Source organism: Phragmites australis, chromosome 1, assembly GCF_958298935.1.
Source record: "Phragmites australis chromosome 1, lpPhrAust1.1, whole genome shotgun sequence".
Taxonomy (NCBI): domain Eukaryota; kingdom Viridiplantae; phylum Streptophyta; class Magnoliopsida; order Poales; family Poaceae; genus Phragmites; species Phragmites australis.
Window position 1 is genome coordinate 47322879 of NC_084921.1, and position 72089 is coordinate 47394967.

A 72089-nucleotide genomic window follows, 5' to 3' on the forward strand; every position below is an offset into this window, starting at 1 on the left:
CATTGCCACTTATGCCGCACTGCAAGCGATGCGAATGACACATGAGAGGGATGAAGCCGGTGGTGATCCTGATGAGATCATCGACTAAGCTGCTAACGAAGTTTTCGGCAATGAAGCTCTTGAGCGCCCGACAGTGGAGAAAGTATGGTCATATCTTCCTTTGACAACCGCCAGATCACCTCCACGGCCCGCGGAGGGTCCGTCAGGCACGCCGGCGCCGGTTAGCAGCTTTAGATGGGTCTTCACGTCTGCTATTTTTCCTGGTCCTTATGGTGGCTGGCGTCTGATTCTTGGAGTTATCAACTGTGCCCCAGGGAAGAATACATAAGGTTTCTCGATTCGTCCAAGGATGAATAGGGGTCCACACGCTTCTAAACTCTTGGAGGTGGTGGATCTTCACTATTTGTTACATAAGTCGAGAGGAAAAGTATGTAATATATTAGTTAATCTGATCGAATCTAATCGACTTACATGTAACTTACCTTATATATGAATGGAACTGTCGGAGTTGATTGATGTGCCATGAGTTCTCGAGTATCTCACCGTTTGGAGTAGATAACCGTACTGATCCAGGTCGAGTAACTTCAACTACTATATATGGTCCTTCCCACTTAGGTGATAACTTATGGTGCATGGCCTGTTTCTGCATCTTTTGTAGGACAAGATCGCCAATAGCAAGTCTCCTGGGCTGGACTTTCTGACTATGATATCCACGCAACGCTTGCTGATACTTAAACACTCGAATGAATGCTCGATCATGGAACTCCTCGAATAAATTAATGTTGTCTACTCGTAACTGCTTCTGCCTCCACCGAGTAGTTTTCCACTCAAGGTGATCCAAACTACAATTCGGTCGGGAGTATAGCTTCTGCTTCGTAGACTAAAAAGAACAAAGTTTCACCCGGAAGTCCGAGAGAAAGCCCCTAACATACAGGGGGGTACGAATAGCCCATAGTACCGAGGGAAGCTCTTTCACCCATCATTTTGAGTAGTCCTTTAGCCTGTCAAAAACCCAAGTTTTGAGGGATCTAAGGATCAGATGAGCTCCCTGGACATTAGCATTTGGAGTGCTAAAAATGCCACTGCCAAGGCTCAGCTGCGATCAAGTTGGTGAAGCCTCGTGATGGCTGTCCTGAGGGAGTTCATCCCACGATCTCAGGACCGGTGCTGGTGGAGGCGTGCCCACTAGAAGCCATTGTTGAATACCAGGAAGCGCTGGTCTTCCTGTGGTTTGTCAATGATCGATGGTATTAGGAGCATATAGAGCTCTGGCTGCAGATGTCATCAGCGGTATATCTCCAGCATTGCCGGCATTGCTGGTCGTTGTCGCTGGATCCTCGTGGATTTTTGTGTCATTATTCACCATGGCGTTTGGATCCACCACCATCGGATCGGCAGGTGGGACCCCGGTTCCTCCAGCTATAAACACGAATTGATCTATTTAGCTGCTTTGGCTATCAATGAAGCCGTCATCACCACTCACGTCGTTGTCGGTGTCCATCAATTGTAGAACATTAGGCTCCTTGGGATCCCATTCAAGGTGTCCCACCTCGCGGTATGCGTGCAATGGTCTGGACTCAAGAATACCGGTGTGGATCAGTCCACCCTAATCGTCTTAGTGGAAAACTATAGTTCCAAACATGATCTCTGATCCGACCGAGGACAATTTGAAAGTGGTTTCTAGCAACTCAAAGTGGTCGTAGAAGCTAGCATTGGAGAATCCAGTGCGAATGTGCGAGACATAGTCGATCCTGAAAAGCAGAAGACCCCTACCTAATGCGCCAACTGTCGAGGGTTTTTCACTGACAATATGCTCGTAAGAATAATGGGGTTGACTTCATGATTTAATGAGTCACACGCGATGTATATAGGTTCAGACCCCTAATTGGTGTAATACCCTACATCTTACGTGGTCGATGATGTATCTGTATTCACTCGAGTACAAGTAAGGTGTCTAGATCTATTATAAGGAGTAGATGGGATCTAAACTAGACTAATAAGAAAGTCATCGAGTATCTCTTGTGGCCCTAGTGCTTGCGTCGAGTTGCAGATAAGTTGTGTCCTCCTACGGGAAAAGAGAGTCTCCCTCGAGGATCTAGATCCTCGCCTTATATAGGGGTCTTGTACTACCTCCTATCTTACTGTAGTCAATAAGGAATCCTTCATCTTGTCCACCAAGAAAGATCAGATAAATCCGATTGGGATACTAGTTGTTCTCGAGTTTGGTAACCAATCTAGACCTTCTTAGATACGTCTACTAGATCTCTGGGAGTATCATGTACCGCAGATCTGGTTCTGTAAAATCAAGAGTGGTTAAACATGCACATAACATATCTTATCCATATATGATATACTCTTTATGCACGTATACCCCCATAGTTAGATATTCGACAATTAAGGTGATCATTTACATAATCACGACTTCAATGATTAACTAGAATATCATCCTGGTAGTTCCGATATGTGTTTTATTCCTAAGATCGGTACATATACCTTCACAACATGATTCACCATATCAAGACATAATAGAGAGCGAGTAATAAAATTAGATTACAAGTCTTTCAGTGATTACAATTTCACAATAACTTACATAACGAGCACTAGGAGGATAAAAGACAGTTTCATCTCCTAGTGGGTTAGAGTCAATACGCAATGAAAAAACATATGAATGACAAAAGATGGGTAGTGCTATGTGCCCATAAGCACCACCCCAAAACACATTTCTCGGGTAGGCAGCACTACTCTTGTCCGTCGCCAACATCGGAGGGTGCGAAGTAACCAAAAACTAATTCTTCCTCACGTGAAAAGCAAACAAGCAACGTGAGTACGAAGGTACTAACAAAGACTTAATCCATATTAGGTACTTAGTAATAACTCGACCCCAAGGAGAATGCATTTGAGGATGCGTAGTAAGGAATCGACCATAAAGGTTAAATGAATTTATTATGCAAAATCGATTTCGACTCAAGTATGAGCTTCTATAATCTAGCCAAAACCTTTCTATCTTGAGATTATCATCATATCATATCTGCCATTAGAACCATCTCAACTCGCCATTAACATCACCATTCATTTCCCAACATACCATGACATTATCCCAATATCAAAACTCTATGATTGATGCAAATGGATAGAAATGAAAGTGATATGCCCTATAGGAAATCATAGAGATGATTGTATCACATGTCTATTTTCATGTACTTCTGAATAATGTGTTATTCTTTGGATGACTATCATTTACATTGATTAGCAAGTATGTGACTTGTTCTTGAAACTCTTTGTTTATATCATGATGTTATTTTGATTTGATCCTTGGTCACATATCATTAGGATGATTCATAAGACCAGTACATGTATTAATTGCTGATCACGTTTCATGGATTATAGGTATAGAGATACCGAATCAATAATATGGGCATTCATGTTAGAGAACATGATGTTGGATAGACTCACTTTGAGATACTGTTAGGATTGCTATTCATGATGTGTCATCAGTTGTTATATCAGACGGTGTACTTGCAATATCCTTAGACTAGAGATCATCATTGATTCTCAAAATGTATAGTGACATACTTTCAGGTTGCCAAGCGCTATCCCACAAAGGTAGTTTTTGGATTTATCATGAAACATGTCGTGAGGTGTGAGCGATCAAGATGGAATTTGCTCCTCCTTAATAACGGGAGAAATATCTCTAGGCCCCTCGAGGTAGTTGGATTGAGAAAGTGTATGACCATGCCAATATGACTAAAGAGTTAATCATGATGAATCCACTACTTGATCAAGTGAATGGTCGAGCTATAACAAGGGTAGCACGTATCTCACCTTGAGCTTGATTGGTATCATGAGGCGAAGGGATCGGTGCATGTGTATATCAAAGTTCAGCTGATATGATCTTTGTGTATACTTAGGAGTCTACATGTCCTGCTAGGGACCGCTATTGACTTCGGATTGGAAAGGATTTCTGAGTCGTAGCCGTTTATACATGAACCTAACGGGTCACACACTTAATGGGTTGGAATAAAACATGAAAATTGAATTCATGTATGGGTTTGATTAGATTGTGATCCATGTGGTGTTAGAGTCCTAAAGGGCTTCCAGCATGGGAGCCAATTAGCGAGCTCTATATAAGGAGAGGCATGGGGTGAGGCGTGCAGGGAAGAAAAAGAACCACTCTGAAACCCTAGCCGCAACCCTCCACGTGATCTCCTAAAACCCTAGCCACACGTGCGGTGCTAGCACATCAATGCTCAACGATTATACCCAGTACATGTGGATACCGTAGAGGCGCTACTGCTATTGCAGCATTGATTTTCTCGGTGTGTAGATCTTAATGCTGCTGCTCAGTTGGTCGATGACCTATTCGACTGGTCGATATACTTGCTCGGCGCTGGTCACGAAGCGTGATGCGATCACTCAAAGCTGGTCGAGGACGCAACATATTTGCTCAGTGGCTGGTCGAGGAACTAGTCGAGGAGCATGACCACCTGCTCAGAACTGGTTGAGGATCATGACCACCTCATCGGTGTTGGTCGAGGAGCGTGACCACCTAGGCGGGGCTGGTCATAGACCTGGTCAAGAAGCTGTTTGAGGAGTTTGATGCGCACGACATTGGATCGGTCTACTCCAACTCTTGTTTCGCTGCATTGCGCATCAAGTGGTAACAATGTATGATCTCCTACTAGCATGGTTTGCTACGTGAATACGGTAGAAATTTTTTGTTTTAGGCTAGCATAGCCAACCTGTTCCCCAACAAGAAGTATGCTCATAACCGAGAGCGCGGTAATTCTAATTGATCCTACACCTTGTAGGGGTGGTACATATTTACCCACACAACACGAGGGTCATTCAGCTTGTGCTAACCACTAAAGTACACATAAAGGGGGTACTCGTGACAACCTTTTCCAATTGAGCCTCGATCGTTTGAACATGCACCTATAGGTGCAAAGGTCCACTAGGACTACTCCTGGAGCGCCCTAGTTATGCCTAAAGGTGTGGAGGTTGTTAGAAATACTCCTCAAGAAAACTAGATACCTCTACAAGCCTATTATGCCCACAACACATTTACGATGTTATCTCTACAAGCCTATTATACACACGACACTATAGGCCAACAAGCCAAAAGGTCACAGCTACAAAAGATATTTGGTTTATCTTACCATTATCTCTATATGTGCTAAGTACAAAAAATGCTAGAGCTAACTGCAACAACATACGATGCTTAATCGATGCAAGCAGCCTATAGCATCTGGGACTCCTTTCCCAACCTACCCTTAGCACTGTCCACATCTCGTCTCATCCTCACACTTATCCAACCTAACATTGTCATTATATTTGTGAACAATTAAATAAGCCCTAAGCTCGCGAATAATGGCTGAACCACCGCTCGACTTTTTACAGTGACCTAACCTTGCTAAGCACATTGCATTCATTTTACATTTGACAAATACATGAGAGCCACCTAGGTTACAACGGATCAAGGGATAAACAAAGTCAAGATAGGGCAATGCAAAGTTAGGATCTACCCTCAAATCGACATTGACTCGCTAACATGCAAACATATATAAGCATAATTTATCATATTAATATCACATGATCCAAAATAATAGGTAGAGTATACTTAGATATTTGCCTTGCTACTCAGCTTCACAATTACTAGCAAAAAAGTCAGGATCGCCCTCGATCACACCAGCGTCACACTCCGGTCCTTCATCCACTAAAGAAGAACACATGCAATATGATGAGCATGAATAAGGTACAAAGATGTATGCTACAAGATGCATAGCAATAGATAATGTAGCACAACAATAAGTGCAAAGTACAAGACACGTGAAGGAACAACAAAGTCTACAATCTAAACATCATCAGAAAAACTGATAGAAATCCAGAAGTTCAGGGTTGAAGTCAGAACTTCCAAGTTGGGCCGAAACTTCCGGGTAAGGTTCCGAGTAGGGCTCTAGGGTTGCAAAGAAAATGGATTAAACCAGAAGTTCCAAACTAAGGTCAGAACTTCTGGGTTGAGCCAGAACTTCCGGGTAAGGTTCCGAGTAGGGCTCTTGGTTAAATTCAACTCAAATTACTTGGGAAGTTCCGGGTTGAAGTCAGAACTTCCGAGTTGGGCCGGAACTTCTGAGTAAGACCATAACTTCCAGGTTTAGATAGACTTGAGTTTGCGATATTTCGATAATCGATTCGACATGCATGTTAAACCTATCCTCCATAAACACGTATAAGCAATATTCCAAGGGTTTTAGACTCAAGTTACACACCAAACAACATGATTCTCGAGTGGGTTTTAACTAGGTTTACCCGGAAGTTCTGGGTTACTCAAGTTACACACTAAACAACACGATTCTATGGTGGGTTTTAACTAGGTTTACCTGGAACTTCTGGGTTGTTCTAGAGAGCTACTTCGTGAAGAATCTTTGTTCAAAACGATTTGCAGGTTCGATTCTAAACCACATAAACAAGTAATGGCACAAAAGCATGGCTTCTAGACCTATTTTACTCACTCTACAACACGAATCACTGGCTCAACTTCAAAGTCCTTGATGTAGACTAGAGGGGGGGGGGAGTGAATAGTCGTTTCTAAAAAATAAAGCTCAACAGCGGATTAAACAGTATACGGAGACTCCGGCTCAATCCGGATACTCCGAGTTCCAAAGTATTCGAGTTTATCCGGATTATCCGAACTATACAGGAACTCAAAAACAAAGTGAGCTTAAGAGAATCTGCTAGAGACTATGAGCTATCTCAGTATCTCTAAGATGGATATTTTCTACTTAACAATAAAGCTACACTAAAATACTCGCAAGCAATAAAATTGAGGCAAATCCTCAAATGGCAATTTGAATGAATAACTTGCAAGAATTTAAATGGAGATAAGATTTAAATCCGAAGTTCGGCCACCTCACAAAGAAGTGCCGACGTCTCCGTTGAGGAGCCCACAAAGAGCCGGATCTTTTCCAACCCTGTCCTCACCCAAGCGACCACAAAGATCAAGCTAGGGTTCTTACTCAAAATCATGGGTAATACAAACTCCCCGTAGCACTCCACAACGATTAGGTGCTCTACGGGTGACCTCTTGCTGTCTAGAAGCACAAAGCTTCAAGAGAAAAAGATTGTAATTCGTAGCTTGGCAAGAACTCAAAATGCTCAAAGACTTTCTTTTTACTCTCTTGCTCCAAATCTCACTCCCCAAACCAAACTCTCAAATCTTAGCAAAGATTGGGCACTAGAAGGGTTTGGGAGGGCTATTGAATGCTCTAAAGAGAGTAAATGAACTGGTGGTTCAGCAAGCAATGAATGAGAGGGGGTGAAGAGGTATTTATACTCTTCCCCTAAAAACTAGCCATTACTATGCTATTCAGACAGACTCGGAGTCTCCGGGTAGCACAGAAAACCATGCACCTAACCTGTCAGAACTAGCCGTTACACTGACCCGGAGTATCCAGGTGCACCCGGAGTCTCTGGGTAACACTTTGAGAAAAACTGGATAGAACACTAGTTCGGAGGATGCCCGGAAGATCCGGAAGCATCAGACCTCGGAGACTACGGCTAAAAACCTTAGCTAACCGAGAGCCTTTCTCGGAGTCTCACTTGGAGACTTTGTGACTTAACAACATCCGGAGTATCCGAACTAACTCAGAGACTCCGGGCTTAAAATTAAATCGAAATCGAGAGCTCTTCTTGGAGACTCACTCGGAGGCTCCGGAACATTTGCACTGTCCGGAGTATCCGGGCTATCTCGGAGACTCCGGGCACAGAATTAAAGCCTAACCGAGAGCTCTTCACGGAGTCTCACTCGGAGACTCCAGAACATCTACAGAGTCCGGAGTTTCTGGACCAACACGGAGACTCTGGAACCAGACAAAAACTGCCCTTTATTCCCGGTGTTCGTGAGTGATGGTGTCTCTCAAAAATTGGTTTTCATAAAATACTTTGAGCACTGAGACACTACCAAAACTACAAAGAACATCCCTCTTAATAGTACGACATTCCTAAAACTCAAATTCAAATTAAACCAGTTGGATTCTAAGAGTTTCTTCATGTCGCTTCTCCTTTTTTTTTTTAGGGTCATGGACTTCTTTTATCCTTTTTCAATGAGACTAAAACCTATTCATACACTTGATAAAACCATTAGCCCCTTAATCGTTTGTCATCAATTATCCAAAACCCACATGGGGCCTAGATGCACTTTCACAATTCAACCCAACTTCCCCTACAAGCTCCATTTCATCAAGAACGAACGTGGTGCTCCACTACTTCAAGAACAAAGCTCCTAGACGCGAATCCAACCGAACCAAACGCACATTCTCACCAAGGTAAAACTAAAGAACTTACTTAAAATCCTTGTTAAGATTTGTTACTGTTGGTTAGGGAAGAATCGGAGGAAAACCGCTTGGGGAAGAGAGGCCAAACTGCTGAAATTTCAGAAAAGAGACGGGTGACGAAAATGTTTTACAACTCCTCCAAATCTTCATGCATGCCTGAAATTCTTAGGATGATGGAGAGCTAAAGAGATGGGGAATGCCAAGGTATGATATGCATACCTTGATTCTCTCTTGAGGGAGGGATTTGGGTGGAGAGGGAGAGAGCTTGAGGGAGGAGAGGAGAGTAGCATCTCCTGCTGCTTGCTTGTCTCGGTTGGGACTGAGGAGAGTGAGAGTGAGTGAGGGAGTGAGTTGAGGGGTGAGGCTACTGGTCTTGTAGCCGAGTGAGAGAGAAAACGGTGGTGAGGCCGGCTAGTGGGTCTCACTCGCTAGAGAGAGAAGCCCAAATTAGCTGTGAAACTTCTATGAACATATACGCAGCGATTACAAACTAGATGAACCTATTTTAATTGGATTTACTCTGTGCCTATGCGAGACTTAACTAAATGAAAACTCTAACATCGGGTATTTTCAAAACACTTTGCAAAAATTAACCCACCATTTAAAATAACAATGACTCATCATATGCTTAACAATTAAATATGATGCTAATAATATATGATTATGTATAATGACATGATTATGAAATTGGGACGTGACACATGCACTTAGTCGCCCACCACTCGGGATCGGAACCTATTGCCCAATGGCAAGTCAATTGTCGCTCAAAGGCTGGGTAATGAGATCCTAGTGGCCATTTTTTTTACGAGTTGTAATATGAGTGATTTGTTGAATGTTAAAAGGTCATCTTTGCATCTAATATGAAACTCGAGAAGTTGTTAACACTTGAAATAAGTTTTAGGTTAGTAAAACTTGAAATCATGAATATGTACACTTTTTGTAATTGAAACCCGACATCATATTGAAAGATGAAATTATGAAACACATCAAACATAGGGTATGATCAAGTACAAATATTTTCCTTTATACTCCTACAATGCACATGGCAACATGCACTAACCATATATCGTAACTCTAAACAGACTAACAGAAATTACAATGGTAATGTACGTTACAAAACATAACTAACATAGTTGTATATTGGATCTAAACCTAACATGCTGTAGGAAATATAAATTACTAGGGATAGAATCAAGGCTCTATTTGAGTGCAACAGGGATATTTCCCCTTCCTGGGAGCATCTAATCTAGCTTCCCTCGCGCTTTCTCTCCGTACCTGCCTCATGTTCCTCTGGTGTAGTATTTAGGATAACGACTAGAGGGGTGAATAGATAGTTTTAAAACTAATTACTAAATGAACAGTTCTAATTATAGAATTAAATCAATTGACCACTAAGCAAGATGAATAAGGCTATACCTAAGTTGATAAAGTCAAAGTTTTGTAATCCAAGGGTGAAATGCGACAATTCAATTTTTAGAAAATATAAATATCAAGAATGTAAATTGCACAAATATGAATTGAGATTAAGAGATGCCAGACAAAGGAGATAATGATTTTTTCCACGTGGTACCAATGACTTGGCAATCACCACTAATACACATTGAGGTGGGTTCAAGGCTTTAACCGCTCCTCTACCAAGGCACCGATTCTCACAAAGAGATGGACTTGATCTATAAGTCGAATTAGTCCAATGAACCACTCAACCCCTCGATTTCACAAATGAAGCTACTTGCATTTGACGACTTCCATGGCAGCTAGCTTGCTTCTGCAGCATGTGCTCCACACAGCCATCGGACGGGGAAGGGTGGCTTGGGACGGCCTTCGTGCTCCTCAAGTGGTGGTCCTCCTCCCCTGGCTACCAGCAGAGGGGTTCAACGGTGATGATAGATTGAATGGCGACAGTGAAGATTTGGGCAAGCGACGGATTTGGGGGAATAGAGAAAGAAAGGGGTCGGGCTTGGTCTTCTATAGAAAGAGGAGAGGGAAGAGAGAGACGGCTATGTGATTAGGGAAGCGGCTACCGAAAAAGCCACGGCGCATGGTAGCTCTATGCTGACCACCCGTGTGCGGCGTGCCACGAAGTCATGGTGCGTCAGGCCTCTTGGTGCATGCACCGAGAGCAAGGAGAGGGAGGGAAGCTGAAGGGAGAGAGAGTGCGAGGAAGTCGCCACTTTGAATGCGAGGAAAGGCGGCGGTGACTTTCAAATAGCACGAGTGGCAACCGGGAATAGAGAGAGCGAGCGATGGAGGTAGGAGAAGCTTCAACCTATGTGGCACTGGGAGAGGAGAGGGATGATGTGGTTGGATTAGTGTGTAAATGCATGTGTGTTAGGCTGGGCGAGCATGGGAGGAGGGGGTGGAGCTGGGCCAGCACACCGGGAGTGGTCCAGGGAGGGCGGCCGCGAGCTGCGTGCGCAGGGAGATGAGAGAGGGCGTGTGGGTCACGCTCCGGGGCTTTAGGCCGAGCTGTGCAAAGAAATTTTCCCATTTGAATTTAATTCCAAAATCTTTTCCTTTTCATTACTTTCTCGGGGAAAATTTGAATTTGGATTTAGAAATGGAAATGTATTTTGATTTGACATAAATTCAAATATCCTTATAATTATGATTTGGATTTGAAGCTCTGACTTTGGGAGAAGATTTGAATTTAATTTGGATCTGAGCTGAAAAGAATCTAAGAATAGATTTGAATTTAAGAGACATTCGAATTCAAATCTCCTATCAAAGAACCATAAAAACAAATAAACCAAAATACGTATGATTTAATTTATTGTAGGGGTTAAATTATAAATTAATTCGATGCTCTTTAGAATACTTAGCCAAAATAATATATTTGAATATATATATATATACAAGTATACATATATTCAAATATATATTTAATTGCTTTTAAGTTGTTTAAATAATTAGAATTTTTTTTAAAAGAGTGAATTTGTTATAATCTATATGCTAAAACTCGGGATGTTACAAAAATTATAGATATCAATGAGATCAACAAGTTTGCAGTTGATACTTTTTTATTTTAAATTATTAAGGGATTCAAATAATTAATAGAAACTTCAACCATTATATAGGCACTCGTAGGATCTATAAGTTTGTAGTTGATATTTTTTTTATTTGAAATTATTAATATATTCAAATAATTAATAGAAACTTCAGCCATTATACTAGTCACTTGTAACTTCTCCGATTTCGCTATAACATAAATCCTTCCATAGGAGTATACTGTTGATTTGCTTATTGAACATCTAATGTAGTTGAGTTTTAGATACGTGAAATGATCGAACAATTATAACATATGTGATATATATGGTTGTTGTTTTTACTTAATATACGAATAAATATTCGTAACTAATATTGTCTGCATCTGACTCGTCACAAATTTGATTTGTATTTGTAACCAAGACTATCTACATTCTTATATGTATCCGACACCATCCGTGTCCGACTCTGATTCCAGTTTCAATAAAAAAAATGTGAAATAAAATATAAGATCAACAATATTCATTCGTATCTTATCACATTACACCTCTATTGATCTTTTGTAAATCCGGTCCGAATAAAGGGTTATTTATGCTTATCACCTAACCACCAGACGATTTATTTATTAATGCGTAATGCTACTCTTTTTTACGCTCGATGCATCGGACGCTCAGTTCATCGAGAGAAAAAATATACTATGTTGTGGTGGGCATTTTCGCATGATATTTTGTTGCAATTTGTGTTTTGTCGTGTTGCAGACTATATGCATAAATGTTTCAGATGTTCAAATTTAATGTTTCAGACGTTATAATTTTTTTTTGTCATAGTTATTTTCGTATATTGCATCTCGGAATCTTTTGCGTACGGATTCGGATAAAAAAATTATCTATTTGAGTTAATTCCTATATTTTCGTATCTTCAATGTTTCAGATGTTCAAATTTAATATTTCAAACGTTATGTAAATTTGTTGCCATAGTTATTTTCGTATGTTGCACCTAATTCTACACCACATAGGTTTTTGCTTGAAATATTACATGCAACATGACGGGATATTGCGGTGGAAATTTTTCTCTCAAAATTGGATGCATACAGCAAGCCATTTTGATGCATTTTTTTTATATTGCAAACATAGACTTCAGATATTATAAATGCTATTTTTAGATGTTGTAACAGACTATTAATTGGATCAGACGATGAATCGGATGTCCGCGTGATGTTGCGTGCAACATATCAACATATTAAGATAGGAATTTTTTGCTCTTAATCGTGCGGCTACGAGATAGTTCAATAGTCTGATCAACGATACGAAATCGTCCGAAGCTACATCCAGATCCGATGTCCGGACGCTAGGGTTGTTAATAGCCTAGTGTCTAGGCGAAAGTCGTGCCTAGACGTGCTATTCTAGTCAAATTTGGAATCGGTTACCTAAGTTTGTCTTTTTAATAAAAATATATATTAGAAAAAACAAATATTCACATCGGCGCTCAATACTGGACGGGTTAGCCCAAAGCGATCGGGGCGTTGTCATGGCCCATGGCACTCGACGGGAGATAACCCGGGCATGCGGATGAGCTGATCTGGGCCCTGGGCTGAAGCCTCGACAGCACGGCGCCTCTCCGCTGGTGATGGGTATCACAAATTCACACTGCGCGGCCAACTTCGCAAGCAATTCTACCGGTCCATCGTTCTAATGCTAATACCCCATGATCTTGTGCGCGGTTCATGCCCAGCTCAATGGGAGCTGGGCTGGAGAGTGGACTGGAGACTCGCGCTTTTCGAATAGGTAGGTCTTGGACCTTTTCTCTATTTCTATAGAGCTAGCATCCGGACGTCTAATATATCGAATGTTATAATTATTTATCGTAACATCAAAGATTAACATGTGTAACATTTAAAATTAACATTCATAACATAAAAAAATATGCCAAAAGATATACAGATCTGGATAAAAAAATTATCTATTTGAGTTAATTCCTATATTCCGAGATGCAACGTACGAAAATAACTTCTGCAACAAAATTTCATAACGTCTTAAACATTCAATTTGAATATCTGAAACATTGGATATGCGAAAATATAGGAATTAATTCGAATGGATAATTTTTTAATCCGAATCTGTACACAAGAGATTTTGAGATGCAATATTCTCGAAGAGCTTCTGTAACAAATTTTCATAATATCTGAAACATTAAATTTGAACGTCTAAAATATTATATATATATATATATAGGAATTAACTCGAATGTATAATTTTTTGAGTTAAGATCTATGCAAAAGAGATTTTCAGTATGCAACATACAAAAATAACTACATCAATAAATTTTCATAACGTCTGAAATATTAAATTTAAATATCTAAAATATTAAAAATACGAAAATATTTTTATACTGATCCAACGTGTGAAAGATAGCATTTCCGTTTTTTTACAGATACCGTGCTGCCAGCCCAAGGAGAGGTACTCTTCGCAGGTCACTTCGCCTTGAAAGCCCGTCCACAGTAGCGCACCGGTACAGCACTACAGCGTGTCCTGCTGAACATGGTGCGAACTGCGAAGCAAGTTTCTACTTTCTTCAGTGCCACAACAGCGTGCGCACGCGTGCTGCTCGTAGGACTGGCGCCTAGGCGGGCCACGCCTCCCTCTAGCTAGCGACGGTTGACCCGAGGACGGTGTCGCTTCGGCACGCGCCGCGGGCACATGGCAGCAACAGGGTGCGCAACCGCGACCTCTCCGCTCCCGCGTGCTCGCCCGCCTGTGTTAGCGTAACGTGCAGGCGGCAACTAACCACCGGCACGGGCACGACGGGACTGCCCCGGCCGGGAAGGTCCCCCCACTTGACGGGCAGGATTTCGCGCCGGAGAGCGACGCGGGAGCGGCAGCGGCAAGGGTCGGTTCGGTTGGGCCTCGCGCTATCGGATCATTAACGAACGGAAGCCCCGGTCGTTAGCCGCTCCCGCGCGGCCCACCACCCACATGGCCATGAGCGCGCGCGCCGTCGCTTTCGGTTTGGTCACTTCCTTGAGACATTTGCCTCGCCTTTGGTCGTTACACAGCTATACTTTTCTTCTTTTTCTCCTATAAGACATTTGAGCACTAGCCATTAGCTAACGCCTCGTGTTTAAGCGAACATGATTCTCCCCGGCAATCATGAAGAACCACACAATTGGGCACGCACCTTGTGACCATTCCCAATCGTAAAGATGGTTGCTGCATGTCGAGGACGTTGGAAAAATAAGACACTAGCCATGAATAATGCATACAAGTACTACTGCTACGGGATTCTCTTTAGAGTAGACAGGATGTTCCCTTCTTCCGGATTTGAGTACAGAAACACAATTTGTTTTTGCGTGGGGGCGATCGACCTGATGGGTTTCGGAGAATAGGTCACTGTCATGGGGCGATTGTGTGATCTATTTCTAGTGTGCTCCCCACATGGCTTCTCCCTCCCTCCGTCGTGCAGCCATCGCATCGTTGGTACAGGACATGAATAGCTCCATCCTGTTTTGTTCTCATCGACACATAAAAGAGAAACTGTTGAAATGCATTTTGGTGCCCATGCTACTTTTGAAGTATATACTATGAAGCGAATCTTGGCGAGATTGATATGAATTGAACGCGTCCTAGTTGCTACTTTGCAAGCATGACAGAGTTAGCTCCAACTAAGCTCCCCGGTTAGTTTTAGCAGACAACTATTCTCAAAACAAAATTTAGAAGGCCACCCAGCATAATCCACCAAAACAAAACATTTGTTTCAACGAATGAATGAAGCTTATGATGCCGGGAGTTATTAAAATGCTTCCAAGATAAGGCGAATCAACTAAAACCAGCGGTAATGACAGGAGATTGACCGTGATCTCTGGGTGGCCAGCGCCCATGTGCAACTAACATGGCGTAGGCCCAACGAGAGGGACTGTTGCTTGCTGAAAGAGCGAAGCTAGCTAGCCACGCATGTTACTATGTTTTGAAAGCCCAGATTATGACAGGGAAGCTAATCCCAGCTTTTTTAAAAGAACGAAGGCAAGAGGATTGCTAGTGTTTTATTAAAAGAAGAAAGGAGTCTGAAACAACAGAACTCTGCTCACTAGTCGGGAAAACAACGCGCACAAAATACCATTACCTCAATACACCTCTAAAAAACAAGAACAACAGCACTAATCAGAACAAACTACAACTAGGTAGGAGGCCACTCGCACTAAGCCTTTTTTCTTTGGCCTGTATCTATTTTCGTCAACCTGGTCATTGCTTCCGAATCAAGCAATTTTCCCTAGAAAATACATCTGTTCCTTTTTTTCTAAACGTTCCACCAGAAGTAAATTCCATTGAACTCCTGCCTGCCATCTTTTGCAATCTTGATATGTGCATATCGCCACCACGTCTAGGCACTGTTGTGGTCGAAAAGAGAATGAGATGATTCCATATGAAACAAAGAGATAAAATACACTACACATAATTCGTATATGGGCAATTCTTCGCTAGATGCATGATATCCTCTTTTGTCGTGTGACATAGGGAGCAAATTCGTGAGTGTGTCCATCCATTCCTTACTAAGTTCTCTGGCATTAGAATTTTCCCCTGCACGAGGAGCCAAGCAAAAGTTTTACATTTGGATTCAGCAAAAGCCATCCAGACATGCTTTCATATTGTATCGCTTGGAAGCTCCGATGAATAAAATATTGTAAGCACTCCATGAATCGTAACTACCACCTTCGATCCACCTCTAGCGGATCTGATCCTCTGCTTCCGAAACAAGATGCACATGCTGTAGCACAGTCCACAGCTCGATTAACTTAGTTAGCTCATCTCGCATTGTAAGTGGACGCTGGTTGGGGATCTAGTTTCCATCTTATAGCTCCTTGTCCACCATGCGTAACCTACGTTTGGTCATATTATAGAGATCGGGGGCGATAACCCTAGGTGCCACCCCGTTCAGCCAACTGTCATGCCAGAAAGCGGTCTTTCTCCCATTGCCAATTAATACTTCGGTGGAGACGATGAATAGGTCTTGATCCAACTTGTCGTATGGAATACGTAACTTGCTCAAGGTCTTTTTGCATCCACCCAACAAAACTAAAGCCACCGAACTCTCAGAGCTCTAGCAAAACACTCTAAATCAAGGATACCGAGTCCCCCAAGCTCTTTGGGCTGTACTGCCACCCTCTAGTTTACTAGGGAGTGAAAATCATTTACCTTTTTTGGTTCCTCACCTTTCCACAGGAAAGCTCGCCGAATGCGGTCAATTTGACGTAAGAGCTATTTTGCATAGGAAAGACCGTCAAATGGTAAGTGGGCAACGAAGACATGACTGACTTAACCAAAGCATTTGTACCCACCAAAGAGAACAATTTTTCTTTCCACCCCGGCAAATGACCTCCAGCCTATCCAGAAGAGGTTACATGTCCACCCGTCTTAATGTTCTTGTATGGTACCTTGTATGGCAAACCAAGGTACCTGCAAGAGAAGGTATTAACCACCAAAGAGAACAATTTTCCTTTCCACCCTAGCAAACGACCCCCTAGCTTATCCAGAAGAGGTTGCACATCCACCCTTCTTAATTTCCTTGTATGGAGGGGCAAACCAAGGTACCTGCAAGGGAAGGTCTTGACTGCTCCATAAACTCCTCGGGTATGTTGGCAAGTTGGGTATCATCACATCTAATTGGAAAGATTTTAGTTTTTATGAAATTGGTCAGCACACCCGAGCTATTTCCTAACACTTGTAAAATTATGTTTAGCATTTAATTACTCTATGTTTAGATAACAAAATAAAGCCGCATCATCAACATATAGGGAGCAATAGAGGTTTGCCTTTTTGGGTAGAAACAATGAGAGAAACCTGTTTTGCTCAGCCAGGTGGAATAAACGTTGCAGTGGGTCGATTGCGGTGATAAACAACATTGGAGAAAGGGGGTCCCCCCTGCCAAAGACCTATTGTGTGATTGACTTTATTTCTAGGCTCCCCATTGAGCAGAACGCGTGAGGAAGCGGTGGCCAAAAGCTGAGCAATCTAATCTCTCCATTGGACCACGAAACCCAGTGCATCGAGGACCTCGAGCAACTATGGCCAGATTACGGAGTCAAATGCTTTTTGCTATGTCCAATTTCATGAACAAGGACGCTTCCTTCTTCCTATGCAGTTCTGGTATCACACCTTGCACATAGATGAAATTATTGTGGATGCACCTTGTTTCGATAAAAGTATTTTGATTCCTTGACACAACCTCGTTCAAGCATGACGCCAGCCTATTGGCAAGTAACTTAGATACAATCTTGGAGAAGCTGTTAATGAGACTTATGGGTCTGTAGTCCAAGGTCTTAGATGCATCAGTGTTTTTGAGAAGCAGGACGATGTTGGCATCATTGAGGAGGTGAAGGTTGGTGCATCTCCAGTCATAGAAGTCCTGCAAGGTGGCCAGAAAATCCGACCTGATAGTATGCCAACAGATTTTGTAGAACAATCCAATGTAGTCGTCTAGCCTCGGCAATTTTTCGGATGGGATAGATCTAATTGTTAGTAACACTTCTTCTTTCTCAAAATGATCCTCAAACTCACTGAGATCATGATGTGAGTACTGCAGGGCCTCCCAGTTGAGTCGTACCGATCTCTCCCTTGTCGTCCTGATGTGATTGATGAAAAACATGTCCAATTCTGCCGCCTTTGCCTCCTTAGTGATATACATTCCGGTGTCAGTTTGTAATTTTTGGATGAAGTTTTTTCTTTTCCTTGCATTTGCTTTCAGCTAGAAGAACTTTGAGTTTACGTCAGTCTTCCATATCCATGTGAGGCGAGAGTGTTGCCGTAGGCGAGTTTTTCAATGGCCGCCAGACCGATTGCTCTACTTCTCAAGAATCTCCTAAACTCAATTTCATTTGGTGATAAATTACGTTTTCCTCAAGAATCAAACGTGACCTGTAAATATGTGATCCTGATCATCGCAAGTTCTCAAACTCCAAAGAAAGAGAAGCACTCACAATTCTGCCTTCTGAATGTTTAGACGTGAGGGGAATTTGATGCTTCGACCGTTCTGTGTCTGATCAAAGAAGGGGGGCACTTTTTAGATAATGAAAGAAGGGAAGCACGAAGCGCGTCACATTTTGGTTGGTGCCTATAGAAAGGACGCTGCAATTAAAAGCAGCTAGAAAACATTGGCAAGTATCTCTGCCATTTGGTGAGCTAGTTTATCTTGGCAGCTCGGTCTGGGGGACTGGAGCTTGGGATGCGCTGCTGCAGCTGCTGTGGAGGTCCCACATGGCGCAGATAAGAAAGAACGTGGTATCTGAAGGGAGGCGGAACAAGCTTTGGACTTATTACGTGCCTGCAGTTTTCTCTGTTGAGAGTTCGGTTTGTAAACTAAATGTGTGTTTGGTTGAACGTACGAGCCTCATTTAAAATGATACTGTTCAGAATAATGACTTGTTTCCATATTAGTTGAGCGTACGAGAACTCATCCAATATAAGATTTGATTCAGATTGCTAACATATTCCTCCTAATGGTGCACCATCCCGTGTGAACAATACTCGATTTTTTTTCAATTAAATAAATTGATCTTTTGTTGTTTTAAAAATCTAAAAAAATTACATGTTCCATAATCCATATATAACTTATTTTAATTGGATTCACTTAAAAAGATTATATAGAATTTAAACTAAAATTCTAAAAAAAAAGACTATTTTATAACTTTTAACAATGGTAGGGCTCAAATAAATTCTTAAAAATCTGAAGAAAAAAATTACTAATATTCTTCTTATATGATGTACTAATTTTTAAAATTATTTTTAAAGCTAGATTATATAGTAAAAAATGAGTTTTTTTTAATGTTCTGTTTATATGTATTTTTATCATCATATACAACTCATCCAGGATGAACTCATTCAATCAACCAAACAGAATCTTATACCAAATCGTCTTATTCCATACAACCATTCAAATATATTCTCATATCAATCTATACATTTAACTAAACAATCTACTTGTAACACCTTATCTAGAATCATCCTGTCAAATCATATCTTATCCATAACAATCATATACCATTCAACTTAGTTCAACCAAGCAAATGTACCTAACTTTGCTTACTCACCTACGCCCCTATTACGAGGCCATGTCCATGCTCATGCATGCATGTGAGCACTTTTTTTTTTTAGAAAATGGAATTCGTTTCGGCTTTTTGCATCTTGGATGCATACAGTCTACATCATTATTACAAAGTTTTGGCTAGTAGCCCATAACAAATCGAGAGCAAAGCATGGTAAATTATGTCATGCATGTATTCTATAGCTACAACGCCACCCATACTTTGCAAAGATGTCCATTGCCACCACCTCCAGAGTGTGGCACGCCTTCAAAACATCTTCCTTTTGGTCCTTCTTTTGTAGTAATCTCCAGAACCTTAGCCAATAGATTCCCCTGAATATAGCCTGCATGAATGACATATTTGTTTTTTTTATTAAACACGATATCATTGCGACAAAGCCAAATAGCCCAAAAAATAGCGGCAACCCCGACCAAAATTCTTTTCTTTATCTTTGATCCCAACCCCTGTAGCCAATTACCCACAATATGAGATATGTTCCTTGGTCTTTTTATTCCCAAGGCTATTGTGACAATGCGCTAAATGGTATTAGCTATGGGGCATGTGAGCACTTAGAGCGCAGAAATAAATTCTATAGGATTTGATCTTACGAAAGATCCTTTCTCCTATGATAACACGTGTTTACTCTCTCTCTGCTCTTCAGCCCAGTAATTAAATCACGAGATAAATAATATGGATGGTATCTCACGATGATTTTTTTGACAGGGTCTAATAAATTTTGCTTCCTTGAGTGCTGACGAAGAAATCGACATTATAATCACAACTAATCATTGGGATTTGGGACTATAATGTTCCGCACGTAGTACCGGATTTGCTTAGAAATTATTGTTGTTTATGCATCTACCGCCCGAGAATTCCCTGATTCCGGTGGTTAATCTGCTCGTTTACTCTATACTGCTATGCTACTAGGTGCCACTAGTGTTCATACTACCCGCGACAGACGGGAAACGAGAGATTACTTTTTTTCCGATCGATGATTTTATCTTGTTACCTCCTCCATCTCCTTCTTTACAATAGTGGGAAGAGACGAACAGCTAAATCCTTTCAGAAATCGACGGCTCCGAGTTTTAGGAGATTATGTAGCTAAAAGCGCTTAAATTAATTCGCTCAAAAGTGGTTAACTGAAGAATGCAAGTTTCGAATCTCTCAGAAGCTTTCACCGTCGTTGAAAAGGGAAGGCATCCGATCCCTGAGCATGTGTAGCTTGGACGATTGGTTCGCACTCGCGCTCTTTTCGTTGCTCACAGTAATCTACACGCAACTTGATCGACCATCGATCGCTAAATAAATTGCAATGCAAGAAAATACGGACGCAAAGTAGTGGCAGGAAATTTTCTAAGCTGACTTTACAATGCTGTTGCAATGAATCATCTACTAGCTTTGACCTGGCTGTACGTGTTGGAACGTAAAAACCATGCATCCCATCCATGAACTGGCGTGCGCGCATACATGAACTGATCTGATCCACCAGACAGCCACGCTGCAACCGCGAACGCATGGCCATCCACGAGAACGTGCGCTGGTCTCTCGTACTAACACATGAGCAGCGTCCTGATGGATATATCTCATCCATTTGCACCACACAATATTTCATTTTCTCTCTCTTGCCACTAGACGAATTCATGGATCACGCTTGCGAGAGCCATGTGGGCATGCGAGCGCCGCATTGCCCTGTACACACAGTTGCGCGCACGCTGCACGACGAGCACTTGCATGTGCGCCTGATTTGTATTCGCTAACAGCCGTCGTGTACTGAACCGATCATGGTCGGCGGAGGTAGCTAGCGCTAGCACCCAGTCCCCACCTCCCTCGCTCCCTCTCCTTTGTCTCTTTTTTTCTGCCGCTCTACAAAGTTATTAACGATTCCAACTGCCGCGAGCACTCACGGTCGGCCTATAAGTACCTGGCCTGGGCGCGCCACTCCCTTCACGACCAAACAACTCTCGACTCCTCATCTGCTCGCTTTAGCCTAGCTAGCTAGAGAGACAGTGTGTTTGCGATGGCGTCCGCCAATGCGCTGCTCGTCGTGGTCTTCTCAGCCTTCTGCTTTCTTGCCCGGCGAGCCGCCGGCGACTACGGCGCGTGGCAGAGCGCCCACGCCACGTTCTATGGCGGCGGCGACGCGTCCGGCACGATGGGCGAGTCCACGAGCTCATAAGACTTCGTTCAAATAAGCAGAAACTCATAGGCCACGCTGAACTGACATTGCTGTGTTGCGCGCGTTGTTTGGCATGCAGGCGGGGCGTGCGGCTACGGGAACATGTACAGCACTGGGTACGGCACCAACACGGCGGCGCTGAGCACGGCGCTGTTCAACGACGGAGCCGCGTGCGGGTCATGCTACGAGCTGCGGTGCGACAACGACGGGCAGTCGTGCCTGCCGGGCACAATCACCGTGACGGCCACCAACTTCTGCCCGCCCAACTACGGCCTCCCCAGCGACGACGGCGGCTGGTGCAACCCGCCACGCCCGCACTTCGACATGGCCGAGCCGGCCTTCCTCCAGATCGCTCAGTACCGCGCCGGCATCGTGCCCGTCGCCTACAGGAGGTGAGATTCGACTCGGTTTGTACTCCATCATATGCTTGTCACGGGTCGTATTGCGGTTTGAGACATGGTGCGCCCGTGCGGGTGTCGGTTCGGACCAACCCTGGACGGCTGGGCCCCAACTATTGGATCAGGCCATGTTACGTGGGCCAGCCGGCCGATTTGGTTCGCTTTCTGCGTGCCATGCATGCACGATTGCGACTGACCGGAACTTGACATGCTGCCAGCGAATAGTTTTGGCGTCACACTGACCACGACCTTCCATGCTACACCTTGATTACGATTTTGCAAGTTGCAAAATCACTGTTCGCAAAAAAAAGTTTCAAGGATCACGCTACCATATTATTTTTCGGCCGCCGTGCCATGTCCTTGAACTTTTTCTACAGTTTTACTGATCACCTATGCAATTCTACCTATGGTACGGTATTGGCAGGGTGCCGTGCGTTAAGAAGGGCGGGATCAGGTTCACCATCAACGGGCACTCCTACTTCAACCTGGTGCTGGTCACCAACGTGGCCGGCGCCGGCGACGTGCAGTCCGTGTCCATCAAGGGCTCCAGCACCGGGTGGCAGCCCATGTCGCGCAACTGGGGCCAGAACTGGCAGAGCAACTCGTTCCTCGACGGTCAGAGCCTCTCCTTCCAGGTCACGGCCAGCGACGGCCGCACCGTCACCAGCAACGGCGTTGCGCCAGCCGGCTGGCAGTTCGGCCAGACCTTCGAAGGCGGCCAGTTCTAGCTGCTCGATCGATTGATTCATTCTCCACGATGAGTATTATGTCCGTCGATCCTCCGATGCATTTGAATTTGGAGTTTGAGCGAGAGAAGGAAACCTCTTCGTTGTAGTAAAGAAGAGGCTGATGTGGTCATTCTGAGGCTGCTTATTAGCACCCGCCTAGGCCTTTCCTTCTCTATTAGGAGTAAGTTGAATATTTTTCTGCATTAGTAAATTGTAGCCTTGGGTTAAAAAACTGCAGGGCACGATTATCCAGGATATTCTATAGCTGCAGGGGAGTGGTGTTGTGTAACTTTTGTTGTTACATTGTAACCCGCAGAATCCGGCCACATGGGTGGGAGATGTTTGCGGGGAATTGTGCATTTGGGACCATGAACAATGCTTGTTTATGGTGTATACATATATGATATCCTCCTTGTAATTTGATAATATGTTGTCTTTTGTCCTCGATCTGTCGCCTTGTCAACTTGCGATCGCTGTAGGTACGCTGAGAGGTCAAATTGAAACTTTATGAGTAGAAGCTTCTGTAAAATGTGATTTCCCCCCCCCCCCCCTCCCCACCAAAGCTGATTAACTCAGATTTTGTCAATCGAATTATCTTTTTTGAGATATGGAGGCCTTTCAGGCAAAAGTAGGAAAACGATGATGGATTTTTTTTTAATATTTGCAAAAGTACATTCTCATTTTAAAATATTACACATCCAGATTACCATCTCCTATTGAAAATGCGACAGTAAGTGTCACCTTTCTAACGGACGATAGCTTAAAAAATAATAAAGATATCACCCTTTCAACAAGTGATAGCTTAAAAATAAAAAAAAATTATGTTTTATTACTCTTAAAATTCAAAACAATATCAAAATAGTTATAAAAAATTCTGAAAAAATATATGGTAGATTACTCAAAAAAATTCAACTCAAACCAATACTTGGATTGTGTACAATAAAATTTATCTTTTTTATTATAAAAATCATATTTTTATCTGAATTTTTTAAAGCTAGATCATAGTATCTTGTACAATATATGTTTTTTCATGACTATTTCGATAGTATTTTGAATTTTGAGAGTAATAGAATGTAATATTTTTTATCTTTTAAGTTGTTGCTCGTTGGATAGATGACACCTTACTATCGAGTGATGGTAGCCTAGATATACAATATTTTGAAATGGACACGAACTTTTGCAATATTGAAAAATAAGAATAAAAAATATTCACGATGATGAAGGAACCGTTCGCTTGACATTCTAATGGCTCAGCTCAGCCCACGGGCCAAAATCATGTAACAGGGGCCAAGGCCTTGGGTAATATATCCATCCATTTCTTTCGGAAATCTTTAGACCTTTTTGGTCCATAAGTAACACGGCCCACTATATTGCCTTGCAAAGCGGAAACTAGAAAAATAACGCCACCACCTCCGCCTACGGACGCGTAGCCCGTTCCCTGCAATCCGTTGGATCCCACCAAATCAGGACAAATATGAAAGTATATTTCCAACTCTAAGTACCAAATATAAGTATTTTGGGGATATTGCAATCTAGACTGGAAGAAGCATGAGAATAGGGGAGAAGAGAGCCGAGGCAAACGCCTTCGTTGTTGTCTATGTCTTTGTATTGACTAATAGCTGCGTCTTGGTCCCTTAGTTGAGTTTGGCTAGGCCTATTCCTTTCGTAGCCAACTCGTTGTCCAGCTCATTTCATGAAGTATACAAGCCGGCATGTGACAACTCATGACTTACATGGTGTCTACGAGGAATCATCTAAGTAGTACTTTAATTAATTATTAGAAGAATTATTTGCTTAATTATAATCTCAATAATAAATCGGAATACTATCCTGATAGTTCCGGTATATGTTTCGTGTCTAAGATCAGAATATATATCTTTTCAACCTATAATATCATAATAAAACTTAAGAAAGAACGAGTAATTAATCCTAGATTATAAGTTCTTAATCATTCAACCATTTACAATAACTTACATAAAAGATTAGATCAACTACGCAGCGAAAATAAAACTATAGACAACAAAAGAATAGTAGAGCCATATACCCTTAGGCTCCACCCTGAAAGCTTCACTACTCGAGAATAGTTGCCTACTCAGGCCCGCCACCAACATCGGCGGGCGTGAAGTAGACAAATACCACATCTTCCTTACCAACAAAACCTGAAAAAACAACATGAGTATGAAGGTACTCGTAAGATTTAATCCATATATAACAAATATAAATAGTCTGGCTCCAAGAATTATACATTAAGCTATTAGCAAGAAAAAACCACATAGTCAAATAAAACATATGCGTCCGCAAACTAAAGACATATGTGTAAGCATCTATACTTAACCAAACCTTTCTAAACCTATAAACAATATGAACGTAAATGTAAAAGATATCATCTCATGTAAACAACGACCATCGATAATCATGCCCTATAAAACCATACCAACCATCCTACATTCGTGACTTTACGACTGATGCAAATGGACAGAAGCATGCTCATAACTGAGAGCACGCCAATTCAAATTATTTTTACACCCCACAAGGGTTACAACTTTATCCACACAACACAAGGATCATACAGGTTGAGTGACCACACAGGCCCACCCAGGGGATACCCGTGTCAACCTTTCTCATACCTGGAATCACTCACAATGCCCCTATAGCACCAAGGTTACCGCGAGCGTGTCCCGAACATCTTCGGCTCCCCACCACCTTACTTCTCCTTTTCTTTTTCTCTTATGTGTCATAGGGCCACAAGGCAAGTGTCAGCACGACGTATGATATTCGGCTTAGTTTATCATTAGATCAACATGTGGTTAGTACAGAAAGTGCTGGAGCCAACTACACTGACGAACGGTGCTTCGATGTAAGCTATCTATGGTGTCCGGGCTCCTCTCCCAAACTACCCTGAGGAACTCCTCCAGGGCAGAAGTCACCCCTAGCACCATCCACATCTAGTCTCAACCTCACCACTCATCCAACTATCAATATTATAATCAATATTTATGAACAATAATTAAGCCCTAAGCTCGTGAACAATGGATGAACCATTGCTCAACTTCTACCGAGGACCTATGTATTACTAAGTATTTTGAACGACTCTTAAGTTAGACATCGACAATGCTATCAAGGCTATAAGGATATGAATAATCAACAACTCAAGGTGAAGGTAATGCATCAATATAGGTTCTACCCATAGACGTCCGACATCGACTCACTGTATATGCAAACTTACATAAAGCATAAATTATCAATTTAGACTCCACAATTAAATCAAAGGGTGCAATATGATTAGATGATTGCCTTGCTACTCTGGGGTTTACCTGATACTTCCCGCACAACACTCGCAAAACTCCGGGAGGTTGGCATCACCTTCACTCGCTTGGATTGTCAGCGCAACACTCTCTAAACGGAACATGAATGCATTGCATAAATAATAAACAATGAAATAATAAATGCTTGCTTAGATTTTATATTGTAAATTGTTTTGTACTTAGTAAAATTATCATATTCTCGAAGCAATTCCCAAGAAATATCTAATAATATCATTTAACATGCGGCTAAGTATTATGTTCATAAAGACATTGTCCAAAGTTAAAATAGTTTGGAAGCATGTATTCTAGGATGGGTCTTATTTTTGGCTAGAGGTTTTACATAATATTATATTAAGAAGCATATAGGTAGAACCAAGCAATGGTTTGCTAGAAGTGCTCACAACAACCAGTGATCTCAACATTTTTCATAAGATAATTTTGTGCAAACATCACGAAGAAAGTTAAATGCACATGGTTCCAACCTTGGTTAAACTCAGAAAAATTACACATCTGCTCTCCCATTGTCCGCTTGAGCTATCTCCATCTTGATCTGTTATGCCATTAACACCAGGTAAGAAACATAGGTACCATAATAAGAGATTAGCTATAGCATAAAAAAAGAATGCTCTTACACATTTTTATTAATAGAGCTGTCTTAGAGTGATCGAAATATCTAGGTACAATCATGAACGACAGGGGCAGCACTTGTTGTATCTCTTTACACTAAAACACGAATTGCATGAAGCCCAACTTGTAGTTCAATACCTTGTTTGAGTGAAGAACACATGTCCAACTATCTGAGACACTTATGTTGACTTCTAGCGAATATGTTTAGCCAACAAAAAAATGGCATAAGCATAGCATTGCAAGCCTCACTGTACAACATAATGTGATATCACATGTTAATTACAGAGTTATATGATGTTAAACCCTTTCACATATTTAGAATGATTATATCTGAAAGGACAAAATCAAATGTTCTGAGAGAGACAATCAAAAGCTCATTAAGAACTGATCTATATGTAATCGAAGAACTGATCTATATGTTCATCATTTAAAAAGAATCTCAAATGACAGAGAACTCCGATCATCATCGCTCTCAGAACCTTCCTCAATGTCAATCCGCTGAACCTCCATGAATATAGCAATAACTTGGTGGAGCGTTAAATGCATCGAACCCATCCCTCCCCACAGTTGGTCTACTTGATGTACAAACGAGGCACGGAACAACAGTGCACAGCAAGGCGAGATGATGAGTGAGGGGGGGGGGGGGAGGCCAGAGGGAGGAGGCTTGCCTAGGTAGGCTGCTCGTTGTGGACAGGGTCGAGGGAGAGGACGACCTTGGTGATGACCGGGTTAGAGGTAGGGTTGGGGCCGCTGGCCTCGGGGGCAGAGGCAGCAGCGGCTTCCTACTGGGCGTGGGAGACGATAGTGGAGCACTTCTTGAGCCACACGGGGCGGTCATCCCACACCGTCTCCAGGTACCTCACCTCATCCACGGGGTCAGTGATGTCTCGACGATTGGTTCCTCCCGGGGCTAAGCGTGTGCTGTTGAGGGCGCAGAGAAGATAGCGGCGGCGCGAGGTCGCATGTAGGCACTGGTAGGCGACACAGGGTTGGTGTTGGATGTGGCATGCAAGAAGGGATCGGGAATGAAGATGGTGGAGCGAACGATGGGATGGGACGGAGATGGTGGTGGTGTGATCGACGGGGTGGGGAGGGGATGACGGCTGTGGCTGGAGGGGGAGGAACGGTGGCAACTAGGGCTAGATGGGAGAGGAATGGCGGTGGCTAAAGAGGGAGGAACGGCGGCGGCTATGGCTAGAGGCGGAGGCGGGTGGCTGCTCTTGCGGGTGTCACGGATCGGCTGATGGCAACAGCGGGCTAGCGGTGGTCTAGTGTGGTTTGAGAGGCTGAGGTCACGAGGGGGAAGCGAGAGGGGTGGACGTGGGCAGGAGCGTAAGTGCGGATGGGGCAGCGGACGTGGGCCAGGAGCATGCGTGCGTGCGGACGGGGATGGGGACGGGACCGGAACACTATGTGACGATACATGCAGTAGATACTTTTTAAATAGTATAAGTAGAGACTTCGAGTGGAGCGGAAATATATTGAAACTCTAGGATAACACGCGCATGTGCAGAGAATTGTACACTTATCAATAATTATACTAGCTAACAAAAATTATACTAGGCACACATAAGAAGTGGATGGTATAAAATGATCCATAACTAACTAAGATGGAAAAGAGATATTCCTAAACCTACTGAACTCTAGCTGTTAGTTTGTTCCACAGAAGATTCATTATTTGTACAGACTGTTGGTTGTTATACAAAGTCGAAACAATATAATCACTCTGTAATATGTACAGTATTTGCTTTTAATTCCAGAGCCATGAAATGGGCCAATATATTTTCTTGACAAATATATCCAACAGATCAATTGATTTTCAGCCTTAGGTCTTGGCGTGGTGCACTAGGGTATATGGGCTTCAGGGCATGCATGAGCTGGGCTAGTGGGCTTATGTTTATGTTTGGGTTGAAAATAGTTGCCGAATAATCCTATTTTAAACATCGGATAATCCGCTTTCAATTACTAGATAATCCATATATGTTAGATTTTACCAATTTTGTAACCTACCCCACATTCTTACGCAGTCGAATTCAGATTATCCGTATCCGGTCAGATATCTAAAACTGCTCTCCATATCCATAAAAATTTAGATTCGGACCCGATCATATTGAGAATTATCGGTACCGCTTTCACCCTGCTGTTGGGTACGTACTCCCCGAAGCTACATGGCCTGCAAGTAAGTGTGCAAGTGCAACCCACACCGTCGCCACCTTCACCCGTGGAGACAGCCCTCCTGCGGTCGTGCCTCCACTTTCCCACCGCTGCTCCACGCGCGAAAGAATCGCTGCCGGCTGCCGCCATCGAGCCATCCGCACGCCTCATCCGACGGCCACCATCATTTCACGATCCTTTCCCGGCCCCACTGTTTCTTCAAACCCACGCAACCACGGATGCCGGTCCACTGCCAAGGTGGCGAGGCACCAGCCCGACAGAGTACCTTCCCCCACGGTCTCCCACCCACCTCCCTCACCGGCCGGCGGCATGACGGCGACGTCCAGGGACCCGCGGCGCTCCCGCATCCGCGCCCGCGTCCCGCAGCTGGCGCCGACCCCGATCCGCACGGCGCGCGGCTCGCGCTCCGCCGCCGCCGACGAGCGCGTCCTCGCCGAGTTCCTCGAGGCCTCCCTCCGCGTCCCCGACCTCGTCCTTCCCCCCAGGAAGCGCTTCGAATTCCCATCGCCGCCGACGCCGGTTCCCGAAATCTCCGCGCAGGCCCTCCTGTCCGGCGACTCCGCCGCCGCGCCCCCTGCGGTGATCAGCGCTGCCGCTGAGTCCGGCGCCTTCCGCGTGGCCGGCGCGGTCGACGCCCGCGTGGTGCGCGATGCCATTGAAGCGTCGGGGGCACTGTTTGCGGCGCCGGAGGAGGTGAAGCGCGAGCTTGGGAGGTGGTTCCGGAGGGGGGATCCTGTAGCCGGGGAGGAGTTCTTCTGGTTCCGGCCGGCGAGTCCGGGCGAGGAGGGCGCGCTGGACGCGTCTTTGCCCGGCTCGACGTACCGGGTGTTCAGGTGCGTGCCAATTTATACAGCGTTGGTTGTACTCCACAGTAAGTTGTCCTGATAAGTGCGAAAGCGCAAGTGGAGATTTACTATTCCGGGCACATATGCGTATTGGCAGACAAGCTAAATACGATGGATCTGATCGCCTTCACGAAGTGTTCGTATAACAACATAAGTTTTCGTTCAGCATCGTAATTATCTGAATTTTTCAGAAGCAGGCTAGATTAGAATGACATCACATATATCAAGAGTTTTTTTTTTTGAAAGTACATATATCAAGAGTTAGTAGTGACTGTTTTAGATAATTGACCTGTAGGCCAATTAGCTAGCTGCTAGCCTGTTGAGGCTTGCACGATCGATATTGAAGGATCATATGGACGAACCAGTGTACCGTCCAGAGCTGATCAGCCAATCTGTTAAGCACTGCAAAACATGCAAGTTTGCAACCAAATGTAAGGGATTTGCACGAATCAGTGTATCGTACATATGTTTGACGATTTGTTTAACATTTCGAAAATAAAAAATTGTAAAACTAGATGTTCTTTTGAAAAAATTAAAAAAATAAGCTAACAGGGACATATTTGAACAAATAAAGATCACTTCCAACATGCGACATGTTAAAAATTAAAAAAATACTAGGTTCTATTACTCTCAAAATTCAAAGCACTATTAAAATAGCCATGAAAAATTCTAGAAAAATATGTTATGAATGATACTATGATATAGCTCTAAAAAATTTCAGATAAAACATGATATGTTGAAATTTATCTTTTTTGTTTCTTATTGTAAAAATAATTATTTGAGTTGAATTTTTTTGAGAGATAGATTATTACATCCTCTGGAACATACTATTTTCTAGAATTTTTCATAACTATTTTGATAGTGTTTTGAATTTTGAAAGCAATAAAACATAGTGTTTTTTCATAACTATCTTGTTGTCATTCTTCCACTAGGGGATAATAGACTATTTTGTAATTTTTTCAAACGGACGTATAGTTTTGTAATTTTTTAATTTACAAAATATGAAAATAAAAAGGCTCTATGTTTGACTACCCCAAAGGCCCAACCATGAAGGCCCATATAGATATACGCGTACAACCAAATTGTAGCACAACGGCCCATACAACTCTATAGCCATACTTGTTAGAACATGTGATGTTCATCTTCAACAATCTGATGACCGCACTACCGAGAGTAGAAGGGAGAGAGGGGGGAGATGGATGGGTTCATACCTGAGACTCCAGTGGTTGGAGTAAGGTTGCTAGAACCCGCCATCTCTGCTTCGTCGGTGGAGCTCTGCGCTAGGGCAGCGACGGTCGGGGCAGAAGGGCTCGCCGGCGTCCGACGATGGTGACGTAGGCGCACGTAGTCCAGGGCGTGACGCAGAGGGCCAGGTGGAGCTTCCCGTCGGCACAGCGCCCCCTCCTCTAGATCGGTTAGGGTTTAGGTGTCGGTGGGGTGACTAGCGGCGCGATGAACCTCGTACCGAGCGCCCCGGCCTCCACCTCTTTTTATAGCGCTGGCGACGGGGGCCCACCAGCCATAATGGGCTGGACGCCCCCGATCAGGGCGCGGGTCAAGGTTCTAATTAAGCCGTTGGGCTTAATTAGTGAGAGATCAGTCTAACATTCTCCCCCTTGATCTCACTCTACACTTTTACTTTTAAACTTTTACTTTTATCCCATTCCATCACAGATAGTTGCATAGAGCATACTTCATCGTCACGGTCAATCGCCGATAGATTTGGTAGCTACAAGCACGTCTCTGTTTTGAAACAGATTCTTTGACTTTTGGGCCCTAGAAGTCCAGGAATCACAGGCTATCCCTTAACCCCATGCCGGCTACATGTTCCTTGAACACGTTGGGTGGTAAGCCTTTCGTTAGCGGATCCGCGAGCATCCTTGCTGTACTTATATGCTCGAGACTTATGATTTGATCCCGGACTTTATCCTTCACAACGTAATACTTTATGTCAATGTGTTTGGCAGCACCACTTGACTTATTGTTGTGAGCGTACTGTACTGCCGGATAATTATCGCAGTATAACTTTAGTGGTCTATTGATGTCGTCAACCACCTTTAAACCGGGTACGAACTTCTTTAGCCAGTTCACCTGCCCCGTTGCCTCGTAACATGCTACAAACTCGGCATACATTGTGGACGATGTAGTGACGGTTTGTTTGGAGCTTTTCCATGATATTGCTCCTCCTGCGAGAGTAAACACGTACCCTGACGTGGACTTTCTATCATCTCCCGCATAATCAGAATCCGAGTACCCTACTATGTGCAAGGAATCTGATTTTCTGTACGTTAGCATGAGGCCTTTTGTGCCTTGCAAATAACGCAAGACCTTCTTTACCAATTTCCAGTGTTCTGGTCCTGGATTACTTTGAAATCTGCCAAGTAACCCGGTGACAAAAGCTATGTCAGGGCGTGTACAAACTTGCGCATACTGTAAGCTCCCGACAGCTGAAGCATATGGTACCACTTTCATTTGATCGATCTCGTATTGATTCTTTGGGCATTGAAAATCCCCATATCTATCGCCCTTGACTATGGGTGCAGGTGAGGCACTACACTTATGCATACTGAACTTTTTCAAGACCTTTTCTATGTATGCCTTTTGTGACAGTCCTAATACCCCTTTGCTTCTATCTCGGTGTATCTCAATTCCCAGAACATATGCAGCTTCACCGAGATCTTTCATATCAAAGTTCGAGGACAAGAACTTCTTTGTTTCTTTCATTAGGCTGACATCACTACTCGCAAGCAAGATGTCATCCACATATAAGATCAGAAAGATATACTTTCCACTTTTAAACTTTGAATATACACAATTGTCCTCTACATTTTCTTTGAACCCAAACTGTCTTATTGTCTTATCAAACTTCAAGTACCACTGCCTTGAAGCCTGTTTCAACCCATAAATGGATTTCTTTAAGCGGCATCCCAGACGTTCTTTTCCTTTTACGACAAAGCCTTTCGGTTGTGCCATATAGACACTCTCGTCTAAATCCCCGTTAAGGAATGCTGTCTTTACATCCATTTGATGCAAGTCTAAATCATAGTGGGCTACCAGCGCCATTATGATTCTGAAGGAATCTTTACATGAGACTGGAGAAAAGGTCTCATTGTAATCAATCCCTTCTCTTTGCGTAAAGCCTTTTGCCACAAGTCGCGCTTTATACTTTTCTATATTCCCTTGGGAGTCATATTTTATTTTGTAGACCCATTTGCAGCCCACTGTTTTGGCTCCTTTAGGAATTACCTCTAAGTCCCAAACCTCGTTGGCACTCATTGATCTTATCTCATCTTCCATGGCCTCAAGCCACTTGGATGAGTGTTCGCTTCTCATGGCTTCTTCAAACGAGGTAGGATCACCTTCCATTTGAAACTCTTCAATGTTATACACTTTATAATCGTCAGGGATAGCTGATCTTCTCACTCTTTGAGACCTTCTAGGAGCCTCTACATTTGGAACATTTTCAAGTTGAGGCTGTTGTTGCTCCCCTTGATCTGTGGCAATAGCTTCCATGGGTTCCTGAAGCACAGGTTCCACATCTTCATTCGTTGTTGCCACAGGAGGGACAACCACAGGTGCTTGCATCACAGTGTCTTCCACTGTCGGTGCAGCTACAACGGGTAGTGAGAAGAATGGCTCATGAGTCAACGGAGTGGGCACATATTCCCGCTTCTCCTCAAGGTCAAACTCTCGAGCTACCACGCTCCCCCTCATCATCTCATCTTCTAGGAAGATTGCGTGTCTCGTTTCCACAAACTTTGTATGTCTTTCAGGGCAGTAGAAACGATAACCTTTCGATCTTTCAGGATAGCCAATGAAATGGCAACTAACTGTTTTGGGATCTAGCTTCCCAATGTTTGGGTTAAACACCTTGGCCTCAGCTGGGCTCCCCCACACACGTAAATGCTTTAGTGAGGGTACTCTCCCTGTCCACAACTCATACGGTGTCTTGGGCACCGATTTACTTGGTACTCTATTGAGAATATGGATTGCTGTCTTTAATGCTTCTATCCATAGACCCAATGGTAGGGATGAGTAACTCATCATACTACGCACCATATCCATCAGGGTACGGTTACGCCTTTCAGCTACTCCATTTTGCTGAGGCTCGCCCGGTGTCGAATACTGGGCTACTATTCCATTTTCTTGTAAGAACCTTGCAAAAGGTCCAGGAATCTGTCCATACGGGGTATGACGACCGTAGTACTCCCCTCCACGGTCAGATCTGACTATCTTAATCTTTAAACTGTGTTGGTTCTCAACTTCTGCTTTGAATATCTTAAATTTATCCAATGCTTCTGTTCTTTCTTTAATTGGATAAATATAGCCAAAACGGGAGTAATCATCTGTGAATGTTATGAACGAGTCAAAACCATCCACACTTTTCACAGGAAATGGACCACATATGTCTGTGTGGATTATTTCTAATATTCCTGTGCTTCGTTTGGCATTTTTCTTAATTTTCTTTACATATTTTCCTTTTATGCAATCTCTGCATTGCTCTAAGTCTGCGAACTCTAATGGAGGAAGAATATCATTCTTTACTAGTCTCTCTATTCTCCCCCTCGAAATATGGCCTAAACGACAGTGCCATAATTTCGACGACGCATCTTGAGTTCGCTTTCGTTTTCTGTTTACATCCGCAGACGAGGATACGTTTTCACTATCACATATAACATTTACTTCATCACGTAGTGATAACAAATATAACTCATTTTGTAAGATAGCAATCCCAACACATGCATTATTGAATGTTATCTTACATTTGCCATTTCCAAAATGGCAATCATATCCATCATTGTCCAAACATGAAACACTAATCAAATTCCTCTGTAAAGAGGGAACATAAAGCACATCTCTAAGAATTAATGTGAATCCATCAGCAAGCTCCAGAGGAAGGTCGCCAATGGCTTCAACATCTGCTTGGACTCCATTTGCGACTTTAACGTGTCTTTCGCTTCTTTGCGTAGTCCTCGTCGAACGGAATCCCTGTAATGAGTTTGCAACATGAACAGTTGCTCCTGAGTCAATCCACCATGTAGATTTCGAATAACTCACATACAGGATTTCATTTATGAACGTAATAATGTTCTCACCTTTCTTTGCCATTATCATTTTCAAGAATTCGGGACAGTCTTTCTTGTAATGCCCCGTCTTCTTGCAATGAAGACACTGATCTTTCTCCACTGTGAATTTCTTTTGTTGATGCTGCATGGGGCCTTTGCCCTTGCCCTTTGGAGAGTTGGCATCGAAATTCTTTTTCTTGTTATTCTCTTTCACATAGTTGATGAAACCACCATGTGAAGCTTTTATCCTTTCCTCTTCTTGCACACACATAGCAATGAGCTTCTCTAAATCCCACTTCTCGGGCTGTATGTTGTAGTTTACAACAAATGTATCAAACTCTTTTGGCAAAGAAGCAAAAATCAAATGGATAAGGAACTCATCCTTTAGAGCCAGATCCATTGGTTTGAGCTTGGATGCCAAGTTGCTCATCCTCAGTATGTGCTCTCTTATGCCACTGCCTCCACCTGAGTATCTTTCTGTTACCAGCTGCTTTATCAGCTGGGTAGCATAAGTCTTTGAAGAGCCAGTAAACTGACTCTTTATTCTGTTCAGGTACTCAGTGACAGTGTCACACTCTGAGATCGAACCCACAATAGCAGGCTCAATCGTGTTCTTTATCACTGCCAAACATTTCTTGTTGGCAGTGACCCACTTCCTATGCTCAAGGTCATAGGCCATCTTTTGGGATTGATAATCCCTATCTCTGGTTGCCCAAGCGGCATCAGCCTCGTTTGTCTCCCTCACCGGTGCCACAGGATCTGTAGAACACGGTGTGGTGACTACCCAATCAACCTCAGCCAAGATGAAGGCTAGGTCGATTTTCTTTTTCCACTCTGAATAGTTGTCACCTTTCAGAGTTGGAATCTCATTGATACAACCCATCAAGTTGTACCCTCCTGAAAATACAATTCAAATAATGTGAGAACATGAAATGACACCACAATTGCATGCCTTGATTGCAACGTTGGTTAAAATCAAAACATACAACTGTTCCCTGCACTAATTCTATATCACCGTTGGGCAAAATAGAATTAATACATGAGATTATACATTAATATTATTATAATATTGCTATTAATCAACGTTGGTCAGAATAATAACAAAATTATAATAATAATCATCATTTTCATTTCCAGAATTAAATTCTCCCGTTGGTTTGAATTTAATAATGAAAATACGCAGCGGAAAACAATTTTAAATACTTTATACTATTTTTCCAGAATTATTTCTAGACTTTATAATTTTCTGGGCAAAATTATCGTTGGATAATTTTTTTTTTTGCATAAAAATCACACCAATAATTCAATTTAAATACTTTCTGGAAAATGCTAAACAGTATAGATACTTTTATACTGTTGAAAACGCCATTTCGGCCTTGACAGCCCATCCATTTCACTTTCGGCCCGGTACTGTTGGGCCCAGCCGGAGATTTGGCCCGCTAGCGGCCCGCGGCGGACGCGCCCGCGACGGCCGACGCGCGCCCAGGCCGCAACCTGGGCCTGGGTCGCCAATTCGGCCCATCAGCGCGCCCCCCCCGCCCGCCCGCGTCGATCTCAGCCATTCATTTGGATCGGACGGCGCAGCGGCGATCTCGGCCGAACAAAACCCGACGTCGCCGCGCCCCTCGCCCTAACCCTAACCTATTCAATCTCCTCTCTCTCTCTCGCGAGACCGAGCGGCGACACGGTGGCCGGGGCGCTCCGCGGCGACCGGCGCCGGAGAGGAGAGACGGTGCCGCCGCGAGGCTCCTCGCCGGCGTGCGCGCTCCCCTAGGGGTGAGCGCGCCGCCGTCGAGTGGCTTCACGGTGGTGCCTGACCCCTTGAGCCCGCGGAGGAGGCGCTCGGGGCTCGGCTCTGTGCCGCACGCCGTCGAGCGGCGGTGCGAGTTCTCTGCCGCCCACGGCGGTGATCTACGGCCAGAAGAGGTGAGAGATCCCCCCCCCCTGAGTCGAAGATGAACTGTTAGGGTTAGGGTTTGGTTGTGGGCTCTGATGCCATTGTTAGAACATGTGATGTTCATCTTCAACAATCTGATGACCGCACTACCGAGAGTAGAAGGGAGAGAGGGGGGAGATGGATGGGTTCATACCTGAGACTCCAGTGGTTGGAGTAAGGTTGCTAGAACCCGCCATCTCTGCTTCGTCGGTGGAGCTCTGCGCTAGGGCAGCGACGGTCGGGGCAGAAGGGCTCGCCGGCGTCCGACGATGGTGACGTAGGCGCACGTAGTCCAGGGCGTGACGCAGAGGGCCAGGTGGAGCTTCCCGTCGGCACAGCGCCCCCTCCTCTAGATCGGTTAGGGTTTAGGTGTCGGTGGGGTGACTAGCGGCGCGATGAACCTCGTACCGAGCGCCCCGGCCTCCACCTCTTTTTATAGCGCTGGCGACGGGGGCCCACCAGCCATAATGGGCTGGACGCCCCCGATCAGGGCGCGGGTCAAGGTTCTAATTAAGCCGTTGGGCTTAATTAGTGAGAGATCAGTCTAACAATACTCACAAGAGATCTTCCACTTTTGCTAGGGAGAAGATAGATACCGTTGCGTCTAAAATGGAGGACGTTGCAAAAAGGGTCATCACGGTTCTATCTGATAATGTCAAGAATCCTAAAGGTTCCGCTCTGTCCAGAGAGGCATCGTCAATCCTGTGCCTGACACTGTATAGCTGTAGCATGTCAAAGACATGTCAGAACGAGATTGCAAGCACGGATCCTGCTAACTCGCACGCTTTGAGCATCCTTCTCTCTGGACGTGATCGGCAAATTTGTCTCCGAAACCAGGGCGGCTCAACCTTTTTCAGTTTGCCTGCTGGCTCTATGCTTGTTACAATCGACAAGCAGATTCAGGTATCATGCTATATTCATTACTCCTTCCTGTCTAATTTAAAACTGTCAAGATGCTCAAAATTTGCCAAATGCAAAGTTTGCCCATAAGTACCTCAATCTTCTGCTGCAAATTGTGAAGCATGGCCTGGGTTGTTGTGCTTGCTCTGTACCCAGATTGGCTCATGTTTGCGCTTGCCTGGTGTTCTCTGTTCCAAGTGTGAAGAGTGACAGTGTTTGCTCTGAACTCAGGAATGGTCCAATGGGGAGTTCAAGAGCGCTGCTGGTGAGATACTATTTGAGAAGACGGTTGAACAAGACCCGTTCATTTCCCTGGAATTTCTGTACTCTCCAGGAGACCTGCATCTTTCTGAGGTTGGTCGGCACGCCAGGTGCATTGACCATCCCAAGCTTGTTTCTTTCAGGGATCAGATACTGATCGCTCTGGTTCTGCTGTCTTTCTTCTACCTCTTCTGGTGCTGAGTGCATCCGGCGTCCATTCAGACTACCTCCTTTGTCAGTGCGTAAGATTAGATGCCCGAGCTTTTCTTGGTCCTAACTGCCTGCCCTTCTCCATTGGTTGATTATGAAGTTTGGGGAAACACTGCATGGATTGCGGTGATCACAAGTGGCTTGAGTATTTCCATTGATTCACAATTTTATTTTTTGTTTGAGGATGAAAAATATAAAATAAACCGGGTAAATACTGCCTTTAGCTCATCCCAGTCGAGGAAAATGTTATGGGATTGGTTGGTTGTTTGATTGAGGGTGTTGATTTTGGAACAGAGTTTCTCTTCTGTACATTACTGAATTGTGTAACTTGCTCTGGTGGGCTGTGGGTTGGATATAGGAAAATGTTGCCATGACCTTGTAACGTAAAGCCATTCACTGTATACGGTGTACCTGAAAGGAAGCTTGTAACTATTTTTTAATGAATAAATAAATCTTGCATTTAAGCTACATTTTTGCTCTACTTGTTGCTTTTCCTTGTCTTCGTAATATTATCTATCACCTGAAATGACCATGCCAGACTGTCTGGTCTATCACAGATTTCTTTTGCTACAGTTTCGTCCCCAATTTCTTCATGTTGTCGGTCGGTCCCAGCAAGTGATGATTTCCCTACTGCTTACCAAGTGGTGCAAACCGCACTGACACTGTTATTGCCGTGAACTCTTGGTGATAGATATCTCAAGTAGTCAAGTACTCATGTGCATACTACATGTCTTGTCATGTCTTGCGCCATTAATTCTGGCCATTTGGTGATAGAGTTGGTCATAGTCACGTGGCAGTACTATTATCCTTCAGTAACAACAAAACGGCACTTCAGATTCAGACTAATCACCCGTAAGACGGTACAGGACTACTAGTGGTGTCAAAGGCTACAAAACGGGGAGCGTACGGTGCCGATCGAACCGTGACCACCACCCTCGATCTCCCTGTGACGGGGTCACGCCCGGTGGCCTCGTGACAAAACGAGTAGGATTCCAAATGAATCGAACGGCCACCCGCAACGCTCCCGCTCGAACTGCAGACAGATAGCGGTCTTCACCAGCTCAACGAGCCACGACACAAGAGCGTGCAAGGGCAAAGCAGCAGGTCCTTGTCTTGCCAAAAGCATCCGTGCACCGCCCGGGGCCCGCTCAAACTGACCTTCACCAACTGCAGATTGATCCTGCAGCCGAGTCGCCGAGCCGTGCTCCCCTGTGAGACTGCAGTGCTCGTCTGCGTTCTCTACGTGGACGTGCGGTGACTGCAGTGCTCGTCTGCGTTTTCTCTGCGCGGACGTGCGGTGAGCCGGTGACCGCATGCATTTCCGCTGTGCTTCGCGAGCTTTTTCACGGGCTGATTCCAGCCGGTTCTGGTTCTTACTTCCATGTGTCGGCGCCGCGCGCGCACCTGAAAGAAGGACTCGCGACTGTCCTCACCCTCCCTCCCATCTTCTCCAAATGAGAATACTCACATCGCGCGCCGTCGCTGACGCGTAGAGTAAGACTCATACGTCAGTGATGAAATTATCATAACATCAATGTCAGAAGATCTAAATCATTCGTCTCTATATCCGGTCTCCAGTAACAAGCATGTGAGGCTTTCTAACATAAATGCGGCGATCCCTTGAATAATCTGCCTGGGCCAAACCGCGGCCCAACGAGAAACCTTCCACAGGAGCCCCACAGGGCCTGATGCCAATCACTCAACCCCACCGTCCTGTCATCTGTTTGTTGTGCATTGCATCATGCTAATCATCGCAATCACTTGCGTCATTTTTGCTCCTTCAAATCTTTTATTTCTTCAGACTTTCTAAATTTCGGTGCCTGAAATTTAGAAGCGGTGATCATGCCACCGCGTATGTTATGATCGGTGAGGGTTAGAATTTAGAGAGGGGATTTTCGATGCTGTTATTATGTTTTTTGGACTTAGAGGGATGTTTGGGGAAGCAGACTGGCTCGACAGAGGAGGTGGGCACGGGGCGACGCTGGCCGTGGGAGGTGAAGAATGGCCGGTGGGCGGTGCCAGGGTGAGGAGGCAAGAACGTCGAGTTAGCGTGGATGTGGATGACATCAATGGATATGATGGTGAAAACGCCGCTGGAGACGGGTGAAAGAGCGCACGAGGTGAGGACGGGAAGTGGGCAAAGGTTAAAGACAACTGTGAATGGCTCAGAGTCGTTGCTTGAAAAATAAGCAAGAAAATAAAGACCCTGTTTGGTATAGCTTATTGCTAGCTCCCGCTTCTCAGAAGCTATAAGTTGAAATAAATATGGTTCTGAAAAGCTGAATTTGAAAAGCTGACTTATAATGAAATAAACTAAAAGCTGATAAGTTAGATGAGAATGATTTTTCTAATTTTTAATGTACTAAGAATCTAAAAAAATTCTCGTAATAGCCAATAATAAAAAACTAAAGTCATAAATAGTTTTCAAAAACCTATAAATTTTTAGCTGTGACAAACATGGTCATCAATTGATAAATAGGATCCATCTTATTTCTTTATCTTCTCACGTTCTTTTTTTTTCTTTCTTTTCTTTTGTCATGTCCTTCTTATCCTTGATTTATTTTAGCACGTCGGAGCAAAGAACTGAGAGGTAGCATTGCTTTGGGCAAAGCACATTTTGTTCGGTTCACATCATCGCATCCATCATGGTAGGTAAATGGACCAGTTCTCTTACATGGACGTGGTTAGAGCAACCACAATAAGATAAAAAACCAAATTGTGAACAATAAATACTATCTTACCACTGGTAGCAACCACTATAAAAGCATGTCTTAACAAAAGCATGGTCATATAGCTACTACCAATAGTGAGCTAATAAAATATAATATCTCTATAATGCTACTATTATCTGATCCTATATCTCACCCTTAATACCGTATACATAAACATTGTAGCATCTATCACAACTACTGCTACCTGATCCTAAATCCCACACCTAATATCAACTTAGGCAAGATACATTGCCCTCCACGATGGCAGCATGATGGATGATGACTAAACTCTATTGTCTACATTAATCTAAGTACAGCTGGATGCTTTCCCCGGGTGTATCGATAAAATAGACAACATATAGAATGTTTATTGCAAAAATAGATATTATGTTATCGTGTTTGCAAATATAGCATGTTTATTCGGCATATTATTCACCGAAAATGGATTTTCAGTACATTGTGCATTGAAAAGAGGGGCCCGAGTGTTTTTGGTACCTCATGTGTTGAATACAACATTATACACTGTATTTGGTATATGTGGTGCTGAAAAGGGCCCAAGTGCTACTGCTTTCAGTGCGTCGCATGTTGCTATCGTTGTCGCGTGTTGCTACGTTGGGTGTGTCATGTGTTGTTGTTTTTTCTCTTGTCACTTTTCGGTGCCTCTAGTGCTATAAAATGAGATCTAGCTTCAGTTGAGGAGCAGCACACGCGATAAGGAGGAGCAGTAACGCGAGGAGAGGAGGAGCAATAGGAGACGAGCAATGCGAGGAGCAGGAACGCGTGTGAACACTTCAAGAGCGCTTCGTTCAGTTATAGTAAGTACTTAGATTACGTATTTAATTAATACATAGATTAGTAATAGTAATTAAAGTAAGGAGAATGTTTAATCTATTTAATTATATTTATTTAATTATATTAAATTGATAAATTAGAGTACTTAGGTTATTTTCTTTGTTTGATTATATAAATTTGGTTAATCAGTATAATTATATTATTTACATAGTTTAATAATAGGAATTTCATTAATCAATGTACTAGCTTATTCTCTTAGTATAATTGTATGATTATCATTAACAAGTATAATTAGAGTGTTTATGTAATTTAATCAGAATTATTAGAGTTATATGATTAATTAGATTAATTAGTTTAATTCAACTAATTTGATTAATTAGCTTAATCTCTTTGGTTAAGTAGAGTAATATGATTAATCATATTATTTTAATAGGGTATTGTGAATTTATTTAATGACTGTTAAATAATTATGGCACACAACTTAAATATTAATTTTGATTTTTAATAGCCATTTAATATTTATTAATTATTCTAGGATTCTTGCTGTTTAATGTTTATGTAATAGTTATTTAGTAAATATTTATTATTACTTTTATTGTTTATTAAATATTTTATCACAATAGTTGTATATTAATACTTAGTTAATGTTTATTAAATATTTTAATTCAATCTTAAGTATTAATTATTTCATTTGAATTTAATATTGTTAAGTACTGTATTATTTAATTTGCATTGTTAAATTACTTATTATTTATCAAGATGTGTAATTAGTTGTGTATTACATATACATCGAAGTAGTTATTTTAATACATGTACATTTGTTTTAGCAGATACAATATGACTATCCATATTTATTATATAGAATATCCCGCTGTTTTGTACGGGAGGCTCGTAATAATTCAGAACTGCCAGCAAATAGAGAGTCCGATTAAGCTACCTATTGACGTAGATGATATGAAATAACATGTTATGAGCCTTTTACGTGTGAACCAATAGTCTAATATTGTTGTACTAAAGGGTGTGTGGTCACAACTTATTCCAAACAGCTCGATCATTGTCATACGTTATTCGAGATGAGAAGTAACAACATATGTGCTTTGTACTCACGTAAGGCATTGGAGGAGAAATTTGAAATAGGGGTGTATGTAAACATAATGCTACGCTGCTGTAAGGTGATGCAGTGACTAGTTATGAGTAACCGTCCCAATAGTATTCGAGCTAATTTTTATGATAATCATTTTTCCATAATCACGCCCATAATGATTAACCGGAATACCACACTGGTAGTCCCGGCGTGTGTTTACTTCCAGTATCGAAACACACACTTTTACAGTAAGTACATCATCACAAGACATGATAAAGAGCGGGTAATTAAATTGAGTTATAAATCTTTAAGTAGATTAAACTTTACATCAAAATACATAACCCGTACATTTTCTAGAGTAGCTAGCAGTGAAATAAGGTACATAACGATAAAAGATGGGTAGCGCCATTTGCCCTAAGACGCCACTCGAAAATAACAACGCACACGTAGAATGGCACTACTCCTGCCTGTTATCAACATCAACGGAAGTAAAGTAGCCAAAAACTAAATCTTCCTCACATAAAAAGCAAATAAATCACGTGAGTGCGAAGATACTCGAAAGACTTAATCCATAATGAACACTTATAAATAGCCCGACTCCAAGGATAATGCATATGGGTAATTAGTAAGGACTCATCCACAAAGGTTAAGTAACTTCATATGCAAAAGCGATTTGGACTCAAGTGTAAGCACCTACATCAAACCAAATACCCTTGTATCCTAAGACCATCAACATAACAAAGTTATATCTTATATTATATCAACTCTTCATCAACATCACCAGCTATGTTCCAACATCCATCATAACATCCCAATAACAAAACTCTACGATTGATGTAAATGGACAGAAGCATGCTCATAACCGAGAGTATGGTAATTTGAATTGATCTTACACCCTGCAGGGGTACATCTTTACCCACATGATACGAGAACCATTCAGTTTGTGTCACCCGCTAAAGTGAACACAAGGGGGTGCCCGTGTCAATCTTTTCCAATTGAGCCCCGGCCGTTTGAACATGCACCTATAGGTGCGGAGGTCCACTAAGCTACTCTTGGAGCAACTTAGATACCTCTATAAGCCCACAACACCTTTACGATGTTACCTTCACAAGCCTATTATGCATACGACACCATAGGCCAACAAGACAAAAGGTCACAACTACAAAAGATGTATGGCTTATCTACCATTATATTGACATGTGGTAAGTACGAAAAGTTCTAAAGCCAACTATAACAATAGATGGTGCTTAATCGATTCAAGCGAGCCTATAGCATCTGAGACTCCCTTCTCGACCCATCCCTATTACCCGTCCAAATCTCATCTCATCCATACTGACTTACACATTCCATCATCATCATTGTATTTGTGAAATAATAGTAAGCACTAACTCGTGAACGATGGTCGAACTACCGCTTGACTTTTATCGATGACCTAAGCCTTGTTAAGCATGACATATTCATTTTAAGTTGCACTATTGAGTGCTATAGCCAGGATTATAATGGACCAAGAGATAACAATACCAAGTAAGAGTAATGCAACAATTATAATCTACTCTCAAAAACCCGACTTCGACTAACTATCATGCGTGGCATACATATAGTGTACTTTAGCAAATTAAAGATAACATATGATCCAAAGTAATGGATGCAACATACTTAGATGTTTGTCTTGATGCACAATTGCTTCACACACAAAATCATAATCAGGTTCCACCTCAAAAATACCCTTGTCGCTCAGTGGTTCGTCGAAAGGCAGAACGGTGCAACGCAATCAACATAAGAAAAATGTTATGAGAAATGCACCAAATGCCATAAAAATTTAATGGGAGATGTGGTACTGAGTAAAGATCAAAATGCAACAAGATTCACTCGGATTAAAGCACATACGTTTATGGTATAAATGATTCATTTAAGGTCTATCCAAGAAGGACCTTAATTAAGGTAGCTATCAAGATTAAATGAGATTCAACAATTTAAACAACACTTTCATACCAAAGTATAATTTTCCTAGACGGCACTGATCATAATATAAATTGTCCAAGTGGTTTCATAATTTTAGGATATGGTATTAATAAACTGTGATTTAATTACACTAAAACACATTTAGTTAATTAATTAATTATCAGAAAGTATTTTAGGAGTTACAAAATTTTAAACTTGTATTTCATACTCATACAAATCTAACGCAACCAGTTTCATGATTTTTAGAGTTCATATGAATTAATTACGAAATATGCAAGCTATCAGCAAAGTAAACAAAATGAAAAATCGTCTGATGAACAATAACTTTGGAAGTTCCGATCCTCAGGTCGGAATATCCGATGTGGTCGGAACATCCAGTGTTTTACGAAAACGGGGTTCTCGGGTTGCAGCTCTATTCAGTTGGAAGTTTCGATATAAAAATCGAAACTTCTGATTATATCGCAATTCTGGACTTATTTGAAAACGAGCTCTCTGTTGGGTTAACTCGAGGTTAACTGGAAGTTCCGATCCAAAAATTCGTAACTTCTGATGCTTCCTGTTTGCCCAATTTCACGAAGAACACAAGATTGATTTGGTTGCATGTCTCACTAACTCAAAGAAAAGATGGTTTTATACTAGTACATCGGTTTTAGTCTTCATCCAACAATAAAATACATACGAATCCCTAGTTCTATCCCATCCATTCTTCTCTTACTATCTCCATTTCATCAAGAACAAAAAGTAATTTGCAACCTTAAGAACACAACTGCAAATCCTATCCAAAGCCAAAAGAATCCATGCATTCCCACCATAGGAGCCTAAGGAACTTACCCGACGTTCCTTATTGCGATTGATGACCTTCGCTGGGGAAGAAACGGAGGAAATGGCTTGGAGAAGAGAAACCAAGGTACTGAAATTTCAGAAAAAGAGGGGTGACGAAAATTGAATGCAAAACCTCCAAATCTATGTGCATGCAAGAATTTCTTGGATGGATGGAGAACAAACCTTGCTTTAGCTTCTAGAAGGCAAATTTTTGGGGTGGAGAGTGAGAGCTTAGGAGAGAGGAGGAAGAAGGAGATGTTGCCTTGCTTTCTTGGGCAACTCGGGTGGGAGGGGTGAGAGTGAGAGAGTGAGGGAGGGGTGGGCTGCTAGTGGAGCTGAGTGGGAGAGGGAGTAAAGGGGTGGGGCCGGCCAGGGGTCTCATTTGCTAGGGAGAAGCTAATTTTGATTTCAAACTTAAAGAAACATGAGGAGCCATTATAACTTCTAAGCGAGACTTAACTAAGCAAAAATTCTGACATCAGGTATTTTCAAAAATACAAAGCTATTATCAAACCACTATTTTAATTAACAAGCAAATCCAAAATGCTTAACAATTAAACATTATGCTTATGTTGCTTATGATGCATGGTCATACTTAATGACATGATTAAGGAATTGGAACCTAACACTAGCATGGAAGGACTATGCCAGTAGGTGATGCATAAATAGGAGGGAAGACATGTCAAGGAGGGCAGTTCTGATACAGAGGGAGCTAGAGTGGACCCTTCTGAGGTAGATTCAGGATGCATGGATGATGAAGCCGGTGGTAGCGGAGATGAAGAACTTGCTAACAACGGTGATATGGTGCCGGCGATCCAGTACTTTCTTAGTGTTGGGCTACTGGATTGTACCGTCGTTGAGTATAACACATTATCTAACTGGAGATACCAAAATAGTGATATTCAGATTGGACAACGGTTTCATAACATGGAGGAAATCATCCACTTTATTAGCAACTATGCTGTAATCAGAAGAAGCGGGTCTAATCCTATAGAGTATAAGGTCAGATGTATTAAGCACCCAAATTGTCCTTAGTTCGTACGAGCATATAAACCGAAATATGATAACTATATTGTGATCAGTTGACACACCCCACATACATGCAGCGAAGAGACTGTTAGGAATGTAAGCCACGTCGTTGATGCAAGGTTCATAGCCCAACTTCTCATCACCCTTGTTGTTATTCATTGTATTGTTAATATAATTACTTTTAATTTATTTAATATTTGTCAAATAATTATATCACATAGCTTTATTTATTAGTTATTTATTAAGCATTCTTATATATTAATTATGATATTTAATATTTGTTTAATGTTTTTTATGTAATCAGGGATTCGTGCTTTGGTGCAGAGCCAGAACGTTACAGTCAAGTATCAATATATCTCTAGCGAGATCTTCTAGTACATGCTTTCCATGTACACCTACAATTATCGCTATAGCACTTAATGTCTCCTTGCGGGTTGTGCGTGAAGGGAAGGATGATCCATTCAAGGAGAACAATCTAATCCAAATAGTGTCTAAATTGCATCCAAGACCCTTCTATTATGCGTTAATTACTCCACTTCAACATGTAACCATCGACGACCTTAGAGCCCTCTTGCATGAGTGGTGTCAAAGGTATCTCAGGTGTGCGAACTAGCCGACCATTCTTCTGTACTAGGTTTCTCTAAGAGACAAAGAAGGATGGTGATGTTGCCCGACTAGTATGCATCCCATATTCAGGCTCATCATTTTCTATTTGGCCACCCTATTTACCTTTTTTCTATTGATTTAAATACTCCTCTTTTGCGTTAGGTATTTCTAGAAGATGCAGAGTTGACAACAAAGATATCTCAAACTTCTTGGTGATATATATGCTATTCGCTGAGGGTGTGATACCTAGTTCGCGTATAAGACAACGAAGATCAGCAAACCTAAGAGGTACAGGGGCACCCTCTACTATTCAACTAGAAAATGATAAGGACGATGAGGATAATGATTTCATGACACCAATATCTTGATGTTCTAGCATGAACATAGGAGAAGATTTAAGGAACGCTACAAGAGGACGTTCACGCGCTATATCGAGATGGTGTACAACCAACAAGGAAATAGAACATGCTCCTATCGTGATAGCTCAAAAAAAAGAGCACCAAGTGGAGGACATCCCTCAGGGATTTTATTAAGAGGATGCCACACCTCAAACCCGGGCCGGTTCAGTAAGACCGTGCTCGACTGACCGTTAGCACTGTGATAGCTCAACATGACGACGACAATGATTTCATACCACAACAACCCCTCCCTCCGAGACCTCTATCTCCGTAGGACACTAATGACTCTAAAGATGATGATGAATTTGCTTATACTCATCCTTATAACTTCCCACCACCACCTCAGATACGACAACTATCTTACCCTGATAGCATTGACTAGTACAATTCGCATTCTTCCACTAATTTGCGTCGCTACTTTCCACTGCCACTATATATATGATGATATTGTTTGTGGCTTAAGCAATCTCTTGCGATCTTTTTCTACTTTGGTATCAACTTTGAGTTGTGCTTTCACCGAATTATAGCAGAGGGAGCCAGTCGATAGAAGCACGTTGCACTCAACAAGGGATGGAGCCGATTGATAGAGAAGATAGGAAGCATGCCGTTTTTGGCATATGGTGTGCCGAATACGGTATTTTTGCCCATATTTAACATATCATGTGCCGAATATAAGGCATCTAGACGTACATTTAAGGTTCCACATATTTGGCATACAATGTGCCGAATACTATTTGTCCTATATCTTTTCAGTATATCGTGTGCTAAAAACTTGATTTCGGTACACCACATACTAAATACACTTGCTATATTTATAAATACATTATATTACCTATTTTTATAAATACGATCCCATATATTATCTATTTTTGGATTTTTGCTGCTTTCCCCTTAAACTAAAAAAAAAGTTGGATGCTTGCTTTTGCAGTGCGAAATCTGCCTCCAGGCAAGACCGATGCAGATCGAGAGCAGCGTCATGCTCCTGTGGTGTTCACTGGAACTTAAGCTCCGGCCTTGCTTCCCTAGGTTCTGCGTTTTCTGCTCCCGGATGTGATGTCTCAGAATTAAGGCTCTTCACTGACTAATCGCTGAGCGGCACTGCGCGATTACAGGCCTCCGAATTCGTAGTAAATGCCCAATATGTATAGCTGCAGGTCGCAGCTGCAAAGCCTTTTGTCAGGCTTGCATCTAACACTGCTACAATGTATGTATGCAAGTGGCGGAGCAGGAATTGGCAATTGAGTATTCTCAAGTAAAAGAAAGCGTCCAGTCAATAAATATGAAACATTTAAAATAACATAAATTAAAAGTATATATGGTTCAAACTAAAGATGTTCCATAAAAAAAGAGAAATTACAAAATATTTAATGAAAATTACAATTTAATTTTAACTTTACGTTCTTTCATGGCTTAAAAACGGTTGATAATGTCATTATCCTTAACTTGCAAAAAGAACTCACGCTCATAAATGTGATCAAACAATTATTCAAGTATTGACTCTCATACTATTTCTCAACTTATTCTTCGCAAAATTTATTGAGAAAAATACTCTCTCAACACTAGCAGTATCTACGGGAAGTATTAGCACTAATTTAAGAAGCTTGTACACAATATCATATTTGAGATGCTTCTTATTTCAACAAACATAATAGAAAGGTCAACAAGATTCTTTACTTTTCTAAACCTTTCATCTCTACACATATCAGTAACAAAGAGTTGAAGTTGAGGAAGATGGTTCAACTCCGAGCTTGGGAAATCATTAGGATAAAATTGAGCAAACTTAACCAAATTGGTTTTGTCATAAGTAACAAATGAATCAGCAGGATTGAATGATATTATGTAAAGAAGCAAATCTATGTTTACCTCATCAAATCTATCATTAAGCTCTCAAAGTTGCCTATCAATAACACTTAATAACATGTCAACATGAAAATGATGTAAATTCTTGACTTTTGTAAAGAATCTACTATCTCTTCCAACCGACTTGTAGAAACCATCCATATTAGCAATTTTGATTCCATACTTAACACAAAAAGAATTGACATCTTCAAGAAAATCATCCCATCCAGGATCCTCTCGCAATTGTTGCAATTGAATCTTTGTCAAGAAAATGAGATCTACTACATTAACAATATCTCGATCCCTCTTCTGCAAAGCATGATTTAAGTCATTTGTGTACCTAAGAATGGTTTGCATCAAGTGTACCATGAAAACAAACTCAAATGACTTAAATGTTGTCAACATTGTTTGTGCATTTATAGACTCCGTACCTTGAGAGCGGTCTTTACCGACCCTTATGAAGGATACAAAGAGATAACATGCACAACTGTTTTATAGTGAGATCCCCAACGAGTATCTCCTGGTTTGCTTAAATCCATCTCTTGATTCAACCCCTTTCCAGTTTCACAGTCACCCTGCTCTAATTCTTGTACAATTCTTTGAGCTTGTGCTACTTGAAGCATTTGTGTCTTCTTACAAGAACTCCCAATAATGGACAGCAAAAATCTAAGCTGCTCAAAAAACCAAATACAATCTGGAGCAATAGCCACAAGAGTTAACTGAAGTTGATGTGCAAAACAATGCACATAATAAGCAAAAGGACACTCATCTATAATTAATTTCTTTAGACCATTAACATGACCTTTTATGTTACTAGTTCCATCATAGCCTTACCCACGTACCATAGATAAGGTCAATGAATGGTCCAAGAGTAATGACTCTATTGCAGTTTTAAGTGTCAAAGAAGTAGTGTTTTCAACATGGACAACACCAAGAAACTGCTCAACTACCCTTCCCTTTTTGTTAACATAACACAAACAAAGAGCCAACTGTTCTTTTTGGTACATGTCGAGGGTTAGTCACTTGCAACGTACTGTGTTCCAATCCTCGTCTTCTATTTACCGTGAAACAAAAAACAACTTAGAACCAACATAAAAGGGGTTTCAAAAGCGAAAAGATAGAAGGTAGTGCAGAAGATGTTTTGATAACATAGTATTTTCAGAAAATAGGCAGACACGAGCAAGTCAATCCTAAGGTCACGTCCTACAACCAAACATGACTCCGATACCACTCCTGTAAGACCCTATTCCCGTGATCTCCTGTACCTCCTGTATCAGTCCCTGAATTTAGTTGTTGATACACACGGTATAACAGTTGTAGTATCATAGTCTAACTTTGTACATAAGTATTAAGGTTCAAAGTACAAAAAATTATAAACCATACTGTATATTACAAACCTGGCTTAACGGCTAACAAAACACAACAGAAAGCAAAAGCCCAAGCCACAAGCAACGAGGGTGTGAACTTGACTTCTAACTATACTCTTCATCACCGCCCTTATCTTCGGCGAAGTCGGCATCAGTTCCTTCATTTGAATGACAACAAGAGTGAGTACGGAAGGTACTCAGCAAGCCCTGTACTCCTTCAAAGTGTTTGATAGATGCATAATGGAGTAATTCAAGGGCCAAGCTTTACGGTTTTAGTTTTAGCGTGAAGCGGTTTTATGCATGTATTCAATTGTATCATCTACTGTAGACTTTAAAACAGTTCAAATAGCTCAAAACAAGGTATCAAACTGTATCTAGGGGTTCTTCGGTCCTAATAGGGGCTACACCTCACTCTGCAGTCCCTTATCATCACATCTGGTGTACCTCTCGTACCACACAGCTTCTGACGGATTAAGCCAGGAATCTCATCACACGGACATCTAGTCCACATACTCACTCATCAAGACACACTCACCCAGAGTCTAGTCAAAATGGTTTCTGTTGTCGCATGTCCATGACTGTGGACACGGTTATTCGAATAAGTTTACAATCTACATATGTTGTACTGTTTTACCCATACGATATCCTCAGCCTCCAACTGTTGTAAGCGAAGGAACAAATCATACCGAGACACATCCAATTACCTTTCCTACCGGGCTTTTCTACAAGATTTACCCCCAAGCGCTAGAGTCCATGTCCTGAAGAACAGCCCCCTTTTTAAGCCTAAGCCGGTTCTAGAAACCACCAAACAGTGGGACAGATGACCACTTAACTGCTCGCTGCTCCCAGCCTCCTAGTATGATGCCCAACTCAGTCCGATGTAGGAGAAATCAAGTCATGCCCATACATGACGTATGGTTGCACGGGGTGGCTAAGCATGACGACGCATTGACTCGGTCCTTAAACGGCCAGGGTCGGTATCTTCTGGTAATGAACACCATAGAGGTGACTCACCCCCTCAGGAGCATCCTCATACAGTGTACTACTCCATCTGCCCTCGCCAAAATAGTTTCTACCTTTTTTTACACATCTCCCACCATATCCCACATTACATCAAGAATTTTACACTCATCACGGAATTCACAACCATCAAGGATTCATGGTATATGAGTTATTATTGATAACAGTAAATCTTATCTCCGAGGAGAAGTGTTTTAAAAGCGACGTCTCCGAGAAGACGTATTCAATCCTAAGCATGCTAGATATCAAGGTGTCGTCCATCGTTAATATATTTAATAACAGATACTCCTAGGGTGATATGTATTTTGGATCATGACATATAAGACATGGCAGTGTTGAAAGGATTAACTATTATAAATAGTTTGAAAGAAAACACAATACATAACACATGCGATAATAAATCTAGTTTTAGTTGATCATGTAGATTATTTGAAAACATAGGTTCAATATGATCAAGGAAATAGGACTTGCCTTCTCCGAATTTTTTTTCAAAGTTTTGGTTGAAATCAGGATCTTTCTCGCTCCTGATGTTTCCTGCATAGCACTCGCAAAACTCTTGCAGCTCTACAAGTGTGACTACAATCAATACGAGCTATACTAGAGAAGAACCAATTTAACATCAAATGAAAAACCAAATGAGCTCTAATAGATATCACATTATGATAGATGGGTAGATCTCGAATTTAGATGAATTTTGGCTAAAGAGTCACTGAAATCGGAGCTAGAACGGAGAAGTTATGACCCCTGAAAGATTAAATCTAAAACTAAATCAGGAAATTATGGTCCACATGAACAGTACTAGGTGGGTCGAGATGGACTTGGATTAGGCCAGGTTCGGGCCTGGATGGGTTGGGCCGGGCTTGGGCTGCACAGTAACGAGTTGCATAGTGCTAGCTCGCTCGGGATTCGGTCGGTGGTTTAGCGGGCCTTAGAGGTGGGCTTTGAGGCTGGGCCAACTCACAGGGCGCAGCCACTGGGAGGCTGGGCTGCCTTAACAGGCTGGCCCACTCGTGGCTGGGCTGCACAGCTTGGCCGAGCCACGCGGCGCGTGAACAACGGCCCAGCTACACACGTGCTCGGGCGTGCGACGGCGAAGGAAGATCAGCGGGTGATAGCGAGGAATCGAGGCGGAACGACGCCGGAGAGCTCGCCCGAGTTGGTTTCCCGCTGGGTCTTCACGATGACGAGCGGACATCGGGCTTCTACGTGATAAGGCGGACTCGATAGAGGGCTCATCAACAGCGGCCGGCAGCAAGAGCACTACTAGACGGTGGCTGAAGAGGGGCAGCAGCGTGACCAAAATTGGGCACCACCACCCCTGTACTGGGAGGTGCCGAGCTGTAAAGAAAATAGGGCCTGAGTTCTCTAGGCATCACGGCACGATGGCCGACCACACATATGCAGCAGCAGCATGCTAGCAGCGACCACTACATGGCGGTGGAAGGCAATAAGCATGGCGGCGCATGGCTACACGCTAACAGAGAGCTTGCGGCAGCGACATGCTATCTACATGAACGTGAGGGGGAACTGGAAGGCTCACCAGCATCTAGGATGAAGGAACGGGAAGGCAGCTGGTGACGAGAAGTTGCAGCAGCTACAATGTTGGCTCAGCTTTGTCCGTGGGCAGCTCCTGTCAGGCTCTGGGTGGACAGATTGCGGCACTGGGATGGCGGCGTGGCCCTGGAGCTCCTTGACAGCTTGTGGATGGCTGACTGGAGACGATAGAGGTGCGGTGGCATAAATGGTGATGACGGCGTGGTGGCGTGGATGGCGAGAAGGGGAAAGTGAGATAGAGGGACCAGGCATGCTATTTATAGAGGGAGAGGTTCAACCGGGCGGTGCAGCTCGTGGCGTTGGGCGGCATGGGTAGCAGGTACGGTGACGAGGTGGCAGGGTGGCGCCCACCATTTTTCTGGGATGTGGGCGCTCTGCGCCGTCCATGCACGTGCCGGGCGCAAAAATCGCGGGTGCTAGGGCTTTGGGTTAGGGAGAGAGAGCTAAGAGAGGGGGAGTTGGAGGGGAAGCGAACGACTAGATGGGGGAGAGAGAGGCAACTGTCTCACCGCCATTGCACTGGAGGAGGGAAGACGGAGGCCGGACGAGCGATGATGAGATCATCGACACGTGGACGGCCACACTCGCGCACGGGCGCGCACGGTTGAGCTGGCTGGCACGCGTGCGGGTAGGTCGGGAGGGCGCGTGGGGGGGGAAGGGTTAGGCTGAGAGAGCGTGTGAGAGATGGGAAGTTGGGCCAATGGCTCGCGGGCCGGAATAGAGAAGGAGAGGGGAGATTGAGCCCGGGGTGGGAAGTAAAAAGGAAAAAGAAAATGGTTTTAGGATAAATTCAAATGTGAGATTTGAATTTGTATTTGACTTTGGATTAGGATCAATTCAATTGGAATTATTTGAATTATGAATTAGAAGTAAAGCTCTGAGATTTTGGAAGATGATTTGAATCTAATTTGAGTTCAATTTAAATTTGAGCTGAAAAGATTCTAAGAATAGATTTGAAATTTAGAGGCATTCAATTTCAATCTCCACACAAGAACTATAAAAACCATAAACCAACGTATGTGAATTAACTCAATGCAGGGATTAGTTTGGAATAAATTTTGGCTCAACTTGGAATACTTAGTTCAATTAAATATATGAATGCATACATACACATACTTCCTTGTCTTTAGTTAGCTTAATTAATTATAAGAAGTCTTAATTCGGAATGAAATTTGCAATTAATTAACATGCTGAAAACTCAGGATGTTAGACCTCCCATTGGGAAGAGTTTATTCTGACCGATCTTATTCTAGATTTGCCTAAAGATGAGGTCGCCTACGACCTTTGTTCGCTTTCGCACCTTTCGGTCGTGGTAGCGTCTGAAGCTCTGTTGATAACGGGCGGCTCGAATTAGAGCACGATCGCGGATCTCTTCAATCAATTTTATGTCATCCTCCCGTCGTGCCACCTGGTCGTTATCTTGAATAGCTTTTAAGCCAGTCAAAGACCCGAGTTTTGATCCCTTGCAGTATCATGCTATTGGCCTTTTTGACCTATCTGTTGCTTTGGGGGTGATCCACAGACGCATAGCAAGTCCCGATCTTTTCGCAATAGTCTTAGAAAACACTACTGACGAACTAAGTTTTGTTCTCCGTGTGCGGTTCAGACTGCCAAACTGCACTACCAGTCCTCGTATGAACTTAATCACGGTTTTGGCGGTGATCTTCCTGATGGGCTCGGCCTTGATCCACTTAGTGAATTTTTTTATTGCCATGAACAGGAACTCAAAACCGCCTAGGGCTTTAGGGTATGGTCCCACGATATTGAGCCCCCAGATAGTGAAAGGCTAAGAGAGTAGTATGGTTTGCAGTACCTGGACTAGTGGATTGGTATTTCAACCGTGGTACTGACACGATTCGCACCGTTTCACCAGCTCGCAAGCATCCTGGAGGGCAATAGGCCAATAGAATTCTTGCCAGAACGCTTTTCCAACCAGGGTGTGGTATGAAGCATGGCTACCACATATGCCTCTGTGGATATCAGAGAGCACTATGCTTCCCTCTTCCTAAGTGATGCATTTCAGTAAAAGGCTATTGCTACCTCGGCGGTAGAGGTATCCCTCTACCATGGAGTATCTGCGAGCTTACCGCGAGACATTTTCTGCTGACGCAACATCGTGAAGAACTGCTCAATTCTGAATGTAGTCCATAATTTGGATCATTCAAGTCGTACGAGCAGGGCGACCATATGATGGCCGCCCGAGGTCGACGACACCGAAGGAGGTATTGCCTCCAAAGGTGTTGCCTCGGGTGTTTCATTTTCAAGCAGAGCATCCCCTTCACCTTGGCCTGAGACCGCGGTGGATGGTCTGAGAGTCTTTCTTCAAAGACCCCGGCCAGGACAGGTTCACGAGAAGAAACTAGATGAGCCAACTAATCGGTTAGGACGTTGTCCTTGCGAGAGACGTGCTTGACCTCAAAGCCAACGAAGCGTCATTCTAGTCTTCTCACTTTGGCAAGGTATACTGCCATTCTCGTGTCAGAGCACCGAAAATCCTTTTGCACCTGGTTCATGACTAGTAGCGAGTCCCCTATCACCAATAGTTGCTTAATTCCAAGTGTTGATGTTGCTCGCATTTCGGACAAGAGGCCATCATATTCAGTAGTGTTATTAGTGCCTGGAAAATATAATTGAACTACATACCTGATGATGTCACCGATAGGTGAGGTTAGAACCACTCCAGCCCCAGCTCCCTTTAGTGTGAACGATCCGTCAAAGTGCATGGTCCAGTGTTCGTCTGCCTCTAGTTGCTATACCTGCTCGAGCTCGAAGGACAACCACTCGGCTCAAAATTGGCCAGCGTCTAGGACTTGATAGATGTTTGGGGGAGGAACTGGAGATCGAATCCCTCGAGCTCTACTGCCCACTTTGCTGTTCTTCATGTCGTATCTCTATTATGGAGAATTTCCTTAATTGGTAACGAGAAAATCACCTTGATTCTGTGAGCCTGAAAGTAGTATCTGAGCTTTCAAGAGTCCATTAGGATGACGTATAGCAGTTTCTGAGCCTGTGGGTACCGAGTCTTCGCATCGTGTAGGACCTCACTGATGTAATACACTGGTCACTGGAGACCTTCCCACTCGATGACCAGGACCACGCTCACGACCTGTGGTGTTGAGGCAATATAGAGCAAAAGTTCCTCGTCAGGTCGAGGTGCGGTCAGTACGGGAGGGGAGGAGAGGTACCTTTTGAGCTCTCGAAATGCCGCCAATATCTCTGGCGTCCATTGGAAGTGGTCATTTTTCTTCAGAAGTTTGAAGAGCGACAGTCCCTTCTCCCTTATCCTTGAGATGAACCTGCTCAGAGCAGCAATACATCATGTTTGTTTATGAACTTCCTTTAACCTGGTCGGCCAGGGGATCTCATCTGGTCAGTGGCCCTGATCTTGTCAGGATTTGCCTTTATCCCTCGATGAGACACGAGGAATCTAAGCAACTTCCCTGACAGAACCACGAACGTACACGTCTCTGGGTTCAGCTTCATGCGATACTTCCAGAGATTACCGAACATTTCTTGAAGGTCTGTAACCAGATCTGTCTTGGTCCTGCATTTGATGACCACGTCGTCCACGCATGCCTCGATGTTTCTTCTGAGCTGTGGTTGGAGAATGAGTTGAATACACTGTTGGTAAGTGGCATCGGCACTTTTTAAGCCAAAAGATATTTTTACATAGCAAAAGACCCCAAAGGGTGTAACAAAAGTCGTCTTTTTCTCATCTTCCCTAAACATACTAATCTGATGGTACCCCGATCGAGCATCTAAGCAACATAACAGATCGCTGTCAACCATTAATTTAACTAGCTGGTCGATTCAGGGAAGAGGGAAAAAGTCCTTTGGGCACGCCTTGTTAAGGTCGGTGAAGTCGACACATATTCTCCACTTGCCATTATACTTTTGAACTATGACTGGGTTAGGTAGCCATTCTAGGTACTGCACCTCCTAGATGAAGCCTGCTTCCAGGAGCTTATCGATCTTCTGACGAAGCACTTCCTTACAGTCGATTGTGAATTGACGTGCCTTTTGCTTTATTGGTCGCGCAGACAACTTGTGCTCTATCACATCCCTGGGGACTCTGAATATATTAGATAGACTATGAAAAGATGTTCGCGTTCGTCCGGAGGAAGGTGATGAGTGTGAGTCCCTATTTGGGGTCCGGTGCGGCCCCTATCTGGACCAACTTGGTTGGGTCGGTGTCATCCAGTCTCATTGCCTTGAGCCGATCATCTGGGCTGGCGATGACACGGACCTTTACTAGTCGCCCAGTAAGTTCAACGATAACAGGTTGTGATCCGGGAGTTAGCTCGACCATGTCGAGGCTCCCCCTATCGCAGTGCACAGCTATTTTGGCATTGCCAACAATGGTGATGACCCCTGTTGGCCTAGGGATTTTGATCACTTGGTATGCGTAGTGGGCAGTGGCCATGAACTGGGCCATCACTAGTCGTCCGAGGATAGCGTTATACGCAATCCCAAAGTCGGCCATATAGAACAGGACCTTTTTGGTTCTAAAGTTGTTCGGCGAGCCGAAGGTAACGAGTAGCTCGATTTGCCCTAGAGGCTTAGCCAAGGAGCCTGGGTTGATCCCAAAGAAGGGTGGAGATGGCTTCAATGAGCTCCTCAGAATATGTAGGGCATCCAATGTGTCGGCGAAGAGGAGGCTGATCGAGCTCCCCCCGTTGACGAGTACTCGACCCAGTCGAATGTTCTGCACACGTGGGTTCGACCACGGTGGGGTAGCAACCAGGGCATCTAACGCACATCGGGTGGTCGGCCTGGCTGAAAGTGAGCAGGACCTCCAACCACTTCAGGCGCAAGCTCAGGTCTGATGCGGTCTCCCACACCTCCTGGACCACCGACTTGTATTCCCTATTAGAGGAATATGTCGTGGTGCCTCCAAAGATGTGGTGGACCATGGGATTGGCCTGCTGGTATCCTAGTGTCGACTGGTCGGGGGTGGCCCCATACTCATCATCCTTGTTGTGCTTGTGCTTGTGCTTGCGCTCCCCGAGCTCCTAGTTGACGATGCCTCGAACGGCTTTGCACTAGGTCTGGTCGTGGGTGTCTATACGGTGGATCGGCAGTAGCCCCGACCCTTTTTACCATCTTTCTTCTTGAAGCGCTGGCATGTTAGGCCGGTTTGCTCGACCGTCAAGACCTTGGGAGATCTGGCCTTGCACTTGCTCTTCTTATCCTTCCGACTGACCTCTTTGGAAGAGGTGGGCTGGTCAGAAGCAGGTCATAGCCTAGTGTTGATCTATCACTCTCGGGCCTCGGCGGCCTGCATGCACTTGTCCGTGAGCTCAAAGAGCTCGGTTGTGGTTCAGATTACCCAGGTAGCCAGCTTGTCGACTATTTTCTAGTCTTTGACCCCCCCCCCCCCCGCTTGAATGCTATGATCACAGATTCTCCCGTGTTTATTGGAATGGTGTTTTGGTGTTTGGTGAAACGTCGTATGAAGTCTCGCAGTGACTCTCCTTGCCGCTGCTAGACCTGATATTGGTCGTACTCAACCCCTGGTTGTGTGTAGGTCCCCTGGAAGTTGACGATAAACTAATCGCACAGGTCCTCCTAGGAGTGAACTGACCTGTGAGGGAGGTTCATCAGCCAAGACTTGGTGGAACTGATCAAGATGGTAGGGAAGTAGTTGGCCATGACCTTCCCATGGCCTCCCGCAGCCTGCACCATGGTGGTGTAGATTTGCAGGAACTCCTCCGAATTGATCGAGCCATCATACTTCTCGGCTAGGATCGGTCGAAACTTGTCTGGCCAGCGCACCTCCCGTAACCGGGCGGATAGGGCATTGAACCCTGTCCCGTAATGGGGAGCCACTCGTTGGGCGGTGGCACACACCCGATGGGAGAAACGACATTCTCGGGGTCCCAACAACTAGGTGGAGCCATCATATGTCTCCCTACAGGGGAAGGCATGCGGTAGGTCTGCTTGCCCTCCTAGCTGGCTGCCTGACTTGATCTTCCTTCCCTTTACAAAAAGATCCTCATCCCTTTATATAGTAGGGAGGAGGAGAACTTATGTGTGGGTCTAAACAAAAGATCCTGCTCATCCTAATATCTAACCCAATCCATCATTACAGAGGATCGTCCCCGACCACTTGCTGGATCGACCTGCTGACAATGTCCCGTCCATCATGCGGTGCCACGTTAACCTAGAAAAGTCTCACTCCATAGCATTTAATGCTACGAGATGGGACAAGGCCCCTATGCGTTGTCTATAACTTCGCCCACTGGAGTTGGCACCTGAGGAAGGAAAACACTTGAATAGATGTCAATAAATACAATTTGACAGGTTGTGTCAAATTCGGCCCTGTGACCAGGAGGCCAATCAAGGGTTTATGTGATGGCGCAGGGAGACTAGTCGCGTACACCTCATACTGGTCATGGGAACCATACCCTGATCGTGCGACCGATCGGTTTTAGAAAATATACGTCTCTGGCTGTTATATCGCTCACGTGGCCCGTTTGCCAGGGTACCCCTTTACTCAATACACCGATAGTACTCATCACTATATTCATCGGCAAGTATTGCAAAATAGTCACCACCAAGGTCTTCCATAATAAGCCTAGTAGTTTCTTTGGCACAACTATTGATGATATCTCTTTGTATTTAGAGGGTAGTCAATTTACAGCTTTTTGGAGCATTCTTCAAAACCACCTTGCCAACTTCTTGAAAATTTCCTGCTAGCCAATTTCATAGCTCAAGGAAATTTCCTCTATTAAGTGAATTTTCACTTTCATCATGCCCATGACAAGCCAAACCTTGATGCAAAAGAAACTTCAAGCATTTAAGTGAATAGGTCAAACGTGGCATATACAGAACCTTCTCTTTTTTGGTGATGGAAGAAAAGTTCTCAACAATTGTTGCTTTAGGTGTAATGAAGGAATTATATTTCTCTTGAGCAAAATGAAAACTAGTTATACCACCACAATGTTTTTTAATCCTCTTTTTCATGTGCCAATTCCTAAATCCTCCTTTCACAAAAGCATCTCCACCAAAAAAAATTAGTTTTATGCTTGAATAAATAGCAAACAAAACAGAATGTGGCATCTAATTTCACACTATATTCAAGTCAATTAAACTCATCAAACCAAGTAGCAACAAAGCGCCGTGGTTTACCTCCAATATTCCTTACAGGAAAATCATGGCCCCATGGTTGGCATGGCCCCAATGCAATATATCCTCTTATCACATAATTTCGTTCATTGACAACATAGCCTTTGATGAGAATCCTCTTTCCGGGATCATGAAAAAGAAAGGCAATATCATAAATAGATTCATCACTTGATTCATACTCCGATTCATCACCATCTCCGGTATGGGACAAAGGGGAAGGTTCTGTCTCGGGTTCATTGATTGCTATCTCAAGTTCGATTGGTTCAACCACTTTCTCTTTCTACCAGAGCATCATTGGTTCTTATGCCAGGCTCAAAGGAAGGGGTATCTCGATTCTTAGCTTGACTCTCAATGGTAATCGGCTGTGGTTGGGTACTTTGATTCTGAGCTTGACTCTCAGTGGTAATCAGCTATGATGTTGCTATGGAATCTACTTTACGTGTCTTTGCAATTCTTTCCCATAAAGATTTCAAATTAACCGATTTTTTCTTCATTTTTCAAAGCTCTAAGATCTACATTAAAAACATACATAGTTACATACCTCAAAACTAAATTCCTATATCAATTGTGCAAGAAAATTAGAAATTGTGAATTTGGATTGGGGATTGTCCTCACCAATGAGCAGTGACCAGTGGTGCATGCCCGTTCTTGTGTGGCATTGCCTGGGCGTTGCGCCTGTGGCCCTGCGCGGTGTTGTGGCTGCGTGGCTACACGCGCTGAGCCACCGACTCCCTTGCGGCCTTGTCGGCTTGGGCGTTGCGACGCTGCGCGATGCTACGAGCCTGCAGCTGCGCGCGCCGACTGCCGAGCCACCGACTCCGGACTCCCTTATGGCCTGCACGCCCTCATTGGGACACTGGCTCGCCGTTGCACCCTGCACGCGGCTGCCGGCTGTTGTGCTGCGTCTAGGAGGTTAGGGACTTAAGGTTAGGATATTATGGAATGGGGAATTGGGATTGAGGAGAGCCGGAGAGGTCAAAGGGGGAGAGAAAGAGAACCGAGACGAACTGAGTGAGAGACTGAGAGATCAATAGGAGAGGCACACAGACTCACAGACACGGAGTCACGGAGGCCATGGACAGATGGACTGTGAGTGACCGAGTGGGTTGAATGGGCTGCTAGGTTATTTGCTTGTTGGTTTGTTTCCTGTGAGTTTGGGCTGGGACAAGAAGCTAAGAAAGAGCGAATTTAGCCCAACATAAGCTATACGTATGTATATACCATATATATACTTGATTTTTTGCTAAAATTGTTGAGTATTTCTAAGAATACCCATACATCAAGGTAGGTCCACCCCTATTGTATGCATGTTTGAAAGCTACTTCACTGCAGCTCCTTGAATAGTCTGTTTAGTGTTGGACACTGGATGACATGTTTGAATCTCGAACCAGTGATTTTTTTTAAAAAAAAATGGAACCTCAGTGGTACTACTGGTAGTTGGCAGGCATGGGCTTAAAAGCATCCACTAAATCTTCGCAAGAACTGCAAGAAACCAGCAAATTGCAGCACATACTTCGGACTTGTTCATGTAACAAGTGTGAACATACCATGAATACGGCAACAGTATCTGTAGTGCTGGAGCTGTAAACTGGGAGACAGACTGCGGTGTGCCCATCACTGTTGATTGGCTTCGGAGCCTGTCGCTTCTTCCAAACAGTAACCGTGGATTTCTTAGGCAAAAGATAACCGAAGGATCGATACAGGAAGCTTCTCCTGTACCACCCTGTTCCTGCACATATATGTCGACTCGAGTACCACCATACTGAATACTCGTATGCAATTTGGGCCTGCCGTACCGTAGGAATTGCGTGTAGATTCAGGTGGTGCAAAGAGGACTACGGTCCGGTTGTTCAACAGTGTTCGCGGTATTCGAGAACCAAATACCCTGCTTGGGACACAGGAATTCGGCAAGGTATTTTTCCGCTGGCTGTCGGAATGAGTGGGATTTTTTGCGAAGCTGTGTAAAGTTTCTACCGAATTCAGCTGGACTGTTCAATCCGTTCTTGCAATTTGTTACTGCAAACAAACGTTGGAAAAATCACTTGGACTTCAACAGCCTCTCCGTCGTATCAGACGCGTGATACAAATTCAACGGCTGCTCTCATAGTGGCATGATGTGAGGGCGGTCGTTGTTTCCAATCATGCCGTATTGTTTGTTATGTCATGCAAATGGGGCCTCGTTTGGGGCCATGTACTGCATTTCGATGCGACAAACGGAATAGTAGTGCTGCCGCATCCAGAACCATTTAGGGGCATCCCATGTAAGTAGTGAAAGGAGGTTGAGCAAAGGAAAAACATTTTAAAACCATAAATTTTAAAAATACATTTCTATATCATTAATGTTGTTAAATTATATCAATTAGGTCTATACGGGTTCAGAAAGGATTTTGACGCTGACGTGATATGTCATATGGTACCTACATGGCAAAGATGGCTGACGTGGCATTCCACATGATTCCTACATGGCAAAGACGATACAGAAAAAAATTAAAAATAATAAAGAAAAATCAGAAAAATTAAGAAAAACTAAAAAATAGGAAAAATCAAGAAAAAATCAGAAAAAATAAAAAAATCAAGAAGTCACGAAAAAAATCAGATTTTTTAAATAAAAAATAATAGAAAAATAAACAAATAATTAGAAAAAATTACAAAAATAGAAAAAAAAATCAAGTCGCATGAATATGTCACAAGACCACATACAACACATCCTATTCTATAACACATTTTACTTTTAGAAAGGAAATAGAATAGGAAGGACCAACGAGTAAGTCTATTACTAACAGGTACTATAACATAATACTATGTCACTAGACTATATGCAACACGTACTATATGCTACCAGGCAGTCTATTGCTAGACTAGTGAGTGGGAGCGGCACGGCCGGGGGTGAGAGGATGGCAAGAGCGAGAGCAGGAGCAAGAGAGCTGGTGCATGATTGTGTCGGCCTATTTTCGATAGACAAACAAATTACTGACGTAGCTCTGAATGGCATGGTGGGTAATTTTAACAAAATTATCATAATTACCAAAATATGTAATTACGTGGATCAACGGATTAGGTTTATACTATCTCTCACCTCTACTTAGTATGGACCACCGTAAAAGAGCTCTATTTTCTTCACTCATCTTTCCTTTATGTGTAACCAGTGGCCACAGTGAATGGATTACTTTCTCATTGTTGTTCTGAAATAGACTCATTTATTGCATATGGTCTAATGACATATTACGCTATATTGTCTGTTAGCAATAGGCTCACTCGTTGGTCCTACCTGTTCTAATTCCTTCCTAAAAGTCAAATGTGTAATAGAATAGGACGTGTTGCATGCTGGTGGGTGCGGGCATGCGCGGCGCAGCGCCATGCTGGAGCATCTACTCGACTTCCTCGACGTGTCATCGGTCGCTGTCCTCGCCTCCTTCAGGCACCGCATGGCAGACTGCGTCCTCATCGGTGATGCAGGTCATCTGACTACGTGGATATACTTTAAGTACTTATCGGAAATAGGTTTTAATACATCGAATATTATCTTAACAAATTGTATATTAATTAATTGTTTGATGTTATTGGCACATGAGGATATCTTGCGCGAACAGAATACGGCGAGAGTCTCTTCCAACGAGAAGGCTCAAGCTTAGGGACTGCGATGAGCCGAGAGGAAAGAGCGAGAGAAGGGGTGTGCCTGTGATAGACCTAAGAGCACGAGAGATTTTACCAGGTTCGGGCCTCTTGATCGGATAACAACTCTACATCATGTGCTCTTGCTTATGGTGTGTATCAACTAGTTACAAGAGGAATTTCTACATCTGATCAGAGGAGAAAAATCCTTCCCCGATGGTCTCCCTTCTCCTTTCACCTCCCCTGTGGGGCTTCTTTTATAGGGAGGAGGAGCAGGGATATTACCACCCTGCTCCAAGAATATTATCCTACAACCACGTGGATAGGAGGGGTTCTGGATCCTTCATCCCTGTACACACCACGTGGTAGCGGGGATATTATGATTCCTATAGTAATGCTATAGTGTACAGTATAAATATCACAGGCTAGGGCGTTTTCCCCAACAGATGTTTTAATACAATTGAAATGATCAAATGGCTCACAAGGGGATGAATTGGGCTATTAAAAAAATTACTCCTATCGAATTCTAGAACAAGTAACAACCTTAGCCTATATGCATTTAAATACAACTACACGATCAAACTAGATGGAAGCTAGAAAACAAGCAAGCTAGAACATAAAGGTAAATGCGGAAAGTAAAGCTTGCAAGTAATTAAATGCTCGAATGTAAATGCGGAAAAATAAGGAGATGGACAAGAGAACATTGATTTTTTTTCTGAGTTATCGAGGAGTTGGCACCTCCTAGTCCTCGTTAGAGCATCCACAAAGGATATCGCTCTCCCTTGAGTCACGACGTCTCAAGTGCTCACTCGTGATTGCCACTTCTCCATTTCTAGATTGACAGGCATCATACCAAGCACATAGCTCTTCTCGAGGCTCCCACAAGAACTCTAAGAGCTCACTAAGACACTTCCAATCACCAAAGACCGACTAAGTGCTGCCAACCATCAAGAGTAACATGTATTGTGTTGAACTCTCTGCTTATGATTTTTTTTCTTCTAAGTTTTAAGGAGATTTTGGTGAATTCAGAGGGGTCGGGGTCAGTATTGAGAGGGCTAGACTTTAGTTGCTCTAAGATCTAGACAGAATCCCACACTAATTCTGATTCGGAATCTTAGTTCATCCAAACACTTGTATTTATCTTTGTCCAATTCCAATTCCACGATTCTGGACACAATTCAAAGAATCAAACGGGGGAATTGTATTTGCCAACGACTTTGGATGATATGATTGAAAATATTGTTCTGCATGCGGTACAACTATAACAGATGTGATATGTTTTATATTTACCATACGACTTTGAAGAATATAATTGGAAATATTGTTCTGCATGCGGTACAACTATAACAGATGTGATATCATTAATCTGGTCATGAAAAAAACAATGTAGACAGTTCAACTTTTTCCCTCGACTAACAAAATCTAGAGAGATTTTTTTTATATCAAGATAAAATTGTAGATGTAGATTTATTTAAGATTTTCCCATATCTGATGTTTTTGTCTATCAGAATTCATACGTCTATCGTGCATTCCCATATCTGATTTATTTAAGATTTTTCCCATATTTGTGTGGTCCATTGTATAATGCCGCGGGCATCTGGTACTACTTCAAGAGCCAAACACTCAAGAGGAGCAGTCGCTCACTAAAACTGTCATTGTTGCATTAACACAGATATGAAGCATATTCCTTTCCGAAAGAAAAATGTGCACAAGCATGGAACATATTGATCAAACCTCAACTGCGAGGCTCAAGAAATCCCAAGGTGTAACAAGCATTCAAGAAAAAGAACCAAAAAGTTACCTGCTCCAGAAAAGCTCTGATCGAAAGGAGGAACTGCGTCCAACAATCTAAGAGGAAAAGTACCAGGAATTCACAACTGTATCAGTGCTGAATGCTGAGTGATGCCAGAACTTCAAGAATCTAAGACGGAAAAGGAAAGAAAGAGAAGAACCTGCAAATCATTTACTTGATCTTGTGATGCCAGAATATGTTTCCTCTATGTTAAACGAGAGATCATATTAACAAGTTGACTTTTTCGGTGCTTCAGGAAGCAAACTTTTCCTACGGCGCTAAAGAATTTTTACACTTGAGGAAATTATAGGAGTGTTTTCTAATCAATTTACCAAGAATATCTTCCCTGCCATTCTGTAAGACTTGTGGCCCATAAAAGCGGGGATTGAACCCTTATTGTCTCAAAATTAATTGCGAAAATATAACCGAAGTGAAATGAACAAAATAAAATTACACTTGTATTAATATTTTGACTTTGTATTATTGTTTTGTGTTGGTACCCTGGCTAACGCATATAAATTCACTGTAGATTACCAACATACGACTTAGTCAAGTAAATATTCTAACTAGCCAAGAATGGCGGCCTTCCAAAACACACCCTCGCTATAGCTACTGTACCAACATGCGGGCCCATGTAATATACAGAGGATTCTCGACCCCACGGCATCCGGCGACGCCGACCCCCTCAGCCTACCCACTTAGTGCAACTGCCACCTCACCGCCACGGAAGGATCAATTGCCGTCGGATTTGAAGCACTAAAAGATGGACAGAGCATCACCGATTTCTGGTTGAATGCCGAACTCGATCCCACTCCTCTGGGCATAACTATCCCCCTAAACCCCCTCCTAGCATCGCCAAGCGACCATAATTTCCCCTCACTCTTCCATGCATGAGCACCACCCGAGAGCTCTAGAGCAGCCCCCGAGCTTCCATCGTCACTCCTCGCCATTTACCAGGACGCTCTACAACCCTCCAATACCAACCCGTATCTCAAACGAGTTCGTCGTTCTCCCCTTGCCGTGTTCCACTGCTCACCATCGAAGACCACCCACCAGAGCTCAATTCCGGCTACTCCCCGAGACTGCGTCATCGTGCTTCATGTCACCATCGTCGCCCTCTCCACTGGTCTCCGGTAAGAACTCCACCTAGTTGTTCGATCGTTTGTCAACGGTCGAGATTAGATCTACCATAACGGTTAGTCAGCCAGCCACGTAGTATAGCCACATCAGCACCATAATCCAACGTAGCATGCCACATCAGCCCCTCTTTTCCTCCTTTTCTTTTATTTCTAATGCTAACATCACAATTCTCTTTTTTAGTAAAAAATCATAAATTGAGAAATTCTTTTAATAATTCTATTAATTCATTAAATAGGTTTTACTTTAATAAAATAAATGCTTTAATATTGAATAATGTTTAAATAAATCTGAAATAATAGTTTTAATGTTTAAATAGGTTTTCCATAAGTTTTAAAATCTAGAAAAAATAACAAATAATTATGATAAATTAGAAAATAAGTTTTCTAGCTGTAAAATAATTTTTAATAATATGTTTAAATTCTTTTTAGTGATTCTTTGATTAAGAAAAATCTTTAATTCCTACAATACGCTAGAAAATCCCCAAAAAATACTAGGAGCATCCAAAAAATCCCAATAAAAATCCTACTGCTTTCTTTCACCATTTCTAAGCCATATCTCCACCGTCACAACTCCGATCTAATCATTTCCTTCACCAAAAGTTCACTAAAAATAAAAAATTGAATATAAATTTGCACTTTTGTGTTTTGATTCCTTTGTTACAGCTGACAAAGCAACAAGGAATATTGTGATGTGTTGTCCGATTTCTTAGTATTGGTCAAAACTGATCAAGAAAAGACAGTACACGTTCTTAAATGATATTAACTACTTTTTAGAAGAATACAGTGGATGATGTGTGTTTATCTTCTGAGATGGATATTGAACCTTTGTAAGCTTATCTTTCAGGATAATTTTCAAGAGAGTTGGGAACAAAATGTTTGGCCTGATAAGGATGTTAAAATGGAATTAGACAGAGGTGATAGTAACCGAGGAGAAAAACAGATAAATCTTTCATGAAGCATGGTAAATTAATTCATAGTTATTGGTTAATTTTAGCATTTGGGATCTCTGATGCTGCCCGGCCCCATCATCCCTGCCCTTCCAACGCCACCGCCGACCTCCGTCACAACACCGAAAAGTTCCATGACACGTATAGGCATGCTAATCAACCTAAGTTAAAACTATTGCTTTAAGCATATAAATTCGCTGCACATTACCAACATACGGCTTAGTTAAAATTATTGTTTTAAGCATATAAATTCGTACCACATTACCAGCAGACGACTTAGTTATGAGCTAAGACTATTGTTTTAAGAACTCAGTTGATACTATGAACACAATAGCTAAGACGATAGATAAATATGGGATTGAGTCAAACGCATCTGCACTCGACTACTACTTAATAGAGCGAATACATGCCTTCTATTGCATCAGTACTACACTACTACTGTTGTATACAGTTCCCCTACGATGCAGAGTTCTGAACTGTAACAAGGAAGACACAAAGCATTCAAGAAACAACAGTGTAAGACCCGAAATTTGTTGCTTGTCAAATGCTGGATTGGTTCATTTAGCACATCGGTCTCGGATGCTCAACCAACTTTTAAGCCTTCAACCTGACTAATAAAACTGATCTTATAGTTCTGCGCCACCAGGCACAACTGAACAGTGGTAGTCAGTAGAGTCACTGGTCACACTACTACTTCATGCATGCCATGCAAGACAAGACCCAGTACCAACAAAATTTAACAGCTTGGAGACTCTCTCTTTTACTATTTAAGCTAGACCCCCTTAATATTCTCAACAGAAATCTGTACGAGAGTTGATTTTCAGTTTAGTACTACACACCCATACCTTAACTGTTTACACGGTACAGCATCTTACAGAGTTACAGGGAGCAGGTGTTAGGTTCAAGCAAGTACTATGCTAGTTATCATCAAGGTAAAAAAGAGAGGAGCAGCATGGTTTCACAGGCTTGGGAAGTATTTATCGTACCCAATTTAGGATCGCTAACCGGAAACCAGTTATAATTTACAATCACAACTCTTGCCACAATGTATGGGAGTCGTTGAATTTACCATGCAAGAGTGCATTGCATTTGCATGAGCTCTCTGCTACATCTTGATGTCCGAGAGGGTGGCCCAGATATGCTCGAACACCTCGACGATGAGGTCGTGGTACTCGGCGGCGTTGAGGGACAGGTAGCACGCGAGGAGGTCCTCGAGGTCGGCGGCGGTGCGGATACCGTTCTCCGCGATCATCTCCTCCATGGACTCCTGGAAGTCCCTCCTCGGATCCCGCGACGACTTCACCACCGCGAAGCTCTCCGTCAGAGGCGGCGGCGTGGTCCGCGCCGGCGAGCGCGCGGTCGTCGCGGGTGGCTTGCACTTCTTGGAAACCACGCGGGGGGTGTTCGCACGCGTCTTGAGGCGGCGCGCCGATGACGCGGACTGCCTCGGCTTGAGCTTGCTCTGTTCGGGAGCAGGAGCGGTTCGTCGGGCCTCGTGCGTGAGGGCGTCGATGTGCTCGACCAGCTCGCAGCCGTCGGGTTCTCTCCTCGACGGTTTGGTCACGATCGGCGCGAGCACCTTGTCTGGCCTTTTCTTGGTCCGCAGGTCGATGCTGATCTCCGTGGCGGAAGTGATCACCTTGCCGTCGAGCTTGTCATCAGCGCGGATGGCAACCGTCGGCTTCTTGAGCTCCCCCTCGTTATCGTCGTCGTCAGTGTAACCGACGAACCTGTCTCGGCGGCACGGTGGAGTATCGGGAGCCTCGATCACCACCATCTCGGGCCGGCGCCCGCAGCGGCAGCCTGTGGAAACCGGCGAGGACACGAAGCCGCTGCTGCTGCTGGCCGACGGCGCCAGCTTGACTGACCGCCTCCGGTGCCGCCGCCTGGACCGCCTCGGCGGCGATAGCGGCAGCGGCGGGAAGTGTGTGTCGGAGGCCTTTGGGTGGAGCGGCGAGCCCACGAGGTCGCCCGCCCGCGGCGTGTAGTAGTGGGATTCCCTGTGCGGGAGCCACGCGCCGTGCCTCGGCGTGCTCGGGACCCCGCACACTCTGCCCGCTCGTGACGCGGTCGCCGACGCCTGCGCGGCCACGCGGGGGCTGGCGGCGCCGCCCCGGGCGCGCATGCCCCGGAGCTTGAAGAACCACGCGTTGGGGATCATGTCGGACAGCCGGAACTTGTGCCTTCCCATGGCTGTCGCCCTCTGCTCACAGAGGAATGCAGTGTGAAGAACAACCACAACAGCAAGAGGACTGCTTGCGCTTGTACTGCTACGCTTGTGCTTCTCTTTGGTGGCTTGCTGTTTTGCGTATCTTGCTCTGTACGAGGAGCAGAGGCGCAGCGCATGGGAAGGAGATATGGCGAGGCGAGCGGGACGGGCAGAGTAGGAGGAGCGCAGAAAAGAGTAGGGGATGCGGGAGGAGTCGAGGAGAGGAGGCGACGTGAGGCGTCTTTTGTCCTCGCCCCTCCCTTCTCTCGCCTCTAGGCGGCGTGGCCCCCCACTGCATACGGCCGACGCGGGAAAGCCACGGCTCAGACGATCATCCGAAGGGGGCTCCGGCCTCCGGCTCACGCTCAGGCCAGGGAAACGGAGATGAGGCGGCCATGCTGCATGAAGGAATCAGGAATCATTTCATTCAATCATTCATTTGCTCGGCGTCGCTTGAATTACGGAGATCGTATTATTCTGTTTCGGATCGCATTTTTATCTGAAGAAAAGAGCGCACTGTTTTTTTTTCCCTGGTGATTTGCTGATGTGAAAGCCTTGAAAAATTCAGGGATAGGGGGATGGGAAGTTCAGGAGCGTTGGTCGGAGATGGGCCTGCACGTAGGATAGATAGGAATGGCTGCCTTCTTCCTCCACACTCCCCAGCCTTTAATTATGCGTATCAACAGCGTTTTGTCCGGGAGTTGTTGTTTAGTTGTTTTATTTCCATCACCCGCAATTCAACCAGCAGTGCAGTAGTGGTTGCCCAGCACTCGTGCAATGATCAATCTGCGAAGAGTAACAGAGACTCGCGTTGGACTGTACATGATGATCGGGGTGAAATGAAGAAACACATGTTCAGAAGTGAGAGCAGAACGCGGAGAGCTTGTGGAACGAAGAGTAGCTACTGAACTAAAACCAAGAGACCATCTGATGAGGTACCAAAAGGCGGTTGACGTTGGTAATCGAAATCTAAATTTGTCATGCACGGCTTTTGGGGGCAATGGTCAAATCTTGCTGTGCGATGAGATCTCTGTTCCTTGGCTTGCCACGAAAGTTAGAATGCGGCCCTGCTTGACTTGCCGCAGGAAACGAGCGGTGAGTCTTCTTGACTTCTTACATGCTGCATGCGTTACTGACAGGAGTCTGGACCATGCTGTAAAAGTAGAACCACAGCCCCTCATTTGCTACATGATGAAAGACTGCCAGAGGTTTATCTAGGAGTCGTCATTTTACAACCGCTCTGTGAGAGGATTGGTGTTTAGCGAGTAGCGGTTACATAATGATCGATGAGAAGGCCGTAAAATGGTGGCCCTGGCTCCTGAGTTTGATACGCGTTCAGTCCTTAGACCATCTCCAACGGTTTCCCTTCAGGGGTCAGAATCCCGTCGTGAAGGGATTCCCAGAGTCATTCCCTTCAACGCTCCAACGGTTTCCCTTCACGGTTCCCGTCACGATGGGATTCCCAGGGTCATTCCCTTCAGGACGGGATTCTCTCTCCATTTCCTTCACGATTCCCCTCGAGGGGAAGCTGTTGGAGATAAGAGGAAATAAAGGGAATGAGAACGGGGAAGTGAATCGGGAAGGAAACGAAATGAAGAGAATATGGTTGGAGATGGTCTTATGTTGGTGAACGAAAATATTTCCCACTAACAAAGTTTGGTGAGAAGCAATACACTGAAAAGGCTCAAATTTGGAGAAGTCTAGAGAAAAGATGCTCATAGTGACGATCGAAAGAGATCTCTTAGCACAATAGCCATAAGTTAGTATTTATATTGTCATTCAAAATGAAAGTGTAAATGTATATTTCTATAGAGCTAATAGAGATTTAAGTTTTCACTGTACAACTAGCATATAAGGCTAGCTCTGTAAAATATTGCTACGACTAGCTACAACGATTATCCCGACAAGTGGCCCTAGGGCTCTAGAACTTAGTCGGTCACTTATTACGGCGTCGCTATGATCCATGTGTTAAGCTGATTACTGATTAAATTAATATTAAATATTGATCACTTCATGGTAAATAGAGGACGAACGTACTAAGGCTTCAGAGGCAGCGGCCTCTGGAGAT

General features: G+C 43.5%; 3 protein-coding genes across 3 annotated transcripts; 2 read left to right on the forward strand and 1 right to left on the reverse strand.

The window, feature by feature from the left end:
* Window positions 1-21316: 21316 nt before the first annotated feature.
* Window positions 21317-23111, forward strand: LOC133923460 (expansin-A2). Its single transcript, XM_062368755.1, has 3 exons — window positions 21317-21539; window positions 21639-21951; window positions 22382-23111. The coding sequence occupies exons 1-3, from the start codon at window positions 21401-21403 to the stop codon at window positions 22683-22685; spliced, it is 756 nt and encodes a 251-aa protein (XP_062224739.1). The 5' UTR covers window positions 21317-21400; the 3' UTR covers window positions 22686-23111.
* A 5720-nt stretch (window positions 23112-28831) lies between these two features.
* LOC133923477 (uncharacterized) lies at window positions 28832-38478 on the forward strand. The gene is made up of 3 exons (XM_062368770.1): window positions 28832-29625; window positions 37221-37542; window positions 37771-38478. The coding sequence occupies exons 1-3, from the start codon at window positions 29102-29104 to the stop codon at window positions 37999-38001; spliced, it is 1077 nt and encodes a 358-aa protein (XP_062224754.1). The 5' UTR covers window positions 28832-29101; the 3' UTR covers window positions 38002-38478.
* A 30032-nt stretch (window positions 38479-68510) lies between these two features.
* On the reverse strand, window positions 68511-70408 carry LOC133923489 (transcription repressor OFP3-like). The gene has a single exon (XM_062368778.1). The coding sequence runs from the start codon at window positions 70001-70003 to the stop codon at window positions 68918-68920; it is 1086 nt and encodes a 361-aa protein (XP_062224762.1). The 5' UTR covers window positions 70004-70408; the 3' UTR covers window positions 68511-68917.
* Between the last annotated feature and the right edge of the window lie 1681 nt (window positions 70409-72089).

Coding starts and splice junctions, on each gene's coding strand:
- LOC133923460 (XM_062368755.1), top strand. CDS start 21,401: ATGGCGTCCGCCAATGCGCTGCTCGTCGTGGTCTTCTCAGCCTTCTGC. Junction 21,540..21,638: donor CGACGCGTCCGGCACGATGG/GCGAGTCCACGA, acceptor TTTGGCATGCAG/GCGGGGCGTGCGGCTACGGG. Junction 21,952..22,381: donor GTGCCCGTCGCCTACAGGAG/GTGAGATTCGAC, acceptor CGGTATTGGCAG/GGTGCCGTGCGTTAAGAAGG.
- LOC133923477 (XM_062368770.1), top strand. CDS start 29,102: ATGACGGCGACGTCCAGGGACCCGCGGCGCTCCCGCATCCGCGCCCGC. Junction 29,626..37,220: donor TCGACGTACCGGGTGTTCAG/GTGCGTGCCAAT, acceptor CACTTTTGCTAG/GGAGAAGATAGATACCGTTG. Junction 37,543..37,770: donor CAATCGACAAGCAGATTCAG/GTATCATGCTAT, acceptor CTCTGAACTCAG/GAATGGTCCAATGGGGAGTT.
- LOC133923489 (XM_062368778.1), bottom strand. CDS start 70,003: ATGGGAAGGCACAAGTTCCGGCTGTCCGACATGATCCCCAACGCGTGG.